Here is a 72,089-nt window from a genome sequence, read left to right as displayed (position 1 = left end):
TTTGCAATACATAGCTTAACATGTATTAGAAAAATATGCTACCGATAAAAACACATGAATACTATCGAAAGACAGCCAGCAGCAATCTTTAAATATAAACTTCAGATCTGGGCTGATGAAAACTGTTGCAATTCTCCAAATCCAAAACGATGTGCATGCATTTTTGTCAATTACGTAAAAAACCATGACGATCCAAAACTCACCCTTTACGGCCAACCTTTTCCTGAAGTAGAACAAAAAAGTTTCTAGGCGTTATATTTTATAGAAAATTATCGTTCCTTCCTCATATTAAGTACCTTAAGAAAAAATCCAATAAGGCACTCAACCTTTTAAAGGTTATCTCTCATACTGACTTGGGCGCTGATAAAAAAAGTATTGCTAAGAATCTATAGATCACTACTGGATTATGGATCCGTTGTTTACGGATCAGCAAGAGAGTCGTACCTCAAATTATAGTTTGATACCGTACATCACCAGGGTCTAAGACTTTTACTTGGAGCATTCAAAACCACGCCAGTTGCTAGTCTCTACGTGGAAGCATACGAACTTTCACTATATAATCGTCGAAAAACACTGTCATTGCAGTAAACAATTGAATTAAAATCAAATCTTTCAAATCCATCCTATTCACTCGTATTCAATCTAAATTATAAAACTTCATTTCAAAACAAACCCAAGTGTATTCCTACCTTTGGTATTCGCATTAAAACCTTCTTGGAAAACGCCAAAATAAATGTTGATGCTATTCAATCATTTGAAACAAATGATGTTCCTCTATGGGTTTTTTACTTGGACCCGCCCAGGTTGACTTTACACTCCACGAAACAGTAAAATCTGACACTGAAACGTATGCCTTTCGTTCATCCTTTCGAAATTACTATTGAAATATAGGGACTTTAAATAATTTTATACTGATGGTTTGAAAGACGATCATAAAGTCTTCGCAGCCATAGTTGCAACAGACGCCGCTTTTGGATGCCGGTCGCCAAATGATGCATCAATATTTTCTGCAGAAGCCCTCGTTATATATCTTGCCTGTGAACACATTCAATAAAATGGTGTAACGAAGTCAATAATCTATTCTGATTCTTTTTCTGTTCTACAAATTAAATCGTTAAGAACAAATTTTGTAATGTCAAAGTGGCAAAATAATGGGAATCAATGCGTATACAATAAAGTACACCATGTAAAACCGAAAATTGGTGAATCGTATCCAAACTATAAGAAAGAAACCGCCGAGCCAGGTAGTCCTTGCCCGTCTCTGGATTGTTCATTCTTACTAACCCAGTCTTATTTATTGAAAAGCGAAGACCAACCCGATCTCACACCAATCTTAAGCATGGCCTCTCATTTGCTCAGATATAAAAAGTTTATAATAATTTCAATTCTGTTCTATGGACCGCAGTAAAGGTTAAGTGATAGCATATAATGAGAAGTTTGATCAAGCTGCTAAAGCAGCTCTTAACCTACAATCACAATATATTAAAATGCCTTTTTTTATTTGAAACTTTCTAAAAACAAATTCTATTTATACGAATTGGCAAAATAAATGATCTGGAGAATAAAACAGCAAGTTATTTGCAATTCAACCTGATGTGAGTATATGTGAAACAAGTAGAGCAGACCGCATAAAGGAAATTGTCTTCTCGCGACTGTTCAAAGGCCATACTACATCACACATGGCTACATTTTGCGTAAGGAAGACCAGCCTTATTGTCATGCATGTGATCAACCATTTGCAGTCAAACACTTTATGATGGAATGCGCTGATCTTGAACAAATACATGACAGATTTTATGATGTACCTTCTATGAAAAGATTATTCGATACAGCTTATGTGCAAGTAATATATGACTATTTACATTCTCTTGATCTATACAATAAAATATGATATATTGTGCAGCTAATTTGTTCGATAATGACGTATTTCTTGAATCCTTTACATGTTTAAAGCTATTATGTTTTGGTTTGATGTGTTTATTTTCGTGAATGTGTCTTTTTACAGTATTGTTGGCCCTAAATGACGCGCATTGTCGATGGGCTGTTAAACAATACCAAATCAAAACAAGAATATTTTGATGGTGGGTAAAAATAACAAAATCATCCACAAAATGGTTGCTGCAGACATTAATGCATTTTCCGATATCCCTAAACTTCCCCTGCGGGTGGGGGATCGGAAAAAAAACACCTGCTGTTACCCACCACATGTGCATCGAAGGAGGCGACTAATGAGTATTACTTTGCAGGATTTTGGAATTTGCTTTGATGTCCACTATTTGGGGACAACTGCTGCTCCCATTGCAATATTTGGGATCTTTATTTCCTAGCGCCTTGCTTGGCAACATCTCATCTTTGACTTGATTGATGAGCGTTCTCCCAGGTGAGGATGGCAATGGGCCCTGTCCGGAGTGTCCCTAGGCCGGCACATACCCCAAGTCCTTAAAAATGGCAGTGTTTATTCCCTACTTAACGTTAAGCATTAAGGGGAATGGTTAACTATTTCTGGTTTGACAAAATGTCTTTGTTAGATCAGGTCCTGATTAGTCGACATAAACAAATTGACCGATTTTTATACGCCCGTCGATAGACGGTACGTATTATGTTTTCACGCGGACGGGCAAACATTAGTTTCTGCTCAATAAATTGAGTAATTTTAAATGGTTTCATTTCAAACTTAATAGGAAGGTTCGTTACCATAAAAGCTCGGGACAAGTTTGATAACCAAATGTATTTGCCGGTTATTTCCGGAGTTATGGCCCTTTGTAGAATTGCCGAAACAGTTTCCGCTCAATAACTTCGAGTATTTTGAATGGATTAATTTCAAACTTGGTAGGAAGGTTTATTGCCATGAAAGCTCGGACAAGCTTGATAAGATTTGACGCTTATCTCTCCAAAATTTATGCACTTATGGCCCTTTATTGCAAACTGCTCATTCTGCATCTGACGGACGTATCATGTACCGTCTCGCGGAACTCTTGTGTAACGGTCCCTGTTACTGCACAACTCGATATTGTTAGCTCACCTGGCACGAGGTGCCAAGTGAGCTTATGCCGTGGTGCGGCGTCCGGCGTCAATATTTTACTTTAAACGACTTCTTTTGAATAACCGAAAGGCCTAGGGTGATGATATTTGGCCAGAAGCAAACTGGGACGAAGGGCTACCAAGTTTGTTCAAATAAATGACCTTCATCTATTTTCAAGGTCACAGGGGTCAAATATGTTGAAAACTTTAAACAACTTCTCAATAACCAAATTGCCCAGGGTGATGATATTTGGCCAGTAATATGCTGAAATGAAGGGCTACAAAGTTTGTTCAAATGAATGACCTTCACCTATATTCAAGGTCACAGGGGTCAAATATGTTAAAAACTTTTAACAATTTCTTCTGAATAACCAAAATGCCCAGGGTGATGATATTGGGCCAGTAGCATGCTAAGATGAAGGGCTACAAAGTTTTTTCAAATGAATGACCTTCTGCCATATTCAAGGTCACAAGGAGCAAATATGTTTAAAATATTTCAACAACTTGTTCTGAATAACCAAAAGGCTCAGGATGTTGATATTTAGTTAGTAGCATATGCTGGGATCAAGGACTACTATGTTTGTTAAAGTGAATGACTTTGACTTATATTCAAGGTCACAGGGGTCAAATTTGTTTAAAATCTTTAAACAACCTCTTATGAATAACCATGGGTCCCAGGATGTTTATACTTTGCAAGTTGCATCCTGAGATGAAAGACTATACAACGTGTTCAACATAATGACTTCGTTCGACTTTCAATCACAGGGGTGAAATGTTTAAAAAAAAATAACGGTCTTTTGAACGAATTTTAATCATAAATACTGACATTTTGCCTGTAGCTTTATTTTAGATCACTCTTAAGGTTACGAGTGTGAGTTTTATACCAGGTGAGCGATGCAGGCCCATTGGGCCTCTTGTTATAATTTATAATAAAAAAACAAATGCAGGTACACAAAAATGTAAGCCTTTCAGAGCAACTGATTTCACATCTGCTTCAACTCGAAACGAAACTCGGACACACTCTGACACTTAAGGGTTTACACTTAAGTGTCTACTGTATGTCGTGGGAAGTGATGATCACAAATCGTCGTTGTCCATGCAGAAGGACGTAAGAATTGTACCTGCTGGTGCACCCATTGCATGATCGTAGGAGGCGACTAAATTTGGGATCTTTTTTTTTCTTTTTTCTAATGTCTCCCTTGACAATGTCTCAATTTTGGCATTTAGTTAAGCGTTCGCCCCTGTCAGGAAGGCTTTGGTTTCTGCCCCCTACCAGGGCTGTAAAAGTGAATTTTACTCCTGCTTACCGCTAAGCAATTTAGGAGTGGGACGACTGGTTCGCCCGTTGTCAGTATAATGTAACCGGGTGTGGTATCCTGCTGGACGTAATCGGCTTTATGTTTCAGTGAGGTAGCAATATAGAGTCGGCATCAGTTCCGCGCTTTCACAAGGAGACAAACACGAACATATCGCAGCCTCCCAAAACACACACGCATACACTACACGTATGCATCTTGCTTTCTACCAGTCGTATTAGCCAAGAATAATCCAACGCCTCAAATTGAGTGCAATACATATTTTCTGATAAGATCATATAAGATTTATTTGTTAAAGATGTACAATATGGTATTTCAACTCTTCACTCTTTACTCTATTGTCAATATAATATAACAGTCAAGAGGATGTTCCTGTATTTGTATTAATTATCTCAATGGTAGCGTCTAAAAGTATCAATGTACACTGGCCGAATAGAATATTGTATTACAAATAGTTTTTATGATAAATAATTAAATAGCAATAACAATGAATTATGGCAACTCTAACACTTTCCCTTGTACACGAAAACGCTAAACTTTTAAGATTCATTAATGTTATTATTTATGTTATGGAACATGAAAGCATCAATTTCTCTATTACTAGATTTCGGATCAAATATCTTGTTACAATTATAAGATATTACTAGACTCTTATAATTGCGCACTATAATTGTCATGATAAATTAATAGTTATGGAAATTGACCAAAACATTATTTTCTCACTACAATAATACAAACCAAATATCTTGTAATAAATATAAGAGTACACTTGACTCTTATCGTAAATCACTATATAGTTATAAGTTAAATACTATGAGTTATAGAAATTGATAAAAGTAAGATTACAACCAAATATCTTGTAATGAATATATGAGTACAAGACACTAACCTTATTGCTATTGTAGTTGGTCAATGTACCTATCTCTATTGAAACGACGAAGATAGCACCTGATGACACTAGCTAATTGTTTTGCTATAAGGCGCAATAATCCAATCTGGTGTCGGAATGAATAAGCTACTGCACATTTTATACAATTATGTGCTTCAACATTTCCATGTTAGGAATTGTGGAGAAAAGATGACGGCGTTACTAAGTAAAACACCACATTTATTTACAAAAATATTGTTCCGTCGCCGGAACGACAACATAGTCCGGAAAGGAAAAATGTAGAAATAATACAAAAAGTCGTAACTGCTTAATAATGCAGATTTGCTTTAATAAAGTCGCATTTACGAGATACAATGAAACCGGCCAAAACGTCATATTGTCATCAGTACAACAATGGGAGCAGCGCGATTGAACAGTAAAAAATGTATTTAAAACAGCCGTAAAAATGTGCGAGTACTCTTTTAATAAATGATGAAACACAATGTTCTAGAATACTTACATCAATGATTTAGTGATTTTGAATCGGCCCGCTCAGCTAATACGTAAAAACAAAATGGCGGCGATCAAAAATAGTGATGCACTACATTGAAACTGTAAAAAATGGCATTAAATCAGGAATACGATTAAATGACTAATTAATTACTTGACATTGAAAAATAATGTCTAATTAAACGATCTGTGCAGCTTCCGGACGATGAATCACACATGTTTTGCTTAAATTAAAAAAAAAAGTTAAACAACAGCTGATCGTACGACACTCACTAAGTACGAGCATTCTTACACATTCATTACATTAACCCCAACTTTTAAAACATTGACGTCCGCGTCAACTGAGTTATAATACACATCAGTTAAATACTTGTAGCAATGGACAATGATATGATTAATTGAACGTCCAAGATTTTGAATAATTGTAGAATGGGCAATATCATATGTTTTCAGAAATAATTCTATTTCTAACATGACAGTACACTGAGTCTTGTACTTATTATTTACTTTTCTCTTCTTTCTCAACAACTTTCTTCTTCCTAATCCCTTGACAATGCCTCACTTTTGGTCTTTAGTCGAGCTTTGGGTTCTGTCCCCTCGCCGAGACATACCAGCGGTGTTTTCTGGGTCTTCATCAGCTCTGCAGGCATCCAACCAGCTGCTCGAGACAGGAAAGAGTCCTTGTGAATCTTCCTCTCTTCTGGCTGCTCTCGTCTGGTAACTGAAAATGTGTTGCCTGGCATGGTCGGAATGGCTCCCAAAGTTCCTGGCCTTGATTCTGCCAACAGAGTGTCCCTATTTCTTCAGGAACATTTCCGTCCCAACTGGAAGGAAACAATCTCCCACCAGATGAACCTGGCCCCCAAACAAACGTCCTCCAATCTGGTGGATGCCATTTGAGAGGTCCCAAGTCCAGCAACTCCTCCACCAGGTCCCACCTCCTGAGAGCTGTAGGAAAGAGTGGCATCTCTCCTCGACGGAGGAGGGCTACCGCTCTCTCCTTCACCAACATCTGACGGTTGGTCACTTCTGCCACTGCAGCTTCCTGCACATGGCTGGCTGCTTCCCCTTTGCTATTGTGTTTTGTGCTTCTCCTCTGCTACTTTGGTTTCTTAAACAGGTAGCGAAACGCACAGGGTAGGACTGGTTGGCGGGGTCTTGCTCGGCTTGTCACTTCTGTAACTGGTTTTCCCGGGGCAGGACTGATGGGCGAGGATGCCCCAATAATATGGGGAGGTCAAAATGTGGCTACCCCAAGTCCAACCTCTCGGGTGAAGTGAAGTTAACGGGGTCGCCATTTCCATGTCGTAGTTGAATCCATACATCCATCTGCATTTGGCACAACCACCATTTCAAACCTTTTGAATTCGCACTTTCTTCATTTCACTTCTCACCTTAAACTTTGAAGGTGGGCTGGGATGTACGGGCAAACTGCATCTCCGACATGATATTTGGCATTAACTATATGGTCACAGTTACGCTTCTGCCGGTCATTGGCATGTGGCATTTCCTCTCGAGCTTCATCATGCACATCCCATAGCTTTTGCTGAAGCATGACTTTGGTATGTTCCGGCCTGGGTAACAGAACCCATTGTCTTCCTCTCCTAGGCGAACACTCAACATTAATTACAAAAGTGAGGTTATGCCAAGCGAGGCGCTAGGTGGTGGTGGATTCAAAATTGTACAAATGGTGGAGCTGAGGGGCGGGGCAAAAAGGGGGCAATTTGGCTATATTGCTTTAAACGACTTCTTCTCTGGAACTAAGAGGTGTATATCAACCATATTTAACTGGAAGCATCCCTAGGTGGTGGAGATTCAAAATTGTACAAATGGTTGAGCTGAGGTGCGGGGCCCAAAAGCAGTAATTTGGCTATATTTCTAAAAACGACTTCTACTGTAGAACTATGCACTGGATATCAATCTTATTTAATCAAAAGCATTCATGGGATGCAGGGATTCAAAATTGTACAAATGGTTGGGCTGAGGGGCGGGGCCAAAAAGTTATTTGGCTATATTGCTTTAGGCGACTTCTTCTTTGAAACTAAGTGATGGATATCAACCATATTAGACTGGAAGCATCCCTAGGTGTGGGGATTCAAAACTGTACAAATGGTGGGGCCAAGAGAGGGCAATTTGGCTATATTGCTATAACCGACTAATTCTGTAGAACTATGCCATGGATATCGATCATATTTGGTCGGAAGCATACAAATGGTGGGGCTGACCCCCCGGGCTAAGGGGTGGGGCCAAAAAAAGTTAATTGCTTGGAAATAGTTGAGATACCCACCATATAACCACATATACAATTGCTGAGTATAAAGAGAAGAACGCTTCCGGGATGGCCCCATGGTTTGCCACACCCTTGCAAACTTAACCCCTGAGTCACAGCTTGGAAACAGTAGAGATCCCCACCCCATAACCATACATAAAATTGCTGGGCATGAAAAATCGAATACAGATATATATGCTATAAGGATTGGCCTTGGGGTCTGGCATATTCCCTCGGATCTCATTTGGAGAATATTTTGCCATGATTGCTTAGATATCCAGGTGAGCGATAGAGGCCCTATTACTCCCGAGTTAATAAGAAAAGTCAAATTGTATATAACTATTGGTAATGTAAGAAGTGTACTATATGGTTGACCACTCTTCCAGCGTTTTCTTTTCCACCTTATAAAGGGCCTTGCAGCAATATATGGAGTTTTTCAATTTTATGCAATTTGGAGCCCGCTAGGACATAATTTCCTTTTCCCATGGTCATGCTTATGGAGTAACTTGCAGTGGAAATGTAAATATATACACATGAATTATCTTGCATATTGGCCTCAGCAATCTCATTATGCTATCATGTGTAGTGAAAGTGAAGACTGCATGATTAAATTTTTTTTATTATCAATACAAAAGAATTACAGATAATACCGAGATAAAAAAGAAACATGTATCAACAAACAATAAGACAACATAAGCCTTCACCACTCTTTCCCTATTACATATTATTCTGTATCCAATAGAGGAAAACGAGGAAAAACACGATTTTATTACAATAAAGACACCTATTCTCTGCCTTTCATACCTCTATTTAGACAAATTATGACATGTACATACAGACTGAAGTATGTAAAAATTCAATCAAATGGAGATAAATCCATACAAACAATAATTATGGCTTGTGAATAAACCAAGAGCAGATAATCAAGAAAATTATATAAAAAAAAGAATGAGCAGAGTCTCGCATAGATATAACCAACCGCTCCCTTCTAAATGATGTGACTTTTCTGAGTACACAAGCTTTAATTGTAACGTCATAAGTGGTTATGTGTGACCTTTGACCCAATAACCTTGTATGACCACTGTGTAGATATCATTATTACAATAACATTGTGTAAATATCATCTAAATGTGTTATGGAGGTAATTAGATATCATGTATACAATCTTTTTAATTGTAAAGACAATTTGTCTGACCTTGACATATGAAGACCAGAATCTGATCAGGTGTAGATATCAATGATAACTGTACTATGTTGTAAATATACATTTTGAAAGGTTTGTGACAACTCTTGTACACATTTTTTTAAACATTTAAACTGTAAAGCGATCTAGTGTATAGTGTGACATCTGATAATGAAAACATAACAAAATTTAGTTGACACGAAAGTTTTCTACAATGGGCAAGCGTACAAACAGATGCAATGAAATACATGTATCTTAAAATTGTTGAGGTTGCTATACTGGTATTGTTATTTTCAGCATCATATTATGTTGTAAAATATAGATGACATACAAAATTAGGGCTACAGTGAGGTTACAATGATATATATATGTATTATTACAATATATCATTTCAATAAAAGAACACCATGAAATATTCCCTACAAAGTTGAATTTGAAGTACATTCTGGTAATCCCTTTTCCCCCTTAAAGATTAAAAATATGGTTCAGCAAAATGTGCTTATCACTCACTCATTAACGCCTCAACCTGATAATAGTCAACACAGCCTGTTGAATGTGGTGATCTAACACTGCTGAAAATTTTAATAACGTTACATGGACACCAAAGTGACCACATAAGCCCCATATTCTCTAAATAGGTAAACTCAAAATGTAGAACAAATAGTAACAGCAGTATCTTAAAATTTATCATAACTAACATGTTCTTTAACATGCTCATTTTGACATAATAATGTTGTTTATCTTACATATAGATGATCTGCGATGCAGACTTCAGAATCTTGGATTGTGTGGCTAATTGGCAGAATTTTTCGACAGAGCACCATCTGCAACCAGTTTGAAAATGGTAAAATTGGGATTTACTTTAAAACCTATCCTATCCATTCGCGTATTCAAACATGCTGTTTCATCCAAAAAATGACGTGAATGATTTTCAAATGAAAACTCAGTTAAAATCTGTTTACATCATGATCTTGTCTAAGCAAGTGTGATAATTCAAAAATCTTTTAAACTATACAATTTTTTCAAGTTGACCTTTTGTCATCATCCTCTGTAGTGGCATCAACTCAATAAGTTAATTAACATGACATAAACTGAAACTTTGTAGGAATGATCGAATCATGGTCCAGACAAAGTGATCTTCTTGCAATAATTTATGAATGAAAATCATAACTATACTTAAAAATGTATTAAGCTTGAGTGTAAGGAAACTAAATCTAAATCAGATGAACAATTGATACTGATCACATATATTTGCAAATTATTCCACACATGCTTCACGTTGTCATCCCAATACATGTAATGCAAAATACTATGTTTATCATTTCACAGGAGTTCACGACGGCTTCCTACTTGGAGATTCTGGATACGCTTCTAAACGTTTTCTCATTACCCTGTACTTAAACCCAGCGAATGCAACACAGGAGCGCTTTAACAAAAGCCACTGCCGGACACGAGTTTTAATAAAACAAACTTTTGGAATTCTCAAGAAACGTTTTATCTGTCTGCACTGTGAACTAATAGTGAAGCCAAGTAAATCTTGCAAAGTAGTCATTGCATCAGTTCCGCGTTATCACAAGGAGACAAACACGAACATATCGCAGCCTCCCAAAATACCCACACATACACTACACGCATGCATCTTGCACACAGGGGAGGCCGTCCTTAAATGACCTTAGNCAGATGTTGGAGTAGGTGATGGCAATGCAGTGCGCAACTACATTGCCAACACCTTCTTCAGCAATTAAATCAATATCTTGACCAACAATAACATCCCAAGGCTTATATTTAACAATGCAAAGTAATGCAAGAAAATACATCGTCCCCAACCGGTTATGATTTCTATATTTAAAAAACAGTACACTTATGTCAAGAAGCATAGGTCATAGTGACCTAATCTTTGCATTCCGCCACCCACGATGTCCTTGTACACCAAATCTGGTTAATTAAGGTAAAATAGTACTGAATATATAACCCAACCCACCCCCCGGAACTGCTTGGGGACTAATTAGCAAGTAAGTTAACCTTCCATTAAGGGCTATTAAAGTTGCAGTCATATATTGATAGTCATTATATTTACTTTCATGTTTTTGAAACAGACACCACACTTGCCCGTACACTAAATAATGTAAATATAATATGCCCAGTCTTTAAAGGGGTTGTAACAATATGTGTAATTATAGAGAGAAAGTAATATTGTAAATTATCAAATTGCACACGGAAATATTCTAAGAAACTGGAATTAATATCTCATAACCTTTCCATATAATGCGACTACTTTCCATAATGTTGATAACATTACGTATAGGTGGGTATGCATATTTTCCAAAACTGTATGACATGCTCAACGGTAGATATGTGAACAAAGAAATTCAGACTTAATGTATATTGCATAACAAATAATGAACCATTTACAGAATAGATAGTGGAAATCTGTTCGATTTTTGTCAGGTTATGAGTCAATAACTCCACCTTAGTACTCGACCAGTTGAGATATCAACTGGCGTTTCTTTAACTCAAACACCTCAGTTCTCTCTCAATTTTGATTATCTTTTTGTCCAATTTTATTATTTCTTTTTCCAAATCAAGCTTTGTTCCTTCTTTCTGCAGGACATCTTTCTCTAATGTGATGATGCTTTTTTCCAACAGATGACTGTTTGCTTGTTTTTTTTCCTAACCTGACTAGCTGAAATAAGATAAAGTTAACATTAAACTTGTATAATGCTTTCAATATTTTCTTGTGAAATTCAATAAATGTATGACTAGTTTGCTATCTGTAATGCACAACAATATGTTAAGATTTTATCAGCAAGGATACTTGGATCAAAAATACTAAGCAATATATAGTGGTCTATGTTCAATGTTGCTAGCAAACTATGATCAAGTAATTTATTTAAGGAGCTTACATATTATATTCTTTCATAGCTTATAAGGTTCATGAAAGAAGTGTAAGAATTTTATTTTTTTAAATCTCCGGCATATGGGGAAAACAGAATGCAAGATTAAAATTTATTGAAAATGTTAATCAAAATAATATCTCTGGCTGACTTGAAACGTGAAACATTGACATTTTTACTCTAAATTTAATCTCTTTCCAATGCCCAAAACCAAAATTAATATTAAAAGGATAATTTCAAGGCAATACTACATCGACTCTAACATGTTCCTAACATACGTAAATATCAAAATACATATTTGGCTAAATACTTACATGATGTGCGAGTTGCTGGTATGGTACAGGTGCCAAATGCCACTGGAAACAATTCTAGGTTCTGCTTCTACATACCTTCCATATATGAAGTGTCAATCACAACCCCAGCAGCTGTTTCGCCATATGTTAGCACTGTAAATTTAATGGAACAATGCATTGCTTTTTTAGTTTTTTTATCGCATTGCAAATGTTTTGTTTTAGTTTCAATGTAGTACGTTTTTAGGAAATTAAAAAAACACTCTTTCCTTTATTTTTTATTTCTAATTCTTAAGTTTTAAATCTTAACATGGGAAGACTTCCATAAGTAATTTTTAACTGTTTTTGGTATTGAAGCTGTAACTGACTGTACATGTAGTGAGTGGGTACTTCAATTTGAGTTTACAATACATCGAGGATATAAGTACCTGGCTACTACTTGAGAAATGATATATTTTAAGAAGATCGGAGATCCCAGAGGGATCATGGTGCCCATCATTGTCAGGCCTTTCATAACTCAGCTGTGTCTTACAGTTTCTTTTCAAAGTTAGGACTTCATTTGACCTTTTTACTGAAACTGTATTGTGTGAAATGTAGGACAAAAGATCCCTAGCAGACATTTTTTGCTTCTGATCAAGTGACTTTCAGTTCAAAATGAAGTATTGAAAAGTGGATAACAAGGAGAATTTGCCTATACAAATGGAAATGTACAGATAATTTCAACAAAAACTTTTTGCAAGACTTGTCATTAAATGCAAAGGCCATGTCTGTCCTTAATAAAAGTGAGAACTACCTATATCCATTCCACCTGAAATACCAACTTCAGCAGGTGTGTGTGTCCACACTGTGATTAAGGTATACATCTTCTGATGTGGTGGGACAAGGGTCCCTTTGGCCCTCTCCCGTTCCTGGGTGTTTTGCCTTGTCATATTTTGATTTTGCTGCAGCAAAATAACAAGTATGGATTCACTTTCATTTTAATTCAATGGAATAACTATGCTGTAATATCTTTGTCAAGGTAATTTCAATAACATTTTGATAAACCTGGAGGGGCCACCAGTCTCTCAAAATAAATCTGAATATTTTTTATATCTATATTATTTTACTCTTGCATAGAATGTTCATTCTTATTTTTTATATTAACTTAAATTGCTGAAAATTACACACTGCTCTCAGCTCCTAAGCCAGTTGTCAGTATAATGTGACCGGGTGGGGCGTCCTGCTGGGTGTCTTCGGCAGTATGTTTCAGTGAGGAAGCACTATAAAGTCGGCATCAGTTCCGCGCTATTACAAGAAGACAAACACGAACATATCGCAGCCTCCCAAAATACGCACACATACACTACACGCATGCATCTTGCACACAGGGGAGGCCGCCCTTAAATGACATTAGCTGTTAATAGGACGTTAAACAAAATCAAACAAACAAACAAACAAACAGCTCCTAAGATTTTCCTTATACCAGCCTAATCATTATATTGACCACAAAGTAAATGAAACAGTATTTCATGTTTAGCATGCGTATATATACAAGATGTATGGTTATAGGGTGGGGAAAATTATCACATTACAATTTGCATAAATGATGAGCCAATATGATACCGAGCCCCTCTCTCATGCCCACAGGGGACCACATTCTCAATTAATGTACCATTGATTACTCTCAAGGATGCTCCAAATTAATTTGGGTCAAAATCCTTTTAGCCATAATCAAGAAGCAGTTACTTTAAAAGATTTACCTATTTCCAGCCCTTTGAACTCAGTGGGGAAGGATGAACAATGCTTTATTTACACAAATGAAATCCCCTCAGCCCAAAAATAGTACTCCAGACCAAATTTTATTTGTTCAAAATATGTTCAGCCATTCTGGACTAAAAAATAACTACATTTAACTCTTGTCCAGATGCCACACCACAGCATAAGCTCCCCCCTGCCCACTGGGACACAAAGACTCTTGAAGAAGCTTGACACAACACTGAAGCAAACGTTACTATATTATTACCTGTTTGTTTGATATTCCCACATTTCTTTTTCACCTCTTTAACATCTCTCACTGTTCTTGATATGCTACAAAATGAAAAAAAGAAATGTTCAGCTTAAATGGTAGCATTTACATGTGAAATAACATGATACCCTCTTTGTTAAATTATATCACCAATATTTGATACAGTTTATTACTCTTTACTGTTGAACAAAATGTTAAAATGTATATAATCAAGCATTTATGTTCACACACATTTTTTTATCTGGATTGTTTTTAATTTAATCATATAAATTTGTTATTCTTATTTTTTTGGGGGGAAAATATGCAGAAATAAAAAAAAATCAACAAATTACATTTAACACTGTATGACCTAGCCATTATAGAAATATTCTCCAAGAATTCATGTAATTTTATAAATTCATTTATTATATTTATTTAGTTATAATATAGAATCTGTTAAAATAAAAATCTGCAGTCTTATATCGGTTTTGGTTGAAAGTAAGTTATTTCTCATTTTGTTCTGTTTGAAATTGGTGAAAATTGGAAGTTCATTGCATTACAAGGTCTACGTTTCATTGAAAACACTGTTTATCGATAGAAGAATGTCTCCTTCACTCTTCGGACAACGGGTGAACCAGTCGTCCCACTCCTAATTTGCTGAGCGTTAAGCAGGAGTAGAAACTACCATTTTTAAAGACTTTGGTATGTTTGGCCAGGGGACAGAACCCAAAGCCTTCCTCACAGGGGCGAACGCTCAACAAATGGCCAAAAATGAGGCATTGTCAAGGGAGACATTAGGAAGAAGAAAGGACAATGAAGCGCTCGAGACATTGAAAAGTGTATTGGACACCCAAACAAAGATATCATTTAAGGATAGATGAAGGGTATGCCGTCACTGAAACATACTGCCGAAGACACCCAAACTTGTAGGTAATAATTCCTAGTATCAAATCTCCTATCACAAATGCGGCAGAATGTTTCAGTGAGGTAGCACTATAAAGTCGGCATCAGTTTTGCGCTATCACAAGGAGACAAACACGAACATATCGCAGCCTCCCAAAATACACACACATACACTACACGCATACATCTTGCACCCAGGGGAGGCCGTCCTTAAATGACCTTAGCTGTTAATAGGACGTTAAACAAAATCAAACAAACAAACAAACAAACCTATCACAAATGTCACACTTCCGTTTCTCGCCAGACCTTCCATAGCGATACATCCTTGAACGAGACGAGCAATGGACCATTGTCTAGCTTGACCATAGTAGAGTTCCAGCCTGCCGTTATTTACAGTCGTGATTTTCGACTTTGGTCCCATCCGTATTTGGTATACTAAATCAGACATTTTATGTATAATGGTGTATGTTCCCTCCCAGTTTTCCTGTAGCTTGCGAGCTTATACCGTTCGCATTAGAATGATATCTAAGCCCCAACCCTATAGGAACTGTTAAAGGCTTTTTTAACATTACGATCCGGGACTAACATTTGTAACTTCCTTTTGTTATTAATTGCTTACAATTGACAGGTATCAAAAACTGGTACGGGTACTAATATTATTACCCGGTCTCCTTCTTGGACGCAACCTGTTATATTTTATTTCTTAGGAGCTTTTATCGAGACTTATATTACAATATTCATATTTACTTCAATAAGCCTCAATAAATAATTGGTGATGAATTTACGAGTGTTCGTACCAAATTAAGTCGCCGTCATATTGTTTATATTGGAGACTTCTAAATGCAAACATCTTCGGAAAATTCGAAAACAATAGGTCACATGAACAAAATGTGTACTCTGCTACTATACAAATATTTCTTTCCAGCTAATGGGTTCTGATTTTAGCGGCAATTAATTGGAATACACGACTGTCATGTGCTATAATCAGCTAACATAAGACAGGTAACACCAAAGTATCTTGTGTACACATGACAACGGGGATAAGATAGCATATATTTGTGTCGTCTGTACACGACAACAGGGACCAGGAAGCATCAAATTCCATCGGAACTTTTAGTTGGTCAAGTACCCAATATGGAACACTTCATCATACAAGTCAGTTTTAAAAATAACTGGCAGCAATAAAACAGCTTTTTCATTTCAAATTGTTTTCAAAATTTACTCATTTATTCCCTAAACTATTCGTTTGAACATCTTATTTTTCATGTTTAGAAAAAGGATTGTTTTTCATTTTTTTTTTTTTTTTTTTCATAAGCAATGCTTAAGAGGCAGGCGAATGATATTTGCTCAAAATACATAAAACCATACAAATTTTGATTGAGCATATACATACCATTCAAAAAAATGATGCGTCATGTATCTATATCTAAAGTGTTCCATTTTGGGTGCCATTTTAGCTTCCCTCATCCTACAGAATAAATCGTCTCTCGTCGTCAGAAACTACGTTATCACAGTTGGTATCAAGCAGTCACAGAAGTTAAATTTGTTACGTTTTTAATGAGAAGATATATTAACCTGTTGGCCGAACGATGCATTCTTTCCCGATATCTGTCATTGCCTTAATGACACGTTTTTATTTTTAGGTCACCTGAGCTTTAGCTCAAGTGACCTATTGCTATCCGTTTTCGTCCGTCGTCGTCCGTCGTCCGTTAACATTTTACATTTCAAACTTAAAGTCAAGTTCTGCTGGGCCGATTGAACTGAAAGTTGGTAGGAATGATCGCCTCATGGTCCTGACAAAGTGTTGTTATTTTTCGGGTCGATCAGAAATCCAATATGGCCGCCACGGCCGCCATTTTGAAAACCTATTTCAAACTTAAAGTCAAGTTCTGCTGGACCGATTGAACTGAAAGTTGGTAGGAATGATCGCCTCATGGTCCTGACAAAGTGTTGTTATTTTTCGGGTCGATCAGAAATCCAATATGGCCGCCACGGCCGCCATTTTGAAAACCTATTTCAAACTTAAAGTCAAGTTCTGCTGGACCGATTGAACTGAAAGTTGGTAGGAATGATCGCCTCATGGTCCTGACAAAGTGTTGTTATTTTTCGGGTCAATCAGAAATACAATTTGGCTGCCATGGCCGCTATTTTGTAAATACCTATTTCAAACTTAAAAACAAGTTCTAATAGGCCGATCTCACTGAAAATCGGTCTAGGAATTATCAGCTCATGGTCCTGACAAAGTTAAGTTAACATTATACTTAACTATTTTTTACTCAAATTGGTACATATTTCAACATCAAAAATAAATACTGTAGGACTCAGGTGACCGTTAAGGCCCATGGGCCTCTTGTTAACTAAACACACTCGATTTAGTGATCTGCCACCGACCGATAGCATTACTGGTTCGCCAGGTACCGAATTGCCATCAATATTTGTTTTTGAACTGAAATAGCGAACTGCTGGGTACTTGTATACACCATAATTGACCTGCACTCGCAGGAACTTAAGATAAAGACTCAAATGCCGTTGGAAGTCATCCGGAAACGGGCATGGAAGTCTGAGGGAGGTAAGTATTTACTACCTTTTCGTAGTAATGAGTAACTCTTACAGGCTCTTGTCTCATTCGAATGAGACTTAAGATGTCCTTGAAGTCATCTAAATGATCATCGTCTTGATCTGAGCTCCGTTTGTGCTTGGATACGCGACGCGTTTGCGGTACGAGCACGTTCCTTTTACAACCAAAAATGACTTTGAACTGCATTATGTAGATTCAGATCTTGTATGTATAGTTGCCTATAGAAAAATATGTCAACTTAAGGCTAATCATTTTCGAAATATCTTGAAACTGTTGAATAACGTTTTTCAAACTAAACCAACCATGTTCCGGAAGCGCCTATACGTGTGACATATATTTTGTTTAGCGTAGTACTAAATGCCGAACGAAGCAGCCGAGACACGTAAAAACGCTATTTAATTATCTGTACGTACTTATCAATTTCTTGGTTTGTTGAGACTGGAACGCATATTTAGTAGTGACGGCAGCAATCTTTGAAAACTCACGAGCGATTTGACAATGCCTCACTTTTGGCCATTTGTTGAGCGTTCGCCCCTGTGAGGAAGGCTTTGGTTTCTGTCCCCTGGCCGAGACATACCAAAGTCTTTAAAAATGGCAGTTTCTACTCCTGCTTAACGGTCAGCAAATTAGGAGTGGGACGACTGGTTCGCCCGTTGTCAGTATAATGTGACCGGGTGGGGCGTCATGCTGGGTGTCTTCGGCAGTATGTTTCAGTGAGGTAGCACTATAAAGTCGGCATCAGTTCCGCGCTATTACAAGAAGACAAACACGAACATATCGCAGCCTCCCAAAATACACACACATACACTACACTCATGCATCTTGCACACAGGGGAGGCCGTCCTTAAATGACCTTAGCTGTTAATAGGACGTTAAACAAAATCAAACAAACAAACAAATCAGATGCGTTCCATTACTTGATACCGTACTGAATCGGTACAACTGAGGTGCGTTCGGTAGCGAGAACGTTTGCGAGCGTTTTGACAGTTTGCTCAAAAAGTACACTGTTTGCAGCAAACGCTCGCGAACGCATTTTGGTGGTAACTCACCAGACAACCAAGATGGCGGAGCGGTAGGTGAAACTCAGTTTATGCAGGACGCATTTTCCAGTTTTAGGGCAATATCCCTACATTTCTTGAATGATTTGACAACCGTAACGATTGAAAAAAGTATTTATTCTAGGATAAACATTCAAGAAATGGTTTATTCCCCAAAATGCTTGTATTTTCTTAGATAAATGACCGGTTACATGACACCCTCTCTAGGTTATTGGTATTATGGTCAAAAAATGCTACTATTTATTGCTTTCAAATGTCAACATGGTTATTATTAACAAGCACCCTGTATCGGTCTACAGTAATTTTGGTTTATATATATTCACTTAAAGGGGCATCACGCTGAAATAACTATTTTTTTTGTCTTTTTTTTCAAATACTACATAAACATATCAAGTGAGACTCCGTATGGAAAATACCGATCGGATTTGGCTGAAATAGATTCATAAAATAATTAAATCTAAGATAATCATCGGTATTTCTACCTGTCTGACCAACGTTTTGTTCAGGGATTTCCCTCTACTAGCGCATGCGTATTGCACACCATTTATTTGTAAACAAAATGACTGGCCGTGTGAAGTAAGCCAAAGAAAAGTGGTCAAAAGATAGCGCAAGGATAACGTTACGGAATCATTATTACAGGTGGGAAGTGTTAAAAGGAGAAAATAACTGCCTTAGCAGCTAGTACGGTGCATGTATTCTTCCGGATAGCCGGTTAAGCTGAAATGGAATCGACAGAAATGCTAACGCTGTTTATGTTATGAATAAATATCTAAAACTATAACCTCGCTAGTATCTTTGTCTGAGTTTGAACACAGATGAACTTAGTTTAACATGTCAATGGGCATGTATCGGAGAGAGTTTACTTTGTGTTTCTATAATTATACAGTGGTTTATGCGAAAGGAAGGGATAAGTGACTGGTTAGTTTGATTTGTCATGAGGCCCTCCAAAGGTTAACTGTTGTGATAGCCACGGCGTATTCTGTCTCGGTCGATACTCGTGATCGGGGTCAAATGAGATACGTGCGCTTTTAGATTTACATAATTTATAATATAACCGGGTTCAGTAAAATGGTATGATTAAATTGTATTGCTGAATTAAAAGATTTTTTTGTTTGTTTTTACATACAAGATTTAAATTAGTACTAGTATGAATACCCGGCTTCCTCTGGCGCAACGACGCAATATATATATAAAAAAATCTCTCGTCGTCAGAAAGCTACATTATCGCAGCTAGATTAAAAATGTCAAAATGACGGGCCAGGATGAATAACTGAAAGGAAGAACCTACTTCTAGTAAAAAGGATCGCGTAACATTTTTTTTTTAAATCGTGATATTTCAACAGTTCACGTTATCGGCGCTATTTTTAGCAGGGCTTTCCCGAACAATTCAAGTGGTCAAACTGGACATTTGGAACAGACTATGAATATGGGGATAGCGAGGTAACATAAATGGAAGTGCAAACAATACATACATTCATTAAAAAAATATGGCTTTCCACGTGATGTCCCTTTAAGAGGGTTAAACAATTATGAAACTGCTAACTTGTTAAAAAAATTGTCTTGTTGAGATCTATCCTACATAGATCTACATGTATATACATACAATTTACTTCATACAAATTTAACATTTCTGTATTTCTATACATCTAGCACCAACTGGTATTGGAAACAGCTACAAATAAACTTGCCAGATGGAAGCAACGTTGTGTGTAGGGTTGATCCACAAACATACCATGCATGCATTGTGGAAAAAGGTCATGGAAACACCCAATTATATTTCGTAATATAAAAACACCATTTAAAATATGTATTCAATCAAGTACATATACAATTTATAAAATGGACATTAGATACTGTCTTACTCAAACCTATGAAAATACCAAAATGTCTTCACGCAGACTAAATACTTGTGTCTTCAAGGACAGAACTATTTGACATATGTTTTCACTCCCAAATTCAGAAAAGGAATGTGTATTTGACTTTGAAATTACAATGTATTTATTTGTTATATAGGCCTCGTCAAATTCTGACCCTATAGAGTTTCAATTAGATGTAAAGGGAATAACGAGGCCAAAGTTGGTGTCAAACCTAAAAATCATGACTTTGCTGTCAATAGTGTGGTTACTTTAGTGACATCATAATGAGTTCTCTATATATTTCTTAATGAACCTCTCAATGATTTTCGTAAACAAAATTATAGGTGCAATAAACAGGGATTTACACTCTGAAATTCCCTTTTTTGATAATTGAACAGATGAAACAATCATAAAAAACCTTGGTGAAAAACTACAAAGAGGCATTCCGATGTGAAACAGGTGCAGATGACATCTAGAATTTGTTTATGCAGTTTTGTTCGATATGATATACTATTTTTGAGATAGGTTTATTTGAAACAAAACTTCATTTTAAAACTTGGATATATTCATTTCTGTTGATATTTGCATGACCTTATAGCTTTAAGAGATTTTGGTACTGCCTTGGTTTTTAACATGGGCACCAAGTTCGAGTCCTGGAAAACTCGTCAAACAGTCTACAATTTTCATCAGTAAATGAATATCTCAACGGCTCACTATAAGTTGCATACATTTAAATTCAAGATTATTTATATTTATAGATACAGGAAATGTGTTGATATGATTCAAAATGAATCAACCTTGATGTTCATTGTGTAAAAAATTATAGCATGACTCGGATATATGTTTAGGTAAAAAGATATACAACAGTAACATCCATGTTGCAACTTTGTTTACCCGTATTTCAGGATGTTGTAATTTCATTAGTATCATATCTGAGGGTACATCTTGGTAACTGTAATGATAAATTAATTATCTTTGATTTATGTTTAGACCAAATGAAATTATATGTGTTTCCAGTTCTATTAAAATTTGAGTAACGGTTTGTGCATTGTGGGTAATAAGGTACATCTTATTTATTAAAACTATTTCATGTCATCATCATGAACTATATAATTTCCCCCAAATAAACACGAACATATCGCAGCCTCCCAAAATACACACACATACACTACACGCATGCATCTTGCGCACAGGGGAGGCCGTCCTTAAATGACCTAAGCTGTTAATAGGACGTTAAACAAAATCAAACAAACAATACTTTCTCTGTGGCAAAGATGCAGTTGTTGACCCCAGACATCCGGACAGAGAATCAGTGTCAGAAGTAACATTACTTGGATTCAGAACAGCTATTTTGAAACAATGTAGCAAACGTGATGACTATTATGCACATTGGGTCATGACAAGACTGAACGATTGTATAGATCTAGTGGCCGCGGAGGCAAGACTAGATCGTAAACGTTTTTCTTTCATCTAACCGATATATTCTCGTTCTTCATTTTTGGCGAAAAAAGGTGAAAATTTGATTCCCCATAGGGAATCTTTCAGGACTTTTTTCTATCATACCAGAGACATTGATGAGTTGAAATCAGAAGAGTTTGATAACATAGTAATTTGTTCCCTATATCACCCTGAAACGGACTTATTCCACCGACCTAATAGGTTTGCTGAACTTGTTACCTGATCCACTTTAATTTTAATAACAGAATAGGTTGTAAATGCCTCGAGCATGTGGTCACCGCTTTTTGGGACATAATGTGAACACAGTACTCGAAGCAGCAGTAACAATGAAGTTTGTACAAAAAAGCAGTAAAATGAAATACAAAGTCATGTCTATTTCATCCTTTAGAACAAACATCATGGAGTCTTTTAGTGACCATGAAGATGATCAGGAAAGCTGATGTTTGGAAAAAGATATCAGCTTTCCTGCAAAGCCACGGAAAGCTGTATTCGTCAGAGTCATGTGATAAAAAAAATTAGGTCGCTCAAATACAGGTACCATATACGGCAGTACAAACTAGTACAAATGAACCATGCATAGAAGGATGCAGCAAGAAAAACCTGATGCATCCTAGTTTTATATTATGAACTAATCTTTACTCCAGCTTTTGGATGAGCTGCTGGCGGATGCTCCTGCTGTTCGGCCCGGAACAATAGTGTCATCAATGGAAGGTAAATTGATATACAGCGTATTTATATTGAAACGTTCTGCCCAAGTTGCTTATTTCAACTTCTTTTGAGAACAACGCTTCGTTGATATTGTCCTGTCCAGTATTAGGTAAAGAATTTAACAAAGTCAGTGATAACAGATTAGAAGACAATTTATTGAAGAACAGTAACGATGGATAAATATCACAGATGAAAATATGGCAAACAACTCCTTGCTCACTCTCTAGGTTATCAGTTACAACTCATTGGGACAATGCTACGTTTTTAACATGTATATTTACTGGGAGTTGGAAGAATTACTAGGCTAATCAGTTCATAACTGCTATACGAGTTTCTTCCCTTTGACTGTGCCCCGTTTGGAACATCACATAATGCACTCACTCGTCGTTCCAACCAGACGTAAACAAACCTCGATCAGCTGTTGAGCACTATTGTCATCTCATTTACCCAACGGTGGATTTACTCTGCCATGGTTGAGTGTCAGGACCAAAAATAGGTTGACGTAGTTAAGATTCAGGGTTGCTGTATCAATGGTCAGTTCAAGACTGGGCCCCGGTCAAAATGCGATCGGCTATTTATACATAAAACGCACGTGATCAACGGTAAAATACTAGCAAATCAGAAGCCTTGTATTGCACGTTTTCCGTGACATTCATAGATTCCGCGAAACAATGAGGTACCGGCAGATTTGTCCGTTGGATCAGATGAATTACAGGAAAATCTGTCGAAAACTAATAGATTCTAGATATGAAGAAACGTTCGTACTTACATTAGAGCTATACTTCGATACACATGACTTAGAAAGGTGAGAAATACAAGTAATACTTCTCATTTGTTCTTGACCATGCTACAATGCAAATGGTGGATATAATGTAAACATGCGATCTCGCACGATCTCTTCTCGCTCTCTTCACATTAACTTAATATTCATAATGATTCGATACAAGACATACACATGAATAATAACGCTGGCCGTGGTTCGTAACAATATTATTGCTGTACATATTATCCTCAAAATTTACAAATATCTTCACTTACCTATAAATCAGATTTCATTTGACCACTGTCATGGAACACTGGTTTAAAAAGTTGAACATGTATTCTTAAAACCCTTTAATGTTACCAAAAAAGATTACCAGTCAATAGGATAGGAATATACACTCGGCAGTTTCAGCAAACAGTAACTAATGGAACAGCTTAACTTAATTTGCTTTTTTATAATTATATTGCATTATTCAAGACAAACACAGAAACATCAAAATGACATTGATCCATTTACAATCATAGCCCTATGAATGCAATTGTTTTGGTAATGTTAGATAGGTATTTTAAAGTGAAAATTTAAATTGAAATGATGGCTTTTATAACATAATAGGAAATAGCAGTTCTACAGCATGCAGTACAGCTCTAAATAAATCACAAACTTCCCCTGCCAGAAAGGAAAAAGGAAAAGAGAAGAGATGCCAGACTGGTTCAAGTGATTTTCCGAACAACAAAATAAAATACTTTCAGATATTAAAGAAACACAACAAAAGGCTGTGAGAGTGGCAGAGGATAGAACATTCTAAAATCACTAGCAGCAGCATTAGTTAAAAAATAGAGAATCGCCATGATTGTTTATCAAAATGTGAATAAAAATAATGAATATTTAAGCAAATATTGTTATGGTCCTATAACACGTTTCTATTGTTGGCAAACTACTTAAAGCCCTACTAAATTTGTTAAGTTGGTCATCTATGGCAATGTTTGTTATAGAACCATAACAATATTTGCTTAAATATTCATTGCTTAATAATTGAGAAATATTCAGTAATGTTATACATCTGTATTTCATTCTAAAGATGATACAAATTAACGTTATGTAGTAAATTAAATTATATTTAAATAATACACATATTTATTTCAGTTATTTATGATAGGAAGCATAAGATCATCAAAATGAAGGAGAAGCTTTGTATTTCTGAAGTATTTTCCAGATTACACCTACATCTTTGCAATCTCCAGACGTATTGCCAAGGCAACTTGTCCTGTAGAGTTGTCACCTGCTGTCCACCAGCAGGTATCATCTGGCATATCAAAACCTTCGTCATTAGAAGATTCATTATATAGAATAAAATTGTGTAATACACAGCATGCTTCAATGACATTAGGGATTTCATTTAGCAAGGTGCATGTCAAGATATTGCAGCCTCCTGAATTTACATTAAAGGCAACGCAAATGCACGCTCAATATCAACTCTTGTTAAGGAGTAACTCTTGTTGTTTTTCTTTTCAATATGACTTGGATGCCCATTGTCACAAAATGGCACCAGCAAATTTACTGACAGAGGATAGGCCGAGTCTCCAAGGAGATGCCGGTTTGGTGGCAGTGATGGAAGAATCTGGCTTAACGGATAGTTTCGCCAGAATCGTGCATCATGAACTGACCCACCAGCATAAGCATCCCGGAAGACAAGGTTGCTGTCACAAACAGCCTGTATCTGGATGCTTGGAAAGCCTTTCCTGTTAATATAGGAATCCCTGTGTGTAGAAGGCCCAGGGATAGGTATGTATGTCCCATCCACAGCACCAACCACACCAGGAAAACCACATATGTTAAAAAACCCATCGGCAGCATACTTCGGTTCTGCAACAGTAGAGGGCCAGACTATGAATTTCTTCTGTTGAGCAACTATTGCTTCAACAACACTGAGAACATTGTCATGCAACGAACTCTTGCTGAAGCCGAAGCGGTCAGCCACACTTCTGAAACACTCCTTGTTGCCAAGCAACCATAATGATGCAAAAGATGTCTTTTCCATACAAATACTCCTCTGGGATATTAGGTACCAAATGACCACACAGTGCCTGCAAAAATATGGAATCAGTATTATTTGCTTTTGTTCAGTCTATGAGCAGTCAAGTTTAATGTAGGACTTGATCTTGAACATTTAATGATATTTATAAATCTGTTTACTATGCCCAACTATCTGTGTTTTTGCCCAACAATTCAGTAAATTTGGAGATATCTTTATTTAATAGATAAAGATATCTCTATTTGAATACAAACTTTTCAAATCATACTTTCATTTGTAATCTGTCATCACCTGTCCTTGAAATGTACTTTTTTATAACTATTTCTTCTCAAATTTCGTTAGAAGGTTACCTATGGTCCATGATATAGTTGTGCACATCTCATTTTGAGACTGATATAAGATGGCTACTAGGCAATTAATCTTATTGGGGAGGTGGGAGGCACCTGCTTTAACATATATTTTTATTTTGGTGGTCGGCTTAAAATCAGATCTGCCTACCATTTCTGATATTAAATCACTTTCAGCATGTAATCAGTGGTGTGTAAAAAGCTTAGAATCATTTTGGAAATGGACAGTTAAAAGTTAATCACTCATTCTCAAGATGTACTTGACAGACCTTTCACATATTTCATATATTGGTTCCTTATTGTTCTTGATTTAGCGTCGTAAATATAGCTGTTTTATTATAAATATCCTTAACTAAAATACAGTTTCTATAGATAGGTCAGTAGTTCTTGCATATTTATGGATATATCTAAATTATTCTATGTTTGTAGGTATATATATCTTATTCTCTACTTCTATGATGTAAATCTGTATTCAAACAGATGTTTTAAGTGTAGATATCTATTTCAGATAACTGACAGTCTGCATATTAACAAGAGATGTATGTACAGATATTCAAATTTTCAAAGTACAGAGATATGTAATTTGAATACAGATATCTGTAATTTCTCTATATAGTGTATTGAAAAATGTATTCATAACAAATTTAAATGATGGATTTAATGGGTAAAATCCACACAGCTGGACACAGTTTACTTTTAAAAAGAGTTCACTTTAAATTAAAAAAAAAATAGTTTAAAATGCTGTATGACATTATTTTATTGCAAAATTAAAAATGGATTACAAAACAGGCAAAATCTATATTATTACAGCACATTTATAGGAAACGATGTAAAAGTTTATAGTAACACACATTTATATTATTGCATAACCCACTATCATATATAAATATTGACCACTCTAAAGCATTTCTGCTTTATATATTCATTTCTATAACCAAGTTTGAAAGGCTTTCATACTTTGTCATATGTCATAATTGTACCAATGACCCTCCCTTGAAGATAGGTTATTTATTCCTTTGATTTCCAAATTTTGTTAACATATATAGTTAATTCAATTCAGTTTTCTATTAGATTCTATCATTTTTGAAATATTAAACATAGGTATTGAACAGCTTCAGTCTGATTTCAAATACACAGTGAATGTCATCGAAAGGCGCTCTAAATACACATGAATTACTTAGAATACACAATTTTGTGCGCACAAATAGTTAGTAATTAATATTATAATTACAATCAAAATTAATCATAGCCTTTTTGGAGCATTCATAAAAAAAAATCGAAATTAATGTTTCCTTTTTTGAGACAGATATTTACCTGAGACAATTTAAACCTTAAACCAACTAACAAAGTAATAAGTATAAATGCCAAGCTTTATTCCTTGTAAATACCGTACACGTTTCATTGCTACATATTTTCAATATTTATTAAAAAATGTTTTTCCCCCTGTTCCATCTTCACGACTGCATTTAGATTGGCATAATTAAATTATTTTATTTGACAGATCACGAATCGTTTAGGATCAATAATTTCAGAGTAATTAGTTTTAGTTTTTGACCGATTCGCTGTAGCCGATGATACGTTAATGCTGTTATAAAAATCCTGCTTTTTGTGATCTTGTTTGTTCACAGGAGTGAAAACACAAACAAACGCACGCATATGGTTAGACCGAGTTCCGTTATTTTCTTGTAACAGCGTATTACTTTGTATTTCTTGTTTGGTAAAGAAGTTAAATCATACATGAAAAAAATTGTAATCCGTGCTCCGTGAATTTCCTATCTTAAGCCTCGGTAACCGATATAACCAAGTCGGGCCCCTTTCCTGTATCCGGTTGAACCGGTTTGTCTGTTTATTAATGTAAAAAATAAATGGGTATAAATCCATGCAGGCCTTGCAAGGCTTTGAAAAGATTCGTCTGAAAGCAGCATCAGATTACTAGGTGCGACCTTTTTTCGTAAACGAACAACTTTGGATAAGCGAAAAACGAAAGCGACCCCATGACGTAAAACTACGGGATGTATCGCATAAATTGAAAGTGGTGAGAATATCTTGCAACAGCAAAATGTACTGACACAGGAATAGTATATTTATGTCAGTTCATTTCGCCATAATGCCGTTTTTATCCAAACGGTTTGTTCAATGTTGATAGGTTTCACATTTACTGTACAGTACTGTATTTAAATGCAACATCGAGCACACCATGAATGAAGTAAGCCTACCTCAAACGACGATTTTGTCATCCTAAAATGACCCTTAAATTCGACAATCGAGTAAAAGGGAACTATTTCTTCAAATTTGTTGTCGATTCTTGTCGGATTCTTGCGATGACCGAGCATCAACTGCAAAGCCGTGTTTCTTGATCGGATAACTGCTGCTGATGCATCTGTAAACGATACAAGGTCCACGTTCTCGCTACCGAACGCGGTAAAGGAACGTCAGGCTGATTGTATAAAAATATAAAACCAAATCATGTTCTCAAATATTGCTGTCTTTTTTTCCACCGTTCCAGATAGTGCCTCCACGTGCAGTTGTGTATGTATGCCGGATATCGGGTATGGTGGTGTACTTGCCTCCCTGTGATAGCGTGGATCTGATGCCAAAATAGATTATATTTTGTTGGTCTGTATGCGCCATCCCTGCATAAAGCATTCCAATCAGTGACAGTAATATGGAACTGACTGTTCACAATCCCTACCTGCCCTCCCAACTTCCTTGCAATATTCTTAAACATAATCACATTGACTCCCCTCCCTCCCTTGTCCCTGCAGGTAAGATGTATGAATTGTACCTGCTGCCCCAATTGTATGATCGTAAGAGGCGACTGTATTTGGGATCTTATCTTTTCTGTTCTTTCTAAACAACTTTCTTCCTAATGTGTCCCTTGACAATGCCTCACTTTTGGCCTTGATTTGAGCGTTCGCCCCTGTAGTGAAGGCTTTGGGTTCTGTCCCCTGGCCGAGACATACCAGAGTCTGTAAAAATGGCAGTTTCTACTCCTGCTAATCGCTCACCAATTTAGGAGTGGGACGACTAATTCGCCCGTTGTCAGTATAATGGGAGGTATCCTGCTGGATGTCTTCGGCATGTTTCAGTTAGGTAGCACTATAAAGTCGGCATCAGTTCCGCGTTATCACAAAGAGACTAACACGAACATATCGCAGCCTCCCAAAACACGCATACACTACACGCATGCATCTTGCACACAGGGGAGGCCGTCCTTAAATTACCATAGCTGTTGATAGGACGTTAAACAATACTAAACTAAACTAACGGCCAATCAACACAGGATAGGTTATTAGGGCCAACAAATGGTCGACAGAAACAAATGCTAAATAAAAATATCAAACCAAACTTAAAGGTAAAAGACAAACGTCAAATTGGCGACTCAAATTTTATCAAAAAGACCAACAGCTTTCAGATAGCCTTAAATTGGGGAAACAGTTGTTTTCGAATTGAGATTCAAGACATGTAATGTTATCATAAAAATGTTCTCGAGCTGACTGAAAGTCGATACAATATAATAACAAGTGCTTTATTGTAAATTGTTCCTGACACGCTATGTATTGAGGCTTGACTCACGTTTTAATAAATAACAATTGGTAATGTATGAATGACCATTCCGGAGACGGGACAACCTAATCTCGGCGCCTCTCTGTAGCTAAGATTCCATTCACCGATTTCAGGTTTAATAGAATGTTATTTGTTATCGACGCATTGATTCCAGTTATTTTGCATTTTGTTGCGAAGGCTCTGTAGAACAGATGTGCTCAAGGCCGAGATAAATATCATGGGCTTCTGCGGAGAATATTGACACATCATTGGGTAGCTGGCATCCAACAGAAACCGTAGCATATTTCGCTACAATCGCCGCAGCAACTTTATGATCATCTTTCCAACCGTCAGTATAAAAAGGCTGAAAGTCCTTATATTTTGAAAAAAAAGAAGAAAAAAAGTAAGATTCGGAGTCAGATTTGGATGTGAGAGATCAACCTCCGCCGGTGAAACCAGAAGCTACGGAGGAATACTAAAGGTTGCAAATTATTGGATTATGTCGATATTAATTTGGGTTCTTTCCAGAAGGAATAAAATTCGAATTCCAGTTTGGTTAATTTTGAAATAGAGTTTTGTAATTTAGATTGAAAACAAGTGTATAGGCTGGATTTGAAGGGTTTGGTTTGACTTTAAGTTGACTGCATATATATATTGCAAAGATAACTTCTCTCGGCGATTATATAATGATGATTCGTTTGCTTCCACGTAAAGACTAGCATATTGTGTGGTTTTGAAAGCTCCAGTTGCAAGTCGCAGTTCCTGGTGATGAACTGGCGTAAAGCCCAAGAAACTTTGCTTATGAAACCATAACGTTCTCTCAAGGGTTAAATGTGTCAAAAATTTGTTTAAAAAACCTAAAAGAGTCATATGTTCAGATAATTAGCATGGAGCTTTATTTAGACCTTCTAATGGTATTATAAATATCGATTTTGTTTGTTTATTTTGGGGAGTTCATAAACGTGCTACGAAATACATGCATAAAAGAAGAACTGACATTTTTCACAAATATTTTATTGACAAGTGCGATGATAGAAAAATAAAAAGACATCACAAAAATAAATCATAAGTCAATCGACATACTGTATAATTGAAACATGAATACTCCATTTTTGAACAGTATGATCGTGTTCATTCCCTCATCAAGATGTTAGTCTCCAGTTAATTTGATCGCATTATAAATATATACTAATCTTATTCTGGATCTGCCTGTCTTGGATCATAGGGCTAATTCTTGTCAGATTGTCCCACTACATAACCAAGCCATTACCGTTAAGGACTATGCTGATTTCTTTCTTAGCAATACTGCCACATTATTCAGTCTACTCACAATCGTGAATTCATGTAGAGTCTTTGAGTTTCTTTTTTACGCCTTTTTGCCCAAAATGACATTGGCGAGGGAGCGGCGTTTAAGCCTTTACAAACAGACATGTTTAAGTACGAACAAAGATTACTATATTAACATCATAGAACAAAGATGGCTCGATAAACGATGGGAAGAAAGGTGCATGGACTATTTGAAGGAAACGAAGATGATTCCATAACGTATTTGAAAGGTATGAAAATGAAGGCGTTCCTGAATGAAGTGATAATGAAAGGGGTCGGTCCCCTATCACCAAGGCTTTGCATATAAAGACAAATCAATTTTTCAAGGGTTTTTTTTTTGCCCTCTTCCACCCTCAACTTACTTTATGAATGCGCTGATTTCCAACAAATACTTGACAGATTTTATGAAGTACTGTCTATGCAAAGACTATTCGATGCGGTTTCTGTGCAATTAATATTTGACTATTCACACTATATTGATCTTTACAATAAAATATGATATATTGCGCAGCTGATTTGTTCGATATTGATGTATTTCTTTACTCCTTTGCATATCATAAAATATTAAGTTTTGGTTTGATGTGTTTATTTTTGTGAATGTCCTTTTTACAGTATTGTTGGCCCTAAATGACTTACATTGTCGATGGGCCGTTAAACATTACCAAAACAAAACAGGACTTCCTCCCTTTTGAATTAAAAGCCTTTTGCTAAGTGCTATTAGACTTAGGCATTGGCAATAATTTTATATCTAGTTCCACCTTGTTTGGATTTAATATTATATTTTAATTCCAATCTAACAAATGGCCTCTGGCATTTGAATAAATGCTCTATTACAACAATAAATGTCTAGGTGTCATTTTTGGGTTTTATTTTCAAGTAGATCACATAAACACGATTATATAAGCTGTGCTATTTTCTGGTTTTTAAATCAGAGTGTCAAACCTTTCACAGTCTTATTAATAGTTTTATTACACAGAGTTAATTATAATTATATTCTGGTTTATGATGTATTGGATATCCCTACATCTATAATGATAATGTAGTCTAGTTATGTTAGACTGTATGTTGCTGATACATGTATTATAGTTTGTAGAAGTTAGGTAATAATTAAATCAACCTGTCTTTGTTCACACAAAAAAAAATCTGCGTTAACAGTTGCTGATGAATCAAACAATAATATATATTTATTAAAGACATAAAACCAGTGATTGGCAAAGTAAATAAGCCTGTCAAATCGCCTGTCGTCCGTCCTTAAACAATTCTTGTTATCGTTATTACTCAGAAAGTATTCGAGGGATCTTTCCTAACTTTGATATGTAGGTTTTTCTTGGTATATAGTTGTGCAAATTTAAGTTTGAAATGACTCGTTACAACAAAAATGGTCGACAGGCGGCCATCTTGGATATTGACAGTGAATGTTTGTTATCGCTATTTCGCGGGAAAAACATGGAAAAAGGTCTCTAATTGTGCAAATTAAATTTTGAGATTGCTCGTATCACCAAAATGGCCGACAAGCGACCATCTTGGATTTTGACGGTGTTGTTTGTTAATGTTATTTCTCAGGAGGTACATCAAATTGGTCTCTAGTTTGCAGGTTAAATTTGGAGACTGCTCTGATAAACAAAAAGCGCCGACAGGCGGCCATCTTAGATTTAGACAGTGAATGTTTGTTATCGCAATTTTTCGGGAAGAACCGGGGTTATTTTCTCAAATTTCATATGTAAGTTCCCCTTAGTCTCTTATTCAACATTTTGATATAGTTTGGATAAACAAAATGGCCGATAAGGGGCTATCTCGGATATTTGACGGTGAATGTTTGTTTTCGCTTTTTCTCATGAAATACTGGAAGGACCTTTCTCAAATTTCCCTGGTCCTTAAGTCCAAAATGTTTACCTCAAGGTGCATTTACTTTGGACGAAATTGGGAAAACAAATGTAATTAAAAAAGCATTAATCTGCTCGGACTTGTTATCACTGCTACCATGTATTAAAAATTGGAACTTTAACAACATTCTCATTTAAAACATCGCTCTCCATATTAACAGGATTTTAATGTTCTACCACCTGATAATCATATGGATACCCGGTCATGTCGGAATAAGTGGAAATGAGAAAGTAGAAAGGGTTGCCAAAGCAGCCCTAAACCTACATCCAATAGATAGTAAAATACTTTATAGTGATTTTAAACCTGTAATCGCGAATTTTATTAGAACGAATTGGCATAATTAAAAGTCTGAATTGGTAAACAACAACTGTTCGCAGTTCAACCTAACGTAGCTTCATGTGCGACAGGTGGAGCGGGTCGTAGAGTGGAGGCTGTCCTCTCGCGACTGCGCATAGAACATACCTACATCACACTTATTTACATTTTACATAAAGAAGAGCAACTTTATTGTCAAGATTGTGATCATTCATTTACAGTCAAACATTTTATGATTGAATGCGCTGATTTCACACAAAAACGCGACAGATTCTATAATGTATCGTGTATGAAATGTTTATTTGATACAGTTTCTGTTGAATCAATATGTTATTATTTACAATTGATCTTTATAATAAGATTTGATAATATTTACAACCAATTTGATACCTGTTGATACATTCCACAACTTTTAAATCTTTTAATTTCTAGTTTGATGTGTTTATTTTTGTGATTGCCTATTGTAACGTGTTGTTTCGCCCTAAAACAAAGCAAAACATAACTGTTTACATGACTCAATCAAACAAATAAGAGAAAAGATCGAAATGGCATCAAATTAATGAAGATTGTACAATGGTGGGCGCCAAGACTGCTCTGGGATCTCTTGTTTAGTAATATTTAAATCTACCGTTATATGAGGTCGATGGAGTTGCAGGCCTCCGTATAGAGAGGAAAGCCGAGGGCAAAATGAAATTAAAACTACAGGTCCCTTTCAAAAATTGACACAAGAATAATTACACTCAAGAACCACCTGCCATTCTACATTTGTTATATTATATATTAATTCTACAAACATTTACATCTTTATATTTACAAGTCTAAGCCCTAAATACCAGATGTTTTAGTATTTATCAAGATTGTTCAAATAATATTTATTTAATAAATGAAACTATATTATTTACTACATATATAATTCTGATCGTCAATATTTTCTTATGGACTTGTCCTTGTCACACTCCGGATTAGTCATTCATAGATAACTCATTATTTTATGACACGCGAGGACAAACCATAATGCATATCATTTAAAGAACCAGTTACAGTAAAACGCTTGTTGAAAGATTGCGTTTACCTTCAGCTAACAAGAAAAATTCTATAATAATGCTATATGGCTTGAATCTATTTTCGAAATAGTACATGTCTACAGTTTTACGCTATTTTTGTAAGCTGTTGGTCTGTTTTAAATATTTGTCACTTTAACCACATTTAATTTTCAGTTCGACTTTTGGTTTTTACTTTTTGGATTGTTTGTTGTCATTTTTATACTTGCATTAAAAGTACAATTGGCTTTCAGTGCTTGTTGAATAACTGTCTCGAATAATTTCATGTACGGTAGTTGGGTATGATACCCATATCATCGATAGCAATACCGATACCCACTATCAAATCATCTATTCATATAATTCATAAATATGATTATGCACACGTCAGCATAAAGTCAATATCAAAACTCAATATAAAATCGTATATTCTTGACTTTCAAATGAACTGTATTGTCTGGTTTAGGCTGAAGATCTAAATCTAGTCGATCAGTTTTTATCATTATCATAAATAATTTGTATTATGTATGAAAGGGGTTTAAACATTTGTTAACTGGACGGTGTTTTTTTTATAATATGCAATATGTATCATATTAACCAACAAGAATGTCTACGTGTCAAAAGCCTCGATATTATGTGTCACATCTATTGTTTCATTTCCATGATGTTGAGGATGGAAGCACACTGGGTCCCACGGCGTAACCGACAGAGACTGGTAGGGGTTCAAACTTCTGAGCAAATCCTGGGGTTACCATGTTGACAGAGGCAGAGCTTCCATGAAGTGTATACTGTTCTCTAAACCGTATTCTGCAAATGTCAATTGGGGATGTTTAACAAAATTTGTGAAACTTCAATGAATATACATGCACCCATTTAGTAAAAAATGTTATAGGTGGGAAAGACATGCGAACATACCGATAGTCCTGACACATACTAATGCAAAAATATTAAACTTTCATAAGTATAGTATTCCAAAAACCAAAAGCAGAACGATTTCAAAACATCATAGCTCGCCTATTTGAAGAATGTTAACTATGCCATACATTAGTGAATAAAAAAATCTAATTTTTTTGATCAATCAGGAATTTCCAGGCAATATATCGTACTGGTAAAATTATTTATCTACAGATTTTTTATTTTTGCATAAATGTTATATATCGTTAACATCAGCATCGCAGGACAAGAATCAAAGGCTCCATTATACAAGATGAACTTTTGGATATTTCGGCAAAATAAGTACTTCAATACAGTAAAAATATTGACAAAAGTATTTCGACTGCCCGCATCAATTTTCTGCCTCTATGAAAATAATCCTGCTAAATGCACGTTATCTTAATAACATTACGAGAGGTTATATGTATATATTTTTTAACACTTCCACCAGAACTTTAACCAGTACGTTTGCTGACGTCGTAGCGATTATATAAGCCCACAAGGTAATAAAACAAGAACTTCGTCGGGTAGTTGTATGATGCAGTGTACATCGATCGTTAACAAACATAGTATCAATTAAGCCTAAAAGATGATAAAACATAACTTGTTTTTCTACCATTTTATACCATAAACATCCTTAAAACATATTAGTATGTTACAACATTATTTTACCAATGTCAAATGTTTTCTTTTCTCTGAATTATTTAGTTTTTTGTTGTACTTTAAAAAAATAGTAAAAAATGTACACAGATCAAAAAACAACAGAAATAAAGACAGATTAAAAAAACTGAAAAAAGGAATAAATCAAACTATATAACATAAGTAGTAGAAATAACACATGGACAAGAAAAGCCAAAAACAGATCAAATTTTCATTTTAACTATAACACTAACAATAAAAACGGTAATATGGAAAGCAAAAAGTGATAATAAACGGATAAACAAAAACAAAAATAGCACTTGATTGATTGATAAGTTTTACGTCCGCTTCACTACCGCGAACCAGCACTTGTTACAGTGTAGATTTATAAAGGAGAGTAAGTAAGATCATATGAACGAAATGATTGTAAATAGTAATAATGGTTACGCAGCAAATAAAAACAAGAGTAAACTAGGTTGAGTAATATCGTAGTATTATTGAATTATTGAATTCATTAATGAAAAATACAAACCTTGCATTTTTCCGATACTTGATATAAACAACTACTGAAATGGCCAATACACTGAAAGCGAGGAACACCACCAATGTCGCGACCAGCACTGTCAGCGGTAATCCTACAAAACGTATGGACATAAGAGAGAAAAAAATCTGAAAATGTGCATAATATTTCGGACTGTACGATACCAGTATGCAAAAGACGAATCACTCTTATGAATTAGATTTTTGGTTCATATTCAAGAACAAATTAGATCGTGCATTCTTAGGATCTTGATGATACTAGAATTACATTTAACATTATTTTCACGGAGCACGATGTACATCGTATTTAGTTATATTAGGCGTCATGATATCCTTGAAGATGTCCCTGTTATCAGGCTTAGTTTTGCGGTATCAAAAAATAAGATGAAAGAACAACGGAAGATAAACGGATAACATTCTTGTAACGGCACTGATTTCCCAGGGATATTGCGTAACGCAAAAACATCGTTAATGACAACAGTAACGAAACAGACATTTCCCTTAATATCACTGTTTGGCAAACGTCGTCTCATTCTTCTTGCGAACAGTTTAAGCGAGACGTGAAAATGTTTTGCAGCAGTATTTGAGTAGAGCGTTACTTTGGATGGTTTGTGCTACATTCAATCGATATGTAGCACTCTTATTGGATGGACAATAACCAGAAATTTACGTAAACGCGAGCATAATTGTATTACTTATGGTATCATTGACCATCCTCCACCACAAGCAATCTTCACTGAAACTCGCTATATTTAAAATAAATAAGATATATGCAAATCTCAGAGACCATGAAATACCTTTATCATTTCCGGGTGATCTATCGTTTTTACTAGATGTCCCTTGGCTAGCAGACATTGTCGTAGCAGAGGCAGCTGATGATGTGGTCAAGGAGACGGAAGGTGCTGTAGTTGTCGTAGTTGATGGAGCTGTCGCTGTTGTTGGTCGAGTAGAAGTTGTGGGGATAGTGGTAGTTATTGCTTGAATAATGGTACTTGTTGTGGGAATAGTCGTAGTTGTTGTGGGAATAGTCGTAGCTGTTGTGGGAATAGTTGTTGTTATGGGAATCGTGGTAGTTGTTTTGGGTATAGTAGTAGTTGTTGCAGAGTTTGTTGTGGTTGTTGTCTCATTTATAGCAATTGAACTTGACAGTGTTTTATCTGTTGTCGTACTGGTCGTTGACGTTGCTTCAACTAAAATAAATAAATTTTGATTCAAATTTCATTTATAGAGTTTTCCTTTATATTGTTTTGCTCTTTGCTTACTATATTGATGTTTTTATTTTCAACGATTGATTCTTTTATGCATTGCTCATTTTTGCATTTAGCCCCGAATGCTATACCAGGGTGTATGCATATGATAAGGTATGTTTGAAAATAATTATTTAGAAAATTTAACTAAAAATATAAATTTGATACAACTGCTGTCGCGCTATCAAACCAGATAAAGAGATTTATGTTCAATCGTTAAAATTTAAGTTGAGAATATTATTCCATTTTCAATACTCTATATCTAATCACATCTATATTTACAAATAAAATCAAGATAAAGAGGGAATATATTTAAGAAAATGTATTTTTAACTTACGGTAACGGAAACCAATAAAGAATCCATACTGTTTGTTGTAATTCTTAAACAATGTTATAGGCAAATATTAGTATAATTAGACAATTATCAAAAGCAAATACCAGAGCAGTTAGCGACGTCGGTCGTCCCGACGAACTGTGTTGTATAGCCAGTTGGACATGCTAAGCACTCTGTCTGTCCTTCCTCGTTCTGGTGGGTTCCTTTATCACAAAAAACGCACCAACCATTCCTTTCACTTGTACCTGAAGGGCATTTAACTGTAACGAAAATCAACACAAATGAGGGAGTGATTGTACACATAAATTAAGGATAAGAGCTGGTTTCATTTCAGTACTGACAATTTGACGTTCAAAAAACGTAATAAAAAAGTAGGAAGAAAGTAAGCACATACATATAATAACGATATTTTAACAGATATCATAATGACACAGTCGAATGTTTAATTTTAATGAGATAGTGTATTGTTCGCAACATAGCATAGGTTTTAAATATCTCGAGAACACAATGACTCGCTTTGAATGGTTTGCGTTTACCTTACCGAAGAACTATAACTTTTTCAACAGTGCAACAGTTGATACATTTCATGAAATAAATCTGCTAGACTTATTATCAGACAGCAATCGTTTTGGCGTAGAAAATTCACATATTCGGCATTAAATATTTCTAAAAAAAAGACCTAGGTAAACACTGGAGTATTTTCATTTGTTAGGTTTTAATCACATACCAACAAGGTGATACAATATTCAAATCCTTCGATTCTGTTAAAACTAAATAGGGACTTTTTGACTGGATTTAACGTTCAAAAGTCAAACGTAATCGGATGACAAGGAAGACAACAATGAAAGTAGGGTTGTGGAAAAACAAGGGAGAAATCAGATCCAAAGTGTGGCAACGGGAGCAGCGGATCATTTTTGGTCTCTTCTATGTTTTTTACAGGCAGAAGACGCATAACAATAACCCGATTCTGCAAGTTGCCACTTACGACAGGTAGTGGAACGCACACATGGTTGTATATGGAAAAATAGATACACAACAGTATGTGAAGAGCTCACCACAGGCCCCGTCGTTTGCGATGGAACCGTTCGGACACGTGATTACTGCATTCATAGTAAACGTGCTGGGATCAATGTTATAAGTCACGTTGTTGACCTTCACGGCAAAATAATCAGCGGCGGTGTTGTTGATTTCCTGAGCAGTCTCTTCTAACTCTGTCAATGCATTTATATAGGTCTGGAGGTCTGCACTCACTGATGGAAAGAACGTTAGCATATATCATTAAGATATCTGGCGTAATTTCATAACATTTTTGATAAACAAATAGTCCATATTATTTATTCATGTCATGCTGCCTTTATTTTTTAAGAAAAAATATGGATATTTATTGAGAATTGGATTGCAAATATTTAATGTTGAAAAATCGATAGTTAAGACATTTTATGGAGACAACACATCCACTTCATATACATTTTGATAAACAAATGTTAAGTTGTCAAATACACGATTCATTTGTGTGTTTTCAATAATGTATTTTGATGTTTAATATTTTTGTTTTGTGTAAATTTCCTTCGCATATTTAGAGATACAAACTTTTTCATTTTTCGAATTCACATAAAAATGGAAATAATCAACATGCTCATGACACTTAGCTTGACATAATGGGGTTAAAATAAGGTTTTATTTTTTAATTATGTATTTATTCTCCAATTTTACCTGAATGTACCCCGTTGTTACGAGAATGAAATTTTGGGACGGATTGGAAAACAAAAATGGCTGACTAGTGGCGATGTTGAATATTAAAAGATAAAGTTTGTTCACCCAATTCTTGTACAGTGGTCCTGGTGTATACATCTCTCTAAAATTTAATAAAGTTTCCCTTGGTCTTAGATAGGCATATCGAATTTATTTCTAATCAGAAAACAAAGATGGCCGACACGTGGGGCATGTTGAATTTTGAGAGTACAATTTTGTTAGTCCTATTTCTAATTTAGTACTCAGGGAAGTTTTAAAAAAATAAAAAAAAAGTTAACCTGTGTCCCTAAAAACGCATGTCGAATGTTTAGACTGATGGAACAAATAGGATTGCCACAAGAATTTTCAGTTTAATTTTGTTATCGCTGTTTCTGCTGTTGTTCCCCTTGGTCCATTGTTACAAATACCCTGGCCCAAATGAGAATTAATCTGTCATTCACAGCACATATAATTATGCAAGAATTACAAATTTGTATTCAATATAGTGCATTTCTTATACAATAACAATTGTTAAAATGGCAAAAAACATGACGTTACAAGATTTTAGTTAAGGTTAAAGATCCCCGTTTAGGATTTCAAACAGTGGACAGGGTAATAGTATCTGTAAAGAAAATGAAGAACAAAGAATGAAAAAGATAATTTTTTGAAGATCTGACAAAGATCCATCCTTGCTGGATGCCAGGATCCTTCTAGAATCTTTTGTTAATCTTTTGATTTTGTGTTTGAAGTTTGACTAGCAAATACCATCAATTTTAAAGAAAACATATGTGATCTTTTATTTGCACATGTATGAGTATAATGAGTGAATATATTACCCACGTTCAAAATAAAACAAATCATTCACTATCGTGGCTTTAATACACCCTGAGCATTTGCTCATACTTACCGATATTATGTTCTAGCAATGCAGTCAGATTGAAATCTTCAAGATCGTCTAAGTTAATGAAAAAGGAGATCTCTGCGGTTGTTGTTGTATCTCGCCTCCGTCTTGACGAGCATCCTGTGGTGGACACCGAGGAAGTACACTCATTGTTACGTATACACTGAGCTTCTCCTGCAACTGTCTCTAAGGCTTGGTTGGTCTCACTTCCACAGGGAAGGGCGTTGTTGTACGTCACAGATGTTCTAAATGTCAAACGTCGTCCGGGAATTAATTCTGAATCATTAAGAACGAAATATCTAAGAAAAATACAATTTTGATCAGACGTAAACGTCCAATTTGACGATTTGCTAATGCGCGATATTCAGCAAAAGCGCAAAAGAAATAGTATGTAACAAGACAGATTTTTTTGTTTTACAAAGTTTCAGTGCCATAAATAAACATGATTATGAACATTAAGTTTAATGATATCATAGCATTTATTACAACCAATTCGTTTGGCCCCTTGTGGTCATCGATATCTTCTTGCATTCTGCAAACTAAATCGTAGGTTCCCTGATATTGAAGATGTGATGATATAATATATATTATATTGCTACTGCTGTTGTACTTCGTGACATTTAATGAAATAAGTCTTGGGGGTATAAACGGTTAATGACACCTTACAACATGTGACTAAATATTGTAAGTAGATGTATATACGAAATCATTGTAAATTCGGATTGATGCTTTGATTTCAATTATCTATTGAAGCAAAACTTACTCTCTCATACCATGGTATTAAATGTAATTCCCTTTGATATGAACCTACTGCTGTTTTTATACCAAGGTTAAAACTGTACATAATAATTAGAAATCGTAATTTGACTTGTTCAAAGCTAGTATAGTATTCACAATCACAAATGGCAGAATTTTCTTTTTTCTTTTACCCAATCAGAATCGAGGAAAGAATACACCTGCAGGGGTCATGCGAAATCGGTGATTATCTCTGATGTGGTCTATTTAAGGGACATGGAGGAAAGTAAAATTGATATGCTGTCCCCATTGCAATACTTGGGATCTATTATCGTTTCTTGCTACCTTCTGTTTTTCCTTTTTCGGAGTCTCACTAATGCACCAATATACATTGACATACGGCTGACATACAAAAGTTACATGGTGGTACGTCCTTAAATGACCTCGGCTGTTAATAGGACAGTAACCAAAACAACACTCCCTACTGATCTAGCTTTTGATAGGACGTTGAACCCTATATAACAAACCAGCCTATCTTGGCGCTCGTCTTCATATTATAACGCTGTTGCGATGACGTTTAACAACAAACAAATAATTAGTTCAGTTATTCTTTTCATGCGTGAATATTGAAAACAACGGATATTCAACGTCATGCAGCTTTTGACAAGTACTTAGCTTATTATGGTATTTAACGTTTTGGTACTAAACATTGGCAAATTACTTGAATCTTTAAATTGTATGTATTTCTGTTATTTTCAATAATGTTCACCTGCACAGCTAGGAGGAAGCCCGTTCCAGTTGTAAGAGGTGTTGGCGCCACATTCATAATAATCGAGGGGCTGATTGACGAATTCCATTCCTGTTTGACATTTTATGTGACATCGTGTGTAATCACCATCAGTAATACAAAAGTCTTTCTCAGTTTTCCGGCTTTGCAATAGAAGAATTCCAACTGGATCACATTCTGCAATAGTTCAATATCGAATGAGACATTCTTTAGCAAAGCAAATGGATATTCCATACACAATTACTTGCAAGGCATCAATTGGTGTATACATTGAGCTTAACTAGTATTAATACGTATATAAATGTATTTACCAGGACAGGGATCTGTATTGCAGGAAGCTTGATCTTGGTCACTTCCAGAACAATTTGCACCATCCAGTCCCGGCGAAGGGTTGGAACATGTTCTAATCCTTGTTTGAAGACCCCCATTGCAACTTTTGCTGCATTGGTCATATTCTCCCCATTCTGCCCAATTCCCGTTCACTTTTTAAGAGAGAGGTGGAGCACACACACATTATTATCATTCAAAACAAAAATTGAAATAATTAGAAAAAACTTATATTAACGAAGAAACTTGAAGTTTATCTGGATATATATTTGAACCATTACATAAAACATTACGCAAATTACAGTGGAATATTTTACTTTTTACAGATACCTATTTCGTCTTCGCACAGTGCCCCCTTGAAGTCAGCTGGACACACGCAAGTATAGTTCCAGGCCTCATTAACACATGTCGCTCCATGCTCGCACTGGTTGCTGACACAAAAGTTAGGAGCATTTTCACAATTGTGTCCCGTGTACCCACTCTTGCAAGAACATTTGTATGCATTGAGCAGATTCTCACAAAAGTGGTCTCCGCATGGACTTGCAGCACACTCGTCAACCTCTAAAAACGATACGAAAGATACTTTTCAAAATATAAATATGAAATGTTTCGTGGTAACAATGATATGTTTTATATATAGTAATCGATCAACATTATTGATAGCACGAATGCATAGAACAATAAGTGGATGGTCTTGGTGATGTGATGTCTATACAAATTTATTGAAGTTCCTTTTAATAATGATCAACAAGGGAATAACCCTACTGTATTGTGCGATTTACGGGCGAATTCGGTAGGTATACTGCTGCTAATTGGGTTTTACTTGCAATGCGTTGGCTTGGTTTGGTTTAGTATTGTTTAACGTCCTATCAGCAACTATGGTCATTTAAGGACGGCCTCCCCTGTGTTCAAGATACATGTGTGTGTGTTTTGTAGGGCTGCGATATGTTCGTGGTTGGTTGTATAGGTTTGTCGTGCTATCAACATATCTATATGCGTGTTAGGGGTAGGGTATATTGGTGTTTTTGCCTTCTTGTTGCCAACGCGGAATGTCACGATATTGTTCGTTACATCGTAAATGATCAAACTTCATGACGTGTAAGGGTCAGTCCGGGTCTTTGATATTATTATCCAGCACTAAACGGTAAAGTGTGGTTACACCGTCGCAAATTATTTGAATCAAATGCTGTGTTAAATTTCAAACGAATTAAAATATATATATGTAGGTTTTAATGTCTAGAGAATTTTTTGGGTTTTATGTTATCAGTTAGACGTTTAAATGACTTATACAATGTATATACGTTGTACCTATAGTTTACTTAATAATTGCTATGTAATAAATATTACCGTCACACTTGGAGGGTGTTTCAATGTCGATCCCTGCTTGATTTATGAAGTTATTTATGTTGTAGAAAGAGTGGTCTGTGTTCGGACTACATGTACTGGCATCTGCCTGTATATCAGCATCGGTTCTGCTAGTATTTGTCATCTGCAAGCCAGACACCCGACAGCCTATATCGATAAAGTAAAAATAAATAGATTAAGCTCAAGTATAAATAATAGATTAAGGTTACGATAAAGGATATCAACACTTCGTACAAATCAAACGAAAATACTGCAAAAACAATTGATACATCACGAAACAGACAAATTCACCTAAACGATTCTTTAATTTATACTATATGTATATCAACAAGAATGTACTGGAAAGTTATATTTATTGATAACGTTCAGGAATTTTGTTTTCAATTTGAATTGACATTCAAAGATATTTCATTTTTTAAACGGTAATAATTGTTTGTACATATGTATCATCATTGTTTTGTTGGCAGTTTTCAGTTGTTAGCCGCCATTTTGTATAATCCTACGGTAACACGTGCGCGAAATGCTCACCATTTTTACACAACGTTCCAACAACATCCCGCGTTAAAACATACCTTTTATTTAATGTAAACTATATTGAGATATCAATATAAAATTGTAAGATTGATCGATATAAACTGATAAAACGTTGTTTTCGTAATTGTTGCAAAATTAAAACAGGGATACGTCATTGCCAGGTTGCAGAAGACGGCGCTATTCCATTGTTGTCGTTTTTTGTATTCTTACAAATCGATATATCAATCAGACTAAGGAAAACACATGTGGATGTTTATATAAACTATCAGTTAATATGAACTCATTTGTGCTAGTTTCATTCTTTTCTTTTTTCCTTCTTTAATTACCGTTTAATTTAACCCCGGGAAAATTAAGATCAGGCATGCAAATTAAAACAAAGAGTATATGGTGCACCTCGTAAAAAAGCAGATGTTTTCAATATCCAACTTTGAATTTTTGGCTAACAATTTGGCGGGCTTTTCACCTATATCACACCATTGAGGTAAAGACTTTAAATGTCTCCCTTGACAATGCCTCACTTTTGGCCATTTGTTGAGCGTTCGCCCCTGTGAGGATGTGAGGCAGTATGTTTCAGTGAGGTAGCACTATAAAGTCGGCATCAGTTCCGCGCTATCACAAGGAGACAAACACGAACATATCGCAGCCTCCCAAAATATACACACATACACTACACGCATGCATCTTGCACACAGGGGAGGCCGTCCTTAAATGACATTAGCTGTTAATAGGACGTTAAACAAAATCAAACAAACAAACTTTAAAAGATAAATCCAAGTTCAGAAAGTTTAGCAGTACTGTCCAAAATAACAGAACCAAAAAGGTGTTTAACTTTTCCTTTGGGTTAAATTTTTGTAGGTGAACGATTCTACCAGGACTCTTACTACTGGTGGAAGGGAAGTAACGCCTAAATAGCACGAGTTACTTCCGAACACCAGTAGTAAAAGTCCTGGTATCTTTGAAATTTGTTTCACAAAATTACATGTTCGAATTTGACCTCTATCAAAATACCGGAAGTTGATCTTTGATGGTTATTTATGTCCATAAACCGTGTAGCCCATCATCCTAGCATTCTACAGACCAAATATCAATACCCTGGGCATTTCCGTTATTGAGAAGGAGTCTTTTGAAGATTTTTAACATAATTGACCCGAGTGACCTTGAACATATGTCAAGGTTAATCATATTATCAAACTTGATAGTTCATTGCTTGAGCATGATGTTCCAAAAATATCATGACCTTGGGTGAGATGGTTATTAAGGAGAAGTTTTTTAAAGTTTGTTTCACAAAATTACACATTCGAAATTTGACCCCTACCGAAAACCGTAAGTTGACCTTTAATGGTCATTCTTGTCCATACACTTGGTAGCCCATCCCCCCAGCATACTATAGATTAAAAATCAATACCCTGGGGATTTCCGTTATGGAGAAGAAGTCTTTTGAAAATTTTAACAAAATTGACCACAGGGATTATGAATATTTTTACATATATGACCCCTGTGACCTTGAAAGTCAGAAATGTTTCCTGGAAAAAGTAATTTATTTGTTATTTTGCACAACATGTCCAAAGAATTAAATAAATTAACCCGTTAATGAAGTATTGAAACTAGTGAAAAAATCGGATATGACGTCTTGGCGGCCATTTTGCTTTTTCGATGAAGTTGAAAATGTTACCAAATATTAGAGAACATCTATGGAAACCTTTTCTGTAACAACTAAACGAAATATTTGTCATTGATATTGGAGTAAAAAAAGTTTTACATATTGTCGGCATTTTTAAACGATCAAAAGTGCGCACAACGTGAACGGTAAATGTTACAGAAAAAACTAAAGATATCAAATTCATATACAATGGTTGAACACAAACACGTGTCTTCAAATATGGCACAGAAAAAATATCAGGTTTCCCACTATCGATTTTTATTTTGTCCCGAAAATGACCTCGTTGCGATAGGTTAATCAATATAAGCGCAAAAGTTATTTCTTAGTTTCAAGAGTAAAACATATATTAAAGTAACTTACCGCCTTCAGTTCCATTGCCTTGTGTCATTGTAAGATAGGAGCCAGTAACAGCAATGTTTCTGGTGGTGACTGGTACCACGCTGCTGGTGATACCGTTGATCAATAGTATGGCCTGATTTGTAGTATTTGTCCATTTTATTGCATAATGGACCCAACCTTCTGTTACTATCTGGATCGTGGCTCTTAAAAAAAATTACATGCGAATAAATATATAATAATTGATATTCCAGGTAAATCATACAAATGGATATTTGATTGCGCTTAAATGAAGATAAGATGCATCTTCTTTCAACTAAAGAAACAGCTTTGTAATTATGATACACTGTATTTTAGTGTAACATGAGGAAGAGAAATGTAACGGCCAGAGCGGGTTTCCAGCCCGGGACCATAAGAACTCTAGATGGACGCTCTACAAATTGAGCTACACTGTCACCGACGATCTACCTAGTCTGGTTCCGCTACATTCCTACCTTCTGTTTATATGTTCTTGACCCTGAAGACACAACTATTTACAGCGTTGACAAGCTCGCCAATTTTGTATCAGGAAAGAGAAATGCAACGGCCAGGGCTTGGTTCGAACCCGGGACCCTCCTAACTCAAGACAGACGCTCTACCAATTGAGCTACCTGGTCGACAACGGTCGAACCAGTCTAGTTCCGCTTAAAACATATGAAATAATTTGTTTAAAATACCTTTTCATTCAATCATTATTTCAAAATATTGTATGTTTTGGTATCACATAGGTAATTCTAAATGTTCTGATAATACAATAGTAAACACACCCAAATAACTTCAATGTTTGTACGTCAAGGATAAGCATCTCTGTATAAATGCTACCGTTAGCAAATCCAAATGAAGGTAGGATAACGTTTCCGGAAGGGCAATGCAGCCAAAACATCAGAGTAAATTCTTCAAGTGTCGTCGTTAGATGCGGAAATGTCATGCTGTTTCCGGCAGAACTAAGCACTGCATCAAAGGCTAAAACAAAGTATTTTACTATTATCAAATAGTTATCCAAGCAGAGTATGTGATTTGGTTTCGTTTGTTTTTGCTTTACATCCTATTAACATCTTTATAAATAAAGGGCGAGCCAGGGTTTGGTGGTGGAGGAATACCTGAGTACCCGGAGCAAAAATACCGACCTGCGGACGGTGCCTTTCGACTGCCCTACGTAGGCTTCAAACCTACGACGCAGTGTGGATGGCTTGTGACTGCAGATGGTCGAAAGCCTTACCCAATCGGCTGCTATCTATATCGATATGACGACATAATGTCAAGTAACCATAGAAATTATTTCATTCAATTGAAATAGATTTAATAATACGATACCTCTTTAATTGCTAGTACAGACATAAAACATAGAATTATCCAAATCGTGTTGCAATTTAAACATTATTCAAATTATAACATTTTAACATTTTGAAAACTTATAATATTAAAATATTTGTCATCAAATAAGTGTTTACCATCATTTTCAAGATTATGGAGAGAGAAAAAAAATCGACATTAATTAGTTTTCAATAACACTTCAGAAGCTATATATTGATTAAAATCAGGAAACATGTCGTTCTATGATTTACGCGAACATAAATGGCGATACATTTTTAATTACCTGCAGCTCATAAGGTAAGTATCGACATATTACCAGCAAATTAAGTATATCTCTAATAGTTCCTAATTATTTTTTAACAGATCAGATAAGCTTCTATCAAACCAGTTATAACAATATTAATTAAACGTTCTTATATGCCACTTTGTCACAACTTAGATCGTAGCTCGTCTCAAAGCGGTTCACAAATTATTATCCATGGTTATAGGGATTTTGCAAAAAGTCAATATCTTTCTCAACTCCCTGGAGAGTAATACAGCCTGTGCTGTCATTTAGGCGCTCACATGTGGCATTCAACAATTCCAGCACTGCCCAACCACGTATTCATTTACAACTGAATAGACTGGAACAATCAGATAAAAGTATCTTGTTCAAAGTTACAACACAGTGTCGTGACTTGATCCCGCAGCCCTTCGGTCACGAGCCTGGTGTCCTACCACTAGACTACCATGTTCTATAATCACGACTCATTAGAGTATAATAAATTTCGTACATTTAATGATTTTCCTGTGTTTTACCTGACATGAATCGTAAACGTTACACAAAGATCCCTATCAGATCATCAAACATCAGATTTTGAGCAAACGGTATGAAAGAGATGAATAAACAAAAACAAACACAATGAAAAATTATAGTGTAATCTATAATATGCTGTATAACTTATTGAAGTTAATACTCACATAAGCATGCTATTGACGAAATTTGTCCTCGTTCAATTGTGGTTTTCCCCACTTCACATCTGCTGCAGCTCTTGCTGTTCCCATTTGACTGGTATTCGCCGACAGAGCATGTCGTACATGGAATTACTCCGGTTTTTGAGTAACTGCCAGCTGCACACACCGCTACGGAAATAAGAAATGGGATAAAGAAAAAAACTACCAAACGTTATAACATGTTATTAATGAACATTTTATTTTTTTTGTATCCTGTACGTTATCAAGTTTTATTTTTGAGTACATGGTATTACAAAATGCTCTATTCTTCATTAAGTAGAATTAAGCAGTTTAACTACCGACACCCTTTTATCAAAAACTTGATAGAAATAGAGTTAGGTGAACTATTATCAGTCTTTAGAGAACACAATACATGTTTAACACTTACGAAAACATTCTGAAATGTTTTTCCGGCCTGGTTCTTTTGTTGACATATCTGAAGGACACCTCTTACACGAAGTTTGGTGACTCTCATTCTGGTAGGTTCCAACAGGACATTTGGTACAAGTCGAATTCGCTGCTTCATAGTACTTGCCGGTAGCACAACCCTCTAAAATAACAAATATCAAAACAGGTAGTGTAGAGGCAATTTTGACATAATTGAAATATTTTACTGACATTATTAGAATATCAAAATAACTATAAAAAGTAATGTTCGAATATTTTGTTTTTTTAATTAAATACTGTACAAACATCTTAACAATTATATACATAATTCATATACATAATAACATACCGCAATTAGGAATGTCACCATCGTATATTGCCGTCTGTCCAAAGGGGCATTCCATATATGGATAAGTATCCGCAACAATCATAGCAGGAATTACATCACCTAACGACAGAGAACCCCCGCCGTTAGTTATCTCAGTCTTGATTGCATTAATCATATCGTAAAGATCCTGATCATTTGCTTCCAGGTCAGAAGCCGACGTACCGCCTTCCCATGTGATTTCTACCTTGAATTCAATTGTTATTACGTGACTATTGTCAGAAGCTCGCTTTTCTCGGAAAGGTGCGCTCCACACATTGGGCTCTGTAGGTCGCCCTCTACTGGTGGTCAACCCTATTGTCTCCCGCCTTCGTCTAGACGTCACCGGTCCACAGACTACCTTTATAGTATTCCTTGTGCAGCCTAAATCACAAGAAAACAAACACCCGTGAGTTTAAGTATCGAAAGTGGGTTAAAGTTTGGTCAAAGTGCAACACTAGATGGTCATCGATGATTGTTATGCTTACATTAAATAATTTTCAAAATGTATGATCAACTTTGGGTCTTAGGACCAAACATTCCTGTATTATACCTGTGTCATTCGGACATCTATTACTCCATCCACCATTGACCAAATCGATCATGTAAGCCAGGAATTTATCCTTTAGGTCAGACTGTACAGCTGCATCATTGCAGTCTCCAACAAAATAGTGCAATTCTGCACCAATAGTATTGACATCTGGGGGTCTTCGTTCTGGAAAAAAAAGATATTATCTTCCACTAGGTCTATTGATTGTATAACGTTTAACGTCCTTTCATCAGCTAAGCTCGTTTAATGACGTGTCTCCATGTGTGTTATGTATGCATACACGTGTGTTTATCTGTGAGGGTATGTTTTTGCATTTGCCTCCTTGTCATAGCGCAGATCTGATACTGACTATAGTGTTATGTATCGAACTGAAATAGCATGCCGAAGGCACCAAGCACTTCATTTCGCCCGGCGATATGATACTGACAACGGGTGAACAAGTTGTTGCCATTACCTTAAGTATTTAAGCTACTATTATTGGCATGTAGTAGCAACTAAATTATCAGGAAAAAGTTTATTTATATAGGGAGTTGACAAAAAGTATCTAAAAACTAAACGTCAGCGTTACTATAGTATTGTTTTCGCTTTGCTTGGTTTAATTTTGTTTAACGTCCTATTAACAGCTAAGGTCTGCGCCTCCGTATGTGTAGTGTATGCGTGCTTGCTTGTGTGTATGCAGGAGACAGGGCATGTTGGTGTGCTTGCCTCCTTGTGATAGCACTATAAAGTCGGCAACAGATCCGCGCTATCACAAGGAGGCAAGCAACAGATCCGCGCTATCTCACTGAAATACCATGCCGAAGGCACCCAGCACAGCATTCGACCCGGTCACATTATACTGACAACGGGTGAACTAGTTGTTTCCAAACCCCTTAATGCTGAACGTTAAGCAACGAATAACAACTACCATTAATAAAACATAATACAAATAAAGGAACATCCTGAAATTGTCTTAGCTGGTATAATTAGAAGTCATCACATGGCCCGAGGGCTGATATGGGTCAAGGACTGATACGGAATGGGATATTGAAAGTGTCATATGGTAACATTTTTGTCATATACTGCCATATAACATCAAATTTATTACGATTAAAAATAAAATGTATCAGCATAAAACACACAGAAAATTTACATTTCGTAACAAGAATTTCATTCTATCTGAAATAAACCACAATAAACAGAATAGCAAAATACAGATGGTAAAAGTGTGTACACTACTAGTTTGAGGTGTGATTTTTCTGCAAAGTGTTGAACCGGCAGACATCCGCAAATGGTCCTGAATATGGCCAATACACACCTAGCAGTATCGCATATGTAAAACAATACATATCACGAACAAGTATCAATTATGATAAAACCGTTTATCCAAGTAAATCGAAATTATACTTGCTGTAAACATAATGGATAGGCCCGTGCTTGAAGACCAAAAATATATATAATAGTTGTTTACCTGTACATGCATCCGCTTCAGGTGGGTCCCATAACTGTTGATCAGTACACACAAATTGTGTAGTTTTACTTGTCCCTGAAGGATATCCAAACTCAGCGTTACATGACAGCCTACAATACTCGTTGCCTGCGGTCTGACAGACAAATGCGCCATTAGCAGGTGGCTGGATAGTTGGACATTTATCTAAAAATGTAAAATGATTGGCAGCTTTATACGTGCTGGTATCTGGATTTAGGTTTTCGGCAGAACCTTTTACAAATTTGGTTTATGCCAACGCGTCATTTGATTCATGCTGTGCATATTGTTTTATTGATTCAGAAGCATTTAATATAAAAAGCCAACTCTAGTTGGAAGGAGATTTGGTCGTTATATTTTGTTTTTACATTACTTGAATTTCATGTATAAAGTATGCCTACTTCGAACATTTAAGCTTAGGCGTGCAGTAGTTAAAGTTTATGAAATAACATTTTTCTGGTTTTATTCTCACAACTCTATTTCTAATTTAAAAAAAAAAATCTTTCATTTCCGACTTTAGTTGCATTATGTACTATTATTATTATGTCACAAAAAATATGTGTTAATCATTTGTGTTATGCATGTCTCGTATTCAAAATTAGGGGAAATGTCTTGGAAGAAGATCGTCATCCATGACGCCCTAATTGAGATATTACATAATTTAAACTGGATGCTGTGATAAGATCGGCTACTGTATTTCGCTTCAATAAATTCACTTACTGTCACATGTTGGTTGATCACCTCCACCCCAGTCCCACACCATTTCAGTTGAGTCGGGTCCTTCTCTTTCACAGGTTATGGTAGTATTGCCGATGATGTCGTAATTTCTGATGCAGAACACATCGCAAATTGTTCCATATGTGTACTCCGTACCCGGACAGCCTGTCGATATTAGGGGATCATCGAACTTTCCATCAGGAGAATCGCACTCTAGGTCTAGAATGATGGACAGAATATCATTTGTCTTGATAACAGAAAGTTTGCGGGAGTTTTAATTAATGTCCACGCAATAGTGAAGGTCATACGAAGGCGGATGCCGATGGAACATCAATAGAAGGGGAAAAAAAAGCAATAGTTTTGATTTTGTATTGTTTCACGGACCATCGACAATTATGTGAGTCATTTAGGTCCAAACAACATTTTAAAAATTAACATTCACAAAAAATGATACATCAAACTAGAAATATCAAAGGGTGTATACATGTACAAATATATCAATAGTGAACGTATTGGTTGTAAAATATATCAGATTTTATAAAACACTTCTTATTAGATTGTGTCGACTTCAAAGTCAACTCGAGAAAATTTCTATAATAATATTACATTATTTGTCTTAGATTTCTTTTCGAACACATAACTGTCTCTTTAATTTGAGGCTATCTGAAAGCTGTTGGTCTTTTTAATAAAATTTGAGTCATCATAGCCACTTTCAATATTCAAATTGACGTTTGTCTTTCAACCATTAAGTTAGTTTGCTGTTTTTATTTTGAATTGGTTTTTTTCGACCATTTGTTGGCCCTAATGACCTTTCCTGTGTTGATGGGCCGTTGAGCATTTAATAATAATGATAATATTAGATCAATTGAGTAATCACCTATTGATTGAACAGAAAGTGTATTAAATACACGTTTCATACACGATACATTATAGAATCAGTTACGTTTTTGTTTGAAGTCAGAGCATTCAATCATAAAATGTTTGACTTTAAATGGCTGATCACATGCATGACAAAAAGGTTGCTCGTCTTTATGTAAAATGTAACTGTGTGGTGTAGGTACATATGTATCGCCTATGCGCAGTCGCGAGAGGACAACTTCCTCTCTTCTGTTTGCTCTACTTGTTACTCATGAACCTACGTTGGGTTAAATTGCGAATAACTTGTTGTTTATTTTTTCAGACCATCAAGTGTTGTATGCATATTTGTTTTGCCAATTCGTTTTAATAAAATTCGCTATTGAAGGTTTTAACTCACAATGAGGTTTTTTAACATATATTGGATTTAGGTTAAGAACTGCTTTGGCAGTCCTATCTACTTTCTCATTTCCACTTATTCAGACATGACCGGGTGTCCATATCATAATCAGGTGGCAAAACACTAAAGTCCTGTCAATACGAAGAGCAATGTTTTGAACGAGAATGTTGTTAAAGTTTCGATATTTTATACTTTGTAGCAGTGATAACGAGTCAGAGGAACAAACAGGTATACAACATGTAGTAGCCCAGCAACGACGAAGTCATATCTGGCCTGACAAGGGACAATTACATAACTTAATGCACCATAACAAAATTTATCGTATAGCATATTAGTACGAGTTTGAAGACCGAGCATTAGACAAAATGTGTTTGATGTGTAGACGAAGTCAAAATCGCATATTGTTTAGGTGAATTTAAGTCAAATAGTTTTCCCTTCAGTTAACTGCGGTCGAACAGAGTGATGGATAAAACCTAAATGTTTTAATGAATAATTTTCCAGTTTTAAATATGTATATTTACTAAGAAAACAAAGTATAATAACAGCTTACTTACATTCCACAACGACTTTGAAACTACAAGATACTGGTGATTCGTTTTCACTAGGATCACGAGCTACATAGGAAATGGAATGTTCTCCAACACCAAAGTCACTCCCAGGGGTCAGTCCTATTGTCTGTGTAATATTTATATCGCCAGAATTATCGTATGCAGTTGGCTGGTTCCAATAGACTTTAGCCGATGTTTTCCCTTTGTCTGCATATACTCTTACAGGGCTGACCGGACAGAAGGTGAAATACGGTGCACGTTTATCTGGGAATATAGCGACACATATATTGTACATATCTAAAATGTTGCAAAACTACGGAGATTTCCTGTAATCATTTCAAGTTCCATAAGACACTGCCTTATTTGTAAACAAATGTATTACTAAAACGAATTGTTTTCCAGATGGTTTTATAAAGCAACGCCTGTTAATATTTTTTTGAATGTACAATATTAGTAACGACTCATTATTACACCTGATGTACGCTTTATAATTAAAAGAGTATCACTACATGGGATCTGGTTAATACAGTTTGTTTGGTATCAAAGCACAATTGCAATAACAATTAAATTCCTGACCTACCTTTGCAGGATGGAAGAGAAGATGTCCATGTCTCGTCACTCTGACAGTTTATAAAACCGCCCTCTGATTCATATCCGTCCCCTGAGCAACTTGTGCCACACACCGAGTTGTAATATGTATCACCAGAGCAGTATTTTTCACCGTGTTGAGGGTTTTCCAAGTCTGGGCATTTTATTTCTGTAATATAAACAATACCAGTTGTACTAAATATATCTACATAAACTCCGCGCTTACGCAAGGACGCACATGAACCAACTTACCGCTTCTAGCGCCCTTATACGCATATATTACGCTCACGGAGGCACGTCTTTAATTTACCTCTGCTGTTGATAGAAGGATAAACGGAAAAAAAATGCACATTTGTTATTTGGTGTTGTTTATGATATTGCTAAGCTGTTTATTTACTTGGGCCTGAATTGTCGTGTTTTTATTAAAAACAGGAAATTTTAGAGAATCAACTCTCAATAAATTTCACAGTTTATTTGTTTGATTTTGTTTAACGTCCTATTAACAGCTAAGGTCATTTAAGGACGGCCTCCCCTGTGTGCAAGATGCATGCGTGTAGTGTATGTGTGTGTATTTTGGGATGCTGCGATATGTTCGTGTTTGTCTCCTTGTGATAGCGCGGAACTGATGCCGACTTTATAGTGCTACCTCACTGAAACAAACTGCCGAAGACACCCAGCAGGACGCCCCACCCGGTCACATTATACTGACAACAGTCAGGTTTCAGTTATTTTATAAATGCTAATTCGATATACATAGTGATTTTTGTACATTGTACTTACGGTCCTAATTAAAATTGGCCATTATATTTACGAATAAATATGATAGAATGAGGATATTGAATGACCCGAACCCATTTTATCTGAGAAATTTCAAATAATAGCCAGTTTGAATTAATAACCCTTACGTTTTCTTACGATGTCACTGCAATACACAAACCTCACACCCCTAACATTAACACACATGTACCTACTCGAGCATTCGGCCACCGTGCCATCGAAATTTTCATTATTCTGACAAGTCCTTGTTGCAGATCCACTCCGTTCATAACCTTCATTGCAAGAAAACGAACACGTGGTACCCAGAATAGGATCATAGTGGTAAGGTGTACACGACATTCGTCCATTCACGAGATAGCCAGGTAGGGTGCACCGTATCACTGTAAAAATGTATAAGAAAATATATTAGTGTCAACAAAACCATGATTTGGAATTTAAAAAAAAAATCTGAATAAAGGAACGATTAACGTGGAGACAATAAAAAAATACAAGGAGAATAAGCCCATGTCTTCTGGAAAAAAGCCTCTTGAAGACACAAGCTATGTAAGTTCGAATCAAAGTAATGTCACGTCCTCCCATCGAGACCTCTAGTAGTGATAAAAAAAACCACAAGGCACACTAATGACCACTATCAAAAACATCAATCTTTATATAAAAGTTTCCCTGCAAGATCCTGATGGCCACACTAAATTTTGTCTATATTCTTCATCAACATGAATGTTTGGAAAACCTGCGTTAAATGTTTGTCCATCAGCAGTCGACATTAATCACGGAGGGTCATGATATTTTGAACCAGCTGTGAAGAACCGAACAATCGGCGATATGTAAACACCATACAAAAAGGTAAGGAAAACAAGGATGTTGCTATTAAGAAAGAAAAGGAATGTTCATGATCTGAAACTCGGAATTGTCCCCCTTAGTATTAAGCCGTCTGTTTGTATCTTTATAAGTTAAGACCGAGAAAAGCGGCTAAATAGAAGAGTATGTTGTGTCTTTAATTTCAAGCTCTTAAGGGTATATACAATGGATGTGGTCAATACATTTCTCGTTATTCAAAGACAGTATATTGTCGATATCTTTAACGTAGCTAGGTTTTTATAACCAGTTCAGATAAGGTTATCAATAAATTCAGCTTCATCTGAAAACAGAAACAAATCGTCCAGAAGAGGGACAAAGTTTCTTCCAATAGGAATGACAATAGCTATTGTAACCCAGGAATTCAAACATTCTCACATTTTTTTTCTTTCTTTTGCTTCTATTTTGTTAAAATTCTCTTTTAAGAGGTAGCACTTTAAAGCCGGCATCAGTTCCGCGCTAACATCCCGCAGCCTCCAAAAACACACACGTATGCATCTTGCACACAGGGGAGGCAGTCCATAAATGACTATAGCTGTTGATAGGACGTTAAACAATACTAAACCAAACCAAACCAAAGCTATCTCATTTAATACTATGCCGTAGGCACAAAGCTCAGCATTCCGCCCGTTCACATTTTACTGACAACGGATAAGTTAGTTTGGCCTGTCACAAAGGACTGTAGTTATGGTGTCTGATAATGTATAAAGCCAACAAAAATACTGATATCAATGTACAATTTAATTACCTAAGAGTAATACATATACCAATTACCACTCATACCAACTCACTCACTCACGGTACATACAAAACTATATGAAATATATAGAAGTACTAGATACTAAACTGTATACTCTGTATATTTACAGTAGACCTTGCCTGTAAACATATTTATATATACAATAACGGACGAAGTCCCTGCAGGTAGGGCGTAAGAAATGTACCCGCTGTCCCCCTTGCATGATCGTAAGAGGCGACTAAATTTGGGATCTTATCTTTTCTCTTCTAACTAAACAACTTTTTTTCTTCCTAATGTCTCCCTTGACACTGCCTCAGTTTTGGACTTTAGTTGAGCGTTCGCCCCTGTGAGGAAGGGTTTGGGTTCTGTCCCCAGGCCGAGACATACCAGAGTCTGTAAAATGGTAGTTTCTCCCCCTGCTTAACGCTCAGCAATTTAGGAGGTAGACGACTAGTTCGCCCGTTGTCAGTATAATGTGACCGGCAGAGGTGTCCTGCTGGGTGTCTTCGGAAGTATGTTTTAGTGAGGTAACACTATAAAGTCGGCATTAGTTCCGCGCTATCACAAGGAGACAAACACGAACATAATTATCTCAGCCTCCCAAAACACACACGCGTACACAACACGCATGCATCTTGCACACATGGGATGCCGTCCTTAAATGACCATAGAACGTTAAACAATACTAAACCAAACCATACCAAACGGACGACCTAGGTAGGTTAACTTTGGCAAATAATGTTCATTATTATAAACTGTAGAGTTAATTATCTCGACAATATCTGCAATGTCCAGCCACTTGGTAAGGTAAAGATCAGTAAGTATAAACAGCACTGTGCTAGTCAACACACGAAAGTTCGCTTCACTGTATCAGTACTAGTACTGTTCACTTCATAATATTCACGTACACCTCGGCGGGTTTATGCACTGTTAAATACAGTATAATTCTATTACAGTTTAGTATATACCCAGCATTTCCTTACTGATATATATATGTATATATATACACCTATTACTTCTATAAATCAGTTTATAATAGACACCACACTATTATACACAAACTGTTGTAAACACAATACTTCATGATGTCCACCCGCCACACCACTTCCGGTACCCGGTGACCTCAATGGATTCCATCACATGGTCCCGATGGAAACCGAATCCTGCACGTGACCTTCACCTCAAGGCACTAACTCTACAACATGACAACCACGTCACATATCCGGGCAGCAACTAAACTCGAGGTACAAACACTGCATGCCCATATATATAGTGTATAGTAGACGTCAAGCCCTGCTCTCACCGTTTGCGGAAAAGTAGGCCATTTACAAATCAAAAATAAACAAAAAAACTGCATCTACAACCATAGAAAGTTTAAAACCCTGCTCCGGTACTACCAAAAAGTCCGGGGTCCAGGCACCCTTCCGCCACCGTCACTACCTGCAGCCGGCACCCAAATGTCCTGGACTCATCCTCGCTTTCAGCTTTTGAAAACTACAGGTTTTCCCTCCTAACACAAGAGCTTCACAAGAGACTTAACTCTAGCAAAGTACTTTTTAAGTTGTCGCACCACTAATGACTACATCACATTGCCTTTACCTAAATGCTGAACGTAAAGCGGTGAAGAACAACTACCATTTTTAGGCCTTTCGTCGTCGTCGTCCGTCGTGCGTAAACTTTTTATATTTTCGACTTCTCAATAACCAGAAGATCATTTTTTTCAAACTTGGTCAGAATCATCCTTGGTAGATGAGGCTACAAAGTTGTAAAATTGGAATTCCTATCCCAACCCCAGGTGTCAGGGTTGGGCCCCAAAGGGAAAATTAATCAATATTTCAAAAATCTTCTCCAGACTCAAGAGATACAACAGTCAATTTCTCTGCATAGATGGAAAGATCATCAAGGGCTTTATGTAAATTTTAAATTTCAGTTCCCAGGGCTATCCGTTCTCTCTTAGGGAGGGGGTAAAAAATAGTTTATATAGGGAAAAAACACTTTAAGATCATTTTTTTCAAACTTGGTCAGAATCATCCTTGGAGGAAGATGGTATCAAATTGTAAAATTGGGATTCCTGCCCCAAACCCAGGGGCCAGGGAGGGCCCCATATGAAAAATTAACCAATATTTCAAAAAATTTCTACTTGAGACTCAGAGGCACTACAGTCAATTTCCCTACATGGATGGAAAGATCATCAGGGGCTTTATGTAAATTTTAGTAACCCCGGCTTTTCGTTCTCCCTTGGGGAGGGGGTCAATTTTACCATAGTTTATATAGGGAAATAACACGTTTGGGTATATTTTGTCAATTTTAAGTAGGAAATTATTCTTACTTGGTCAGAATCAGAATCATCCTTGGAGAAAGATGATATGAAATTAAAAAAAATAGGATTCCTGCCTCAACCCCAGGGGCCAGGGCGGGGCCCCAAAGGGAAAATTAACCAATATTTCAAAAATCTTCTACTTGAGACCCAGGTACTACAGTCAGGATCTGCATTGTTGGAAAGATCATCAGAGGTTTTATGTACATTGTAAATTTCAGTTCCCCGTGGCTATCCGTTCTCTCTTGGGGAGGGTGTAAATTATATTATAGTTTATATAGGGAAATAACACATTTTGGCATATTTTGTCATTTTCAGCTGGAAATTATTAACACTTTGTTAGAATGATTATGATGCCAGATAGCAATTAGATGGTATGAGAAAATCAGATCCTGCCCCATCCCCAGGGGCTGGAGGGGTGAGGCCAGAATGGGGTAAATAGTTAAAAAAAATCAAAAATCTTCTTTATCAGACTCAGATGTATTACAAACAAATACTCTTCATGGATAGAAAGGTCCTTAAAATGGCTGAAAAAACTCTACACTCAGATGGTAGAAGATTCAAATTTCTTTTTTTGGATGGAAATGCCCTTAGGTGCATATATAAACTGTTAGTTATATTACCCTTTGGTCATCTGTTCTCCTTGGTTTTTATAGGGAAATAACACTTCTGACTATATCTTGTCCATTTGCAGCAAGAAATAATTCAAACTTGGTTGAAATAGTTATAATGAAATTGAAATCAAATAGTATCGGAAACAAAGAACCTGTCCTATCCCAGGGGTTGTCCAGAGAGGAAAATTGGCTAAATAACAATAGATATTATATTTCTCAATAGCAAAATAATGTATTTGAATAGTTTTTAGAGTTCTTATCCTATGGTGACATGACAAGTATTGTATTTCACTTTGTTTACTTGTGATTTCCACATTCTCAATAATGAAATTGAGCTATGATATAACTCAAGTGACCGCTAAGGCCCTTGGGCCTCTTGTTAAGGACTGTGGTATGTTCCGGCCTGGGGACAAAACCCATTGCCTTCTTCACCTGGGGGAACATTGAACATCAAAGCTAAAAGTAAGGTGTTGCCAAGCAAGGTGCTAGGAAATTAAATGTAGTTAGAAGTAGAGAGAAAACCAAAGATCCGAAATATAGCACTGTTACCTCAGGAACATGCAGTATGTGTTTATTTCTGATATGTTTGTGTATATTGTGCATATGAACATTTAGGTGTTCTTGCGGTTGACATTTATAAGATTGACTCTGAGAGTACATTGTATACAGATGGACGTTCAAAACTGTTTTTTTTAAAGAATTCAACTTTAAAGTTAAATTTTATAAGGTTAACAAATGATATGAATATTAATATACAACATTTGATATACATGTAGCGCCCTATCAAGCTAAACTAAGCCACTCTAAAGCGCTTTACAGAACATGGGCAAGCAATACAATGAGCATGTACATTAATCAATACAATTTTGAGGAATTTGCAGGAGCTGCCGTATCAGGCGCTAACTACTAGTCCTATGCCACCTGGCTAATATCTCCCTATGTGTGTATGCCTGCGTGTGTGCTAGAAATGTATTGTATCCCATTTGTAATGGGACCGTGCTTCCAACGGCATTTTTTATAGTGCCACCTCACTTGAATGCAACAGCACAGATACCGCAACATCCATCCAAGACCATTGCATACTCCCCTTGGATTGTTGGAGTTTGTGGGTAGGAGAAAAAAACTTTCTCTGAATATTCCATAGAAGGGACCAGGAAAGCAAGGGCAGTGGAAATGGGCTCTCAAGGAGCATGGACGAAATGGAAGCTGCCGGAGCGAAAGCTTACATGGACAGACCTGTGGCGCTATGAACCATTGAGGATCTAGTTCCTGTTGCGGTCAGTATATAACACTTTACCATCGCCAGCGAACCTTCATCTGTGGGGACTGGTCGAAGAGCCAAAGTGTCAGCTATGTCAAGAACGTGGGACCATGGGCCATATCCTTTCGGCATGCAAGACAGCGCTAACACAGGGACGATACCGGTGGAGACATGACCAGGTGCTTCGGGAATTGGCAGATGTTCTCGAGGTGGAAAGGAAGAAGAAGAGACCACCTCGTAAGCACAAACCATCCTTCATCCGGTTTGTAAAAGCAGGGGAGAAGGAGACGAAAGCAACATCAGGCAACACTGGCATTCTGGAAGGGGCAGAGACATGGGAGATGAGAGTTGACCTGGGGAAGAAATTGGTGTTTCCGGACGTCGTACAGACAACGCTACGTCCGGATGTGGTGATATGGTCTGCCGAATCCAGGCAGATTATAGTCATCGAGCTGACTGTGCCCTGGGAGGAGCGGTGCGACCAGGCCAATGAGAGAAAGAGAGCCAAGTATACGGAGCTCATGGAACAATGTAGGGAGCGAGGGTGGCGTACTTGGCTGTTTCCTGTGGAGGTCGGATGCAGAGGGTTCCCGGCACGCTCAGCCCGGAAGACATTGCAGGCTGTGGGATTAGTTGGAAAGACACGCAAGACGGCGGTGCGCAGGCTAGCAGAGGCTGCTGAGCGCGCATCATGCTGGTTGTGGAACAGACGGGAGGAGAAAGACTGGAAGCCATCCATTGACGGGCAGTGAGTTGATCGCCACTGTCGACCCACCATCACGAGAACGTTCCGGGACAAGGGTTGAAACGTCTAGAGACTGATGGACCCGGCTGATGATGTCAATGGATTCGCAGTATTTCACCAACTGTAAAGGTACACATGCGTACGACGACTTTGGGAATCGAACCCCGGCCGCCTACGTGGAAGGCCGGAGTGTTTACCACTCGACCAATCCGCCTATATATTGAAAATGAATGAGAATAACCTTTTAAAATAGAAAAAAAATGGAAACTTACCGTTAACTTCAAACAGGATGAAACAGGTGTCTTTGTTTCCGTGGTCGTCCGTTGCACTATACACGATTGATTTTTCACCCTGTACAAAACTTGAACCACTCGGCAACCCAAATTCTCTCTGTGGCCTTTTAGGAAATACAAATGAAAGAGCCATTTATGTGTCAGGTTTAAAACAAAATGTAAGCATACGTATTAGAATTAAGGTACATAAAATGTGAATCGTTTCAATGGCTAGTTTTATGCCTTTACTTAATATAATGCGTTTTCAAAACATATCTATTTCAATTTTACAATAAAACCTACGTCAGGGCACCTTGTTCAAGATCAGTAGCAGTCGGTTCCGGCCAGGTTACAACCACAGACTTTCTTCTAGACGGTGCATAATATTTCGTTTGTATTGTAGGACAGGTAATGACTGGACGTTGGTTAATTACTGGATCAGATCCTCGTGGTGGACCTGCAAGATACATAAATCAAACTTCTGTCTCGTAATGATAAACCCCTATACTTCATATTTTCTCAAACAAAGATTTGAAGAAGATTGCGAATTTAATTGCTGATTATCATATTCCATAGGAATGTTTGGTATCTTTTTAGATTGACGCTGTTAAAACTTATGGTGGTCAGAAAAAACCAAATCGTATTACTTCCAGAATCGTATGATAAAACGTATATACTATGAACTCTTTTTCAAAGGAGATTGTTAAAACTCGATTCCCCAACCTGACGTAAATGAAAACTACTTAATATTCTGTTGACATCAAACTTCCATACTATAATACTAACTGTAAAAGAAAATTTGATACTGAAAAAACCTAGTATCTAACTACTTTTCTGATAGACATCGTCGAGGTTTTTTTCTCCACATATTTAAATGTTAATGCAGGAGTGCCCGAGGGATCGGATATGGATCGATTATTCTTTTATTATAAACTTTTTGCTGATGACACCTTCTTATATGTTATTGTTGATAACAATCCTAATCAATCTGCACATCTTCTTACTAGTGATCTTAATAAATAAATGGGCATTATTTGTAATCCTACTTAGATAAAGTCTGTTTTACTTTCAAGGAAAAATGGAACAGTATGTACCACAAAATCTCTTCGAAGGTGTTATCACGGAAATGATTTAACCAATAATCATTTCGCCGTTACTTTAAACGAAAAATTGAAATTTTGGACCTCAGATACAGTACATATACGAAAAAGATATGCTAAAATAGATATATTATATTATGTTGTTCAAAATATTAACGCTCAGCAAATTAGGAGTGGGACGACTGGTTCGTCCGTTGTCAGTATAATGTGACCGGGTGGGGCGTCCTGCTGGGGGTCTTCGGCAGTATGTCTCAGTGAGGTAGCACTATAAAGTCGGCATCAGTTCCGTGCTATCACAAGGTGACTAACACGAACATATCGCAGCCTCCCAAAATACACACACATACACTACACGCATGCATCTTGCACACAGGGGAGGCCGTCCTTAAATGACCTTAGCTGTTAATAGGACGTTAAACAAAATCAAACAAACAAACAAACAAACAAATCAAAATATTAACTGAATAGAGAAGTATATTTTGCATTCATACGGCCTTTTCTAGGATATGCCCATATAATCTGGAACAATTAATTATTTATAAGAAATATAATCTATCCAACTGGAGGCACACAAATTGTTACAGGACTTATCAAGAAATGGAATGGCAACCATTGGAAGAAAGACGTAAATATCACCAATTAATTTGAATGTACAAAGCAATTCATGGTCAGACTCCTTTGTTCTCCGAAGAAATTGCTTTTTTACCCTTTTATTATAAATAATGTTGCAAATATATATCCTCTGCGTAGAAATAGATTATCTAACCTTTCAATTTCTAAATCAAATAGTTACAAAAACAGTTTCTTTAAGACAATGTTTCGAGAGTTTAATAAACTATCACCTACTAATATAAAATAACTTCTGTCAGCAAATTTAAGAAATTCATTTTGAACATGTCAATTGAATGTGAGGACGAAGGCGTGTTTGTAACAAGTGTATTAAGAAATAAGGTATAAAAAGGTAATATTTCACTTTGTCAGCTTCAAACGGATGTAGCAATTTAAATATTGACTTGAATGTTGATAACTTAAACGAAAATATTGTGTATATGTGTGCTTGTGGTCTATCTTATGTGTGATTGTAGTCCATCTTATGTGTGATTGTAGTCCATCTCATGTGTGCTAGTAGTCTATCTCATGTGTGATTGTGGTCTATCTAATGTGTGCTTGTGGTCGATCTTATGTGTGATTGTAGTCCATCTTATGTGTGATTGTAGTCCATCTTATGTGTGATTGTGGTTTATCTTATGTGTGATTGTGGTCTATCCTATGTGTGATTGTAGTCCATCTTATGTGTGACTGTGGTCTATCTAATGTGTGATTGTGGTCTATCTAATGTGTGATTGTAGTCTATCTTATGTGTGATTGTGGTCTATCTTATGTGTGATTGTGGTCTATACCAAGAAATTGTTTCACATTTCTTTCCTTATTGTCCACTGTTTCCAATAAAAATATCCATAACGACTTTCATCTCTCCCATTTACTTTATGGACATCTAATTATGTGTACGTATGCAATGATGATGGTCATTTGGAAATTCTGAATTTTGTTCTAAAACACATTTATAAAACAAAAAGATATATTGCATCTCTTGTATAATACCTAGAACATAAACATATCTTGTATTTGAAACATATGTTATATAGTGTTCATATGAAGCTGGTTACTATGACAGTACTATGATCTTGTTTATGCTATTCCTGTATATTCTCCCATATTAAATATGATTGTATAGATTTGCTTCATAATAGTATATAGTCAGATTTAATGCTGATGAAATCGTGATCAAATCTAAATCCCCATAATGTATTTAATGTTCAGTTGAAGACCTTAACTTGGACTGTATGGTCTTCGATTTGATGTGTCATTGTGGGAATACCTCCCTTATTACAATGTATATTATTCAATCAAGAATGAATTATCAAACTATACATGCTATTTCACCAGGTTCATGATTGGCACTGGAGCTACAGACAAAGTGTGATTAGAAAACGAGCTTATTAGTATCTGACGATTTTTTTTAACCCTTATCAATATTACTATATCCTTACCATGCGTATAACAATTTGCATACTAGCAGACGCATGAAATGTTACCATTTTGAGCCTAATGACTATATATATCATTTAATAGAATGGTACACGTTGATGGTTTTCATCTTCTCTAAAAGTTCAATAGCCAATCATGACGTCTGGTAAACATTTGTATTATTGACATTAAACTTTTGTCTGTTCATATCTGTCCTTTAACCATCAAGGGGGATGATTTATATAGGCTTTTAGCATAATGTCATATCCTTTTGACATGTTGCCATTCGATTGTCAATAAATATTTTAGAAATTAAAAAGAATTAGACGAAAAATTAGTACATTATAAACTCCTACAACATTGACTGCCGAAACAGTTTTCTGATGAATAGAAATCACATCTTACAAAACAATATGCACACAACGATCGCCGCAAATACCCATCCCACGAACCGTTTACGTCTGTGCACAGATGTATCTGAAAAACAAAAGTAGAAGAAAAACTTTAAGATGTAAGAAAATTCTTTACCTAAAAGAAACACGGTCAAAATAATTTGTTTACTGTGTCCGCATTATCAAAGATTATTTCCATATCTTCTCAAATCATATCGACATCTTTACAAATTTATTTCGACATACGAAACTAATTAGCTTTTGACGACAATATGTCACCATGAAAGCAAGTTAAACAGAAAAAAACAATAACAAATTAAGGAGTAATGTCCCAATTAAAACAAAACACTAGATGCATCGCCCAGCAGCTGAAGCTGTCGTGCCAGGAGAAAGGGCATGTGTACAAGATAATTGGTGCAGGGTTGTAATCACGATGTGTAACATCAATGTAAGTGCGTGTAAAGTTTAATCAGCTTTACACTAACGACTGAATTTGCTATATAAAAATCAACAGTCCAGACATAATAGGAGATCAGATATGTTTTAGCTGACGTCGGTGAAAAGTGTAGATGACCAAAACCTTTACAGAGGGGAGGGGGTGCATTTTGGACCTTGACACCGACGCCATATCTTTCCACGTCCCTTTCAGTTGTTTAATTGTTTTTCTCTGCCCCATCAACTTTTTTGCACGGTTTGAAACATGTAAAAAGGAAGACAATTGCTATGTAATGTAATTTGTCCGTGTCATAAAGGAAATATGAAATCTATACATTAATTCAGCTAAATTCATTAAGTAAATTCTTTTTTTCGTTTCGACACTTTTTAGAAACAGTTCTCAACCTCAAATATAGTACAAATATGTATTATCACATCTATATGCGGAGGCACGGTAGTCTAGTCGGAAGGGCGCCGAGTTCGTCACCGTTGTATTTTAGTTTGATGTGTTCAGTTTCAAGAAAGTCTATTTTTACAATGTTTTTTAGCCCTTAATGACTGGCATTGCCGATTGGACGTGAAAGAATACGATCAAACATACTAATTAATTATGCGTGGATTTTGTTTAATTTATTTTGGGTTTAACGTTTTCGCCAGCCAGAGTCATTTGAGGACGGGTGCATAGGGAGACACTGCCTGAAGAAGATAGAAAAGAAAGGAAAGACATAAACGAAAAGATCCCATGTGCAATGGGGGCAGCAGATCAATATTGGTCTCTTTCGTGTCCTATTCGTAGAAGACATGGAAGAAAACAACCGATTCTGCAGGAGGGGGGGCTAAATAAGTCGCCTTTTTCGATTTCCGATACACATGTACATGCATAGCAGGCTCCATCAAATTTGAACGATATTTTAGCACAATATCTTGCGAAAAAAACAAAGTCACGAAGCCTTAAATAGCCTTTTTTAGCCCACCATCATCAGATGGTCCGTGGTCCGTCCGTAATTGCAAAACCACAATGGCCGAAAGGCCGTTATTTTGAATTTTAGAGTTAAAGTTTGTTAGTGCTATTTCCGAGAACTTATGAGAAGGAACTTTCTCAAATTTCAAATAAAGGTTCCCCATGATTGAATTAGGGAGTAAAAGTGTTTTAGCCCTATTGCTCAAAAAGTCTCAAATTTCACATAAGGGTTCCTCTTGTTCTTAGTTATGCATATGAAATGTCGGCCGGTCATCTTGTCACAGTGTAAGTTTGATATCGCTATTTCTCAGAATTAACTGAAGGATTTTTTTCTCAAATTTGTTATGTATGTTTCCCTTCACTCAGTAGTCCTGAGTTGTGCATGTTTACATTTGAGTTTGATCAAAAGATTGATTAAGATAGCAGATAGGCAAACCGATCGAACAGATAAGAGAAAAGAAGAAAAAATATCAAACTGACAGAACTAATGAAGATAGTACTATGGTGGGGGCCAGGATCCTCTGGGATCTCTTGATTAATTTTAAAGTAACATGAACTGGTGCAACATATAAACCAAGTTAACGATACAGGCCCATTAGGCCTCTCGTTGTAAATATATTTTGAACAGCCGTACACTAGTGAACTAGTGAACTCACCTCCAAAATTATGCCAAATGCTGTTTTCACACAAAAGTCGCTGACTTCTATGACTGTATGCTATATCACATATAGTGCCAGTCTGTAGAAAATCTTCAACTATGACGGGTACGCCATTCATATGGCACTGGATATCACCGTTCTGTATTAACTTCTTTGTGGGACACAATGTAGTTTTCTAAAAGACAAGGTTACAGAGGTAACTATTAAGTTATCTGTTTCAGTCAATTCGATATCTAAGATAAAGAATGTGACTCCATGAGATATTTTAAAAAAATCATTTCACCCAATGAACCTGTCTTCAGTTCGCAGGTCAACTATACATAATGATGTAATTACTTGTAAATATTGGGTTAATTTTTGTTCACACCAACTGTTATAAAAATGTTTTTCATTAAAGGGGTCGGTTTCCGATTTAATTCTACACTATTTTGAGTTACTCGCTTTCGTAATAACTAAAAGTTGAAAGCACACGAGGGTTCTAATTATAGTAATGTGGCATAGCATTGCCCGAATAAAATCCATGTGATCCATACAATTTAACTGCTGATCGGGAAATCGAACCCCGCTATAAATCACAACTGAACCAATTGTGACGAAAGAACAGACAGACGGAGGGACGTGGCAGGAAAATCTACGGTTCAAAAATGAGTTATTACATATGTAAATCAATTGTAAAATAAAATGTCAGTAAATACATCAAAAATAGAGAATACCTAAATGTCAACATAATTGTAATTTACTTCAATACAGATGAACGAGTACAAGATATGAATAAAGGGAACATGAACATGAACATAATTTAAAAAAATAAAGAACAATACCAGGTAATCGTGGAAGGTAGGGGTCGACGACACCTGCCAAGTCAACCCTGAACAATTAAAAATAAAATGTTTGATTGCCTACGCTTGTCAGAACGTAGCAAACACATTTAGTGTTTGTTGCCGTTGCCCTAATTGATGCGAAGAATCCTGTTTAATGAAGGCGTAGTCCGTCAGACATCAAAGTCACAGTTTGTTGCTCCATTGACGACGATCAAATGATGCTTTCATCTATTTGAGATGTTGTTCGGTAAAGTCACTATAGATGAGCTATCATCAAGTAAAGGTATATAGTTGCGTGTGTGTCGTAAAGTACAATGCGGAAGTAAACAGTGTGCATGACTCATGTTAATCCGAGCATTAGTTCAACATTGAGTAAGCTCGACAATGAACTTCATTAACATTTATTAGGACGATAATTGTGAAATAAATATTATCTTGCTACATTTATGTAAGTTGGAAAACAAAACTTCCACAATGGCAGCATGTCACGAAGGACTGTATTCATGGTGACTGATATTGTATCAAGCCACCAAAAACACTAAGTCCAATGTACAATTTAATTACCTTAAAACAATACATATAACAATTCGTTGTGAAATATGTAGAAGTACTAGATACTTAAATGTATACTCTGTATATTTACAGTAGACATAGCCTTTAAACATATGTATATATCAATTCTATCTTCTTGTAATATGATGTATATGTACAGGTAACTGTTCTGTTTCACTGTGTCTTGAAAAAGGAGCGTATCGCTCCGAAAATTTGACAACCTAAACTTGTCCACACAGTTGGAATTACTTCTTTGCCCCATATATATATATATATATTTATATATAATGACGGACCCCCTAGGTAACTTAAACTCGGCAAATAATCAAATAATGAAGAGTTGATTATCTCCACAATATCTGTAATGCCTAGCAAACTTGGTTAGATAAAGCTCAAAAGGTAGAAACAGCACTGTACTAGTGTACTCTTCAACACACCAAGTTCTCTTCACTGGAAAATGTTCAAGTACACCTCTGTGGGTAAATTCACTGTTAAATACAGTACATTTCTATTACAGTTTAAGATATACTCAGTATTACCTTACTGATATATATATTACTTCCATAACTCAGTTTATAATAGACATCGGACTATTATACACGAACTGTTACGGTCGACACCACACAATACTTCACCGTATCCACCCGCCACATCAATTCCGGTACCCAGTGACCTCAATAGGATCCATCATATCAACCGAATCCTGCACGTCCGCCATAGACCGTGACCTTCACCACAAGGCACTAACTCTGCAACATGACAACCACGTCACATATCCGGGCGGCAAATAAGCTCTAGGTACCAACATCGCATGCCCAAACTGTGTATAATTTCAAGCCCTGTCATCATCGTCGGCTGAATATTATACCATTAAACAAAACCCCTGTATCTGCAGTCATGGAAAGTTTAAAACCCCGCCCCGGAACGTCCCCAACAACTATTCCGGCGTCCAGACAACCCTTCCACCACCGTCGCTACCTTCAGCTGGCATAGAATAAATACCTGTATACATGCTAACACCAAACAAAATAAAATTATTTATTATAGACTTACTTTGTAATGTTGAATGACATCGGAAAACGACGCTTGCGAAAGCGAGAGAAGTGAAATACTGACCAAAATAACCAAAAGAAAACACTGTCCCGCTTCCATCTTCATAATATTATCAGTTATGTTCCAAACAATGTTAGGATTAAAAACAAATAACAATATATATGATCATCGTCTAACGGAAGGGACCAGAAGTGTGCGTTACCAGAGAAGTATACGCCTCTTTTATACGGGGTATTTTACCAGGAAGTGATTACATTTAGTGTCTCTATAAATAATATCAGTTTAGTTTATCGGTCTATTATGTCATGTTTTGGAGTATTTAAACATACCCCGTCTTTTGTATACACACACGCAATCGATCACACACTACACACATGGAGACACGTCTTTAAATTACCATAACTGTTAATAGGACGTTAAACAAAATTAAATCAAACCAAACCAATAGTATCTTCTGCCTATAGGACATACCTTTCTTTTTTATGTTTTTTTTTTTATCTTTTCGACGGTGTTTTGCTGCATGGTGGCTATCCTTGTTTTTTGGGGTGTTTTTTTAGGTTCACTAAGAACAAAACAAACACCATGGAATGATTGTAATATATATTTCGTGCTTTTAAACTTTGATTGGCAGACAACCGTTATAGATGAAATACTTTGGTACAGATATTTTCGGTCTCTAAAGAAAATAAATAACGGGATGGTAATTATTTCGGTTTGGATTTATTGATGATTCTCTTTTTGAAACTTTTGAAATCCAGTATATTGTATTGATCAACGAGAACATATATTACATTGACTCTGAACTTCACAGGCGAAATAATCAAATACTTATTGTATAGAAATTTGCTGAAAATATAATGATCTAAGGTTCATGTTTATGTTCACTTTAAGTCCACTATACCAGCTTCATCGGACAATATAGTTTAAGGATGACATTCTGCGTTACCTTTTCTGTTTGGATTAAACATCAAGATTTTAAATCGAATCGATGCGTATATTGGCAGAATTCTAGGTTAAAATCTTTAAAATACCGATGAATAATGATTTTTTCTTCTTATATATTAATATATTAATTTATAATATATTAATATATTCTGAATATTAGTTGGTGGAGCTAGCACAGTGTGAGTTCCTGGTAGAGCTGTGTAAATGGAAATGTATTTTTGTAAAATGATATTTAAAGTACTCTTGTTCGATCGCCGACAAGGTTCATGTATGATAACATAGGACACTTGACATTGATTTCATGTCGCCCAGTGCTATCATAAAGACGGACTTAAAATTCCAAAATCAACATATTACTCAATACCTTCATGAAAACAAGTGCATTGTCCATTCGTGGTAATGTAAATAAATTGGCAGACATTGGCCGTTACAAAGACTGATTATTGTCTACATCGGGAAAGAAACAAATAGAACGTATTTGTGCATGTATAAGAGTACGGTTTTATGATTAGGTAAGACGAATATATCGGGTATATAACTGTGTGTATGAGTGTGAACACTTAAAATTCAAATCTTATTATACAGCTCTGAAAACGGTAGACTTTAAAGACTTGTTAATTAGCAACCCGAAACCGTTTTAAAGTCTTCCTGCTATGTTCCTATAACAGGCTCAACTAAATTGACAACGTTGTCTAATAGAATCTTTTCAACGGATAGAATTATTCATTTTCAATTTAGTTCGAAATTTTGTGACACAATATCAAATAGTTGCGGCGGTTTAAATGCTGGAAAAATCGACAACTAGGAAGTGAAATGTCTTGGACAAGATGACTTGTCAAAGATAATTTACCTCTAGATTCCCTGGAAGAACTGATTACCGAAACGATACCACATGAAAGAAGACCGAATAATATATCACTTGAGCCACCCTCTCATTAATAAATTTACAATGGCCGTATTAAATGTGTATGTTTTACGTTATTTAAGTAATGAATCTTCGTTTTGAAAGATAGCTTTCCTAACGATAGCAGGCGTGTTGAGTGTGGATGCCAAAGGCAATGTGTTCTTAACAGTAGGTGATTGAGATCGCTAAACGCAACATTGCATTCATTGAAAAACATTAGA

At 36.2% G+C, this 72,089-nt stretch overlaps 1 protein-coding gene across 1 annotated transcript; it reads right to left on the bottom strand.

Annotated features, from left to right (window-relative positions):
* Positions 1-31,515: 31,515 nt before the first annotated feature.
* LOC110461806 lies at positions 31,516-70,200 on the bottom strand. Its single transcript, XM_021515476.1, has 26 exons — positions 70,020-70,200; positions 67,591-67,768; positions 65,552-65,623; positions 62,322-62,475; positions 62,019-62,143; positions 55,410-55,595; positions 54,431-54,607; positions 53,857-54,114; positions 52,051-52,266; positions 51,316-51,498; positions 49,869-50,030; positions 49,301-49,699; positions 48,953-49,114; positions 48,532-48,693; positions 47,025-47,220; positions 46,243-46,424; positions 43,671-43,835; positions 42,654-42,884; positions 42,308-42,478; positions 41,979-42,173; positions 40,481-40,750; positions 38,898-39,092; positions 37,947-38,102; positions 37,059-37,451; positions 36,254-36,356; positions 31,516-34,956 (listed from the first exon to the last, which is right to left on the bottom strand). The coding sequence occupies exons 1-26, from the start codon at positions 70,122-70,124 to the stop codon at positions 34,803-34,805; spliced, it is 4,950 nt and encodes a 1,649-aa protein (XP_021371151.1). The 5' UTR covers positions 70,125-70,200; the 3' UTR covers positions 31,516-34,802.
* Between the last annotated feature and the right edge of the window lie 1,889 nt (positions 70,201-72,089).

Source organism: Mizuhopecten yessoensis, unplaced genomic scaffold, assembly GCF_002113885.1.
Source record: "Mizuhopecten yessoensis strain PY_sf001 unplaced genomic scaffold, ASM211388v2 scaffold10685, whole genome shotgun sequence".
Classification (NCBI taxonomy): Eukaryota; Metazoa; Mollusca; class Bivalvia; order Pectinida; family Pectinidae; genus Mizuhopecten; species Mizuhopecten yessoensis.
Note: the sequence above shows the minus strand (reverse complement) of the source record. Positions and strands in the feature narration are given on the sequence as shown.

What these genes read in the sequence shown, in the direction of transcription:
- LOC110461806 (XM_021515476.1), bottom strand. Translation starts at nt 70,124, where the DNA reads ATGAAGATGGAAGCGGGACAGTGTTTTCTTTTGGTTATTTTGGTCAGT. An exon ending in TTTCAAAGTCGTTGTGGAAT is followed by an intron (nt 52,267 to 53,856) that starts GTAAGTAAGCTG and finishes CCATCATTCTAG; the next exon opens with ACCTAGAGTGCGATTCTCCT. An exon ending in CGCAAACGACGGGGCCTGTG is followed by an intron (nt 38,103 to 38,897) that starts GTGAGCTCTTCA and finishes TTTTCGTTACAG; the next exon opens with TTAAATGCCCTTCAGGTACA.